The sequence below is a fragment of the Coptis chinensis genome, chromosome 2 (genome assembly GCF_015680905.1).
Source record: "Coptis chinensis isolate HL-2020 chromosome 2, ASM1568090v1, whole genome shotgun sequence".
Lineage (NCBI taxonomy): Eukaryota > Viridiplantae > Streptophyta > Magnoliopsida > Ranunculales > Ranunculaceae > Coptis > Coptis chinensis.
In genome coordinates, this window is record NC_141457.1 from 96047525 (window position 1) to 96119613 (window position 72089).

A 72089-nucleotide genomic window follows, 5' to 3' on the forward strand; every position below is an offset into this window, starting at 1 on the left:
ATTTATTTTTATGTCAAGTTTGCAAGGATGACACTGAGATGGATCAAGATAGAAGTTTGTATTACACACCACATTGGATAATTATAAGAAAATCGAAAACTGGATTCAAATACATAAAAAAAGCTCAATGAGTAATTAATGGGAAATCGGAAACTTTATGCAAATTGCATTAAACTAATGACAGAGAATAACTAACGGAAAATTATAAATTGGATGCAAATCTTTGAAAAATATTTAACGGAAAAATCGAAACGGTATGCAAATACATCAAACAAACCTCAAATAATAATTAATGGGAAACTGAAAAAAATGCAAATGCATTGAACTTAACTCAAAAAATAATTAACATAAAATCAAAACCGAATGCAACCAGCATTGAACTAACCTCATAGAATAATTGGTGAGAAATCGGGAACTAAATGCAAAATGCATTGAAATAACTTTAAAAGAATAGTTAGCGGAAATCAGGAACCGGATATAATTGTATCGAACTAACCTCAAAGCATAAATAATTAGAAACTAGATGCCTTGTATTGGACTAACCTTAAAGAGTTATTAATGCAAAAATCCCAAAACTAGATCTAAATGCAATGAACTAATCTCAAAGACTAATTAATGAAACATTGAAAAATGGATGAAACTAGGTGCATTGAACTAACCTAAATGAATAATTAACGATAAATTATAAATTTGATGTAACATATTGAACTAACCTCAAAAAAAAATAATTAAATACCTAAAATAAAAAAACTTGATACAAATGCATTAAACTAACCTTAAAGAACAATTAACATAAAATCGAAATTGATGCAACTGCATTGAATTAACCTCAAAAAATAATTAATGGAAAACCAAAACCAGGATGCATTGCATTAAACTAAAATCAGAAATTAACTAACGGAAATCAGAAATTTGATGCAAATGAATTGAAATAATCTAAAAAATAGTTAACTAGAAATCCTTAAGTCGGATGTAAGCAGAATCAATCACAGTCGACCTCAAAACATAAATGTCCACTTTTTAGCCTTTTTGCACGTTAGTAATTACGATAATTATTAGAACTCGTTGCGAAAAGTAAGTTTATAAAAAACACAGATTCTTACATGTATGCAAACAAATTATAAACAATCGAACTAACCTAGAAAAGTAATTAACGGAAAAAAGTGTTGGATGTAGATTGAACTAACCTCAAAGAGTAATTAACAAGATTGGAACCTAGATGCAAATGCAATGAACTAATCTCAAAGACTAATTAACTAAATATCGCAAACTTGATGCAACTGATGTCAATTAACCTTAATAGATAACTAACCTTGGAAATCATAAATAAGTAGATGTAATTGCACTAAACTAACCTCAAATAATAATTAACGGATTGTTGGAAACTTGATGCAATTGCATTGAACTAACCTCAAAGAATAATTAATGAGAAATTGGGTTTTACCTTAACGTGACTACATTAAACTAATCTCAAAGAATAATTAATGGAAAATAAAAACTTTATGCAAATGCATTGAACTAATAATCCTAAAACATATTTGTATCATATGTAGGGAAATAAATGTCTCAACAAGTATAGTTTTGCATTTTAAATAGTGTTTATTATAATTATTTTATTGTAATTGAGAATGTCTTGCTATTCAAGTAAGTTCAATATTATCTTCGCATATTGGGCATTCTCAAAAAGCAATCAAACCTCTATTATTAAACCTAACAATAAAAAGAATTGATGAGTTTTATCAAGGCTTAGCTTCCTTTTTATAGAGTGTGGTTAAGAAATTTAAATGAGTAATTAGTATAATTTTCATATCTCATAGCTATGCATAGTTGCTAATATTTTTAGAGAATAATTTAATATAATGACACCCGCTCAAGGACACGCTCATGTGATGAAAAATCTTTTCAAGTTGGAGTAAACTTGGAAAGGCCTCTTTGAGGATATGGAAACAATCAATCTGTTTTAGTGATTTGTACACATTGTCACCTGGGGCAATGGTGATGATTTACCGCTAAATCACCATAAATCTAATAAAACTATTATACAAGTAGATTGAGTTTAAGATAATTTTATTTCAAAATTTACGGATTAGTATTCTAAACCACAATGTGAAGAGGCTATCTCAATTTGATCCCTTAGTTTCCAAATACTTATGCACTATAATCGATACCAAAATTTGTTATTTCGGTTTATTTTCAATAAAAATATATTTTTATTCAAAAATTTTTTGGCTTTTTGGCATCACCATAAATCTAAAAAACTATTATCAATATCAGATAGAGTTTAAGATAATTATATTTGAAAATTACGGATTAATATTCTAAACCACAAATTGAAGAGGAATCTCAATTTGATCCTTTAGCTTCCAAACACCTTTATGCACCATAATCACCGGTCATTAACGTATTTCTATTTATTTTAATAAAAATATATTCTAATTCAAAAATTTGATATTAGACATTTTGTAAAATAAAATTTCAAAGTCAAAATATTTAATGGATCCCGTATGCCGGGTCCAAAATCTAGTTAGGAGCTAAGGCAAAGACAAATTTTGTCACCATTTGCCAATGACAAATTTATCATGTTAATTAAAGTGACAAATGCAAATAGTTTATAACAAATCTAGATTTGTTGCTATTTGATTACATAATAACAAATAATTTGTAGCAAATTTGTGTATAATTTGGTGTGGCAAAATTTACATAGCTATCTAAAGTAAATTTTGCCATTAAAATCATGGCAAACCTCAAAAACATTTGCCCAGGTCAGAAATCATATCAAACAGTACAACTGTACAGCCATAATACGCCTCTCGTTTCTTTTCCTCGTTTTACCGCCTCTGTCAAACTTGACAACAACAGCGAAACAAAAAATTTAAGGTTAAAAAAATGAGTAAGCCAGTTGAGTCTCCGACCCAAAGTAACTTATCTGACCTTCTTCCTTACTTGTCTGAGGGATTCTGTTCTGGATGCAAAGAACTTTTGGAAGCCCGCCTCCAAAATCTCAATTACCAAGGTAACTTATAATTCCCCTCCTTTTGATTTAGTCATGATTACATTAAGTGAGGCTTCTCTAGGATTAATATTCAACGAATAAAGTTTCCATGGTTTCATTTGATTAAGTTGCTCTTTTAATGGTGTGTGTTTTGATTAACAATATGAATGGGCAAATTTTCAGTTGAAGTTTCATTACCTAATGGACATAATTCCGAGACATCAACTGGTTTCTGTTCTGCTAATTCGTCGAGTTTCTGGACACCAGAAAAGAGTACTGCTTCATCAAATTTATCAACCTCTAGTAGTCAAATTTCTGTTTCCAATAATTCATCACCTGCATCTGTGACCAGTAACTGGAAATTAATAGGATCGTCAGTTGCTAACGAGATAAAATTGAACGGAGAAATTGCTAAGGCGTCTGGGAATGGTACCAATGGGAAAGTATCATCAGCTGATGAGAAGAATTCGAGTATGAGTTTAGCTGAGGAGCAGAAAAGAATATTACAAATTGGAAGGAAGAAAGATTTTGAGTGTGTTGAGATGATTAAGGGGAGACCAGTTAACGTGCTTCAAGGACTTGAGTTACATACTCGAGTTTTCAATGATGAAGAGCAGAAAAAGATTGTTGACTATGTTTACGACCTTCAGCGAATGGGACAATCAAGAAAGCTTAGAGGTACACATTACATAAATTTTGAGTCTCGTCGTTGAAATTGAAATTTGTTTGATCAATGTTATTTCATTACACTTTAGGTGTTACCAATGTAGAAGAAACCATGGTGAAACATTAGATAGTAGTTACTTTAAAATTTGAGTATGTTTATACTTGATAATACCCATGATGAAATTTGGGAGGGCTGTTGTTATTTTGGTTGTCATTAAAGATGTTGTCCTTGACCTAAAAATTGATGCTACCCACCTCTGTGTAGGTGACTGACTAGCATCAGTCATGGTACATTTTTCGTGTATATGCTTAAAATTAGATTGATTAATCATTTAACTTATAAAATGTTAGCGATGAACATGCTGGCCATGAACACCATTAGTGAAGGTTCACCCTAGAAACTATTAAATGACAAGTTATGTAATAGAGAGTTAATAAAAGTATGATCCAAGGGGAACACCTGCAAGCTAAGTTAGCTTGTCTTCTTTTTATTGGCTGCCTCAATAATCCTTGTCGCTTATACGTCAGTTGAACTACTTATTCCCTCACTTGAAGTTTATTATATCATTCAAATCAGTCCATAGGATCTCATCTAATTTGCCTTTTTTTTTTTTTACTATTGTAGAACGTACATATCTAGAACCACAGAAGTGGATGCGAGGCAAGGGGCGTGTTACAATTCAATTTGGTTGCTGCTACAATTATGCAGTGGTAAGATTGTGATTACAAGGAGCTAATAGATCTCTTTCTATTTTCTAATTTTTTTACTATTTTAAATCCTATGTTATACTAACTTAAGTTTCTTTTGGTAGGACAAAAACGGGAACCCCCCAGGCATTACCAGGGATGAGGAAGTTGATCCAATTCCACCTTTGTTCAAGTCAATGATCAAAAGAATGGTTAAATGGCGTATCCTTCCTACTTCCTGCATTCCAAACAGCTGTATCGTTAATATATACAACGAAGGAGATTGCATCCCTCCACACATTGACCACCATGATTTTGTTCGACCATTCTGTACTGTGTCATTCTTGACTGAGTCTGATATACTATTCGGTACTAGTTTAAAACCTGTGGGAGAGGGAGATTTTTCTGGTGCTGCAAAGATACCTTTACCTGTGGGGTATGTAAACTAAGTTCTACATTTAATTATGTTTTCTTATTCCAGTTATTGTTATGAGAAACATTGTTCCCAAAGCAAAATGTTATCTGCTTGTCCATTAGATAGATACGGAAACCCAGTTTTTTACCCATTTTGTGCTCATGGTTGTACTTGTGCAGATCAGTGCTTATCTTGAAAGGCAACGGAGCAGATATAGCCAAGCATTGTGTTCCTGCTGTCCTTCGGAAAAGGTAATGCACTAATGTGCACAGTTTTGTGCTACTTTTAAAGAACTAAATATCCCTAACTTGTTTTGTTGCGACATCTGTTCTAAATATGAAATGTTCTTTCTCTACAGGATATCCATAACTTTTAGGAAAATGGATGACAGCAAGCTACCATTCAAGTTCTTACCTGACCCAGAGTTGCAAGGCATTCAGCCTCTTGGAAGCTCCCAATTGAATAAGTTATCAGCTCAACAGGTTCCTAGCCTGCCAAACTTGCACAACCGCAATCGTATCTCAGCTGCTGAACCTAATACTGCTAGCAGTCCTATTCAGTTTGGGAATGATGATTTCCCTCCACTTGGTGCACCAACTAATAAGAAGAGATAGTGAAAGCCGTTCGCAGATCAAATTCCGTGGCAAAGATGAATTTGAGAAATTTTGACATTAGTTTTTTTTGTTTCCCATCTTGAAGTGTTGTAAAATGAGATTGAGAATAATGTAATAATATATCATTGATGTTTGTTACTTGAGCCTATAACTCATCAAAGTGTTATCTCATGTCCCAAATTCTTCTAGTTTCGTTAAGCTCCAAACAATGTTTTTATATGTCTCCATGGTGATCAAAGCGTTACTAAACCATATCGATGGGTATTCAGTATGCCGAGATTTAGTCAGCATTATTTCTCGAAATCTCGCGGCAGTTTGTGCTTATCGTAACAAGTAGAAGATATGAAGCACCCCAAAAGGCCAACGTCTAGTTTCGAAATCTGCCAAAACCCAAAACCCAATCTCCAGATGAGCTTACATACCATAGTCAATGGCATCAATCTCGACATTACAGGTAAATAACAACACTCCATATCTTCTCCCTATATTTTTGTTCATTTGTTAAAATTCTTATGGCATTTTATGGTCTTTGTTTTGTTCTAGCCTGTAACTTATTATAACTCCAAGCGTCAGATATTTGCAAGTGGACTGGAATATAGAGCTGTGGTACAATTTAGTAAATTTAATTATACGACGTGGAATTATCGAAAGAGTTATTTGTTAAGAGTGTGTTGTAGTTCAGAAAATGCAGATGAAAATAAGAGTGTTAGAAATGAGGTGGAGAAAGATAGAGATGTTGTTTTGGATTCTGAAAAGCCGGGTGGAAGATTGCGCGAGACGATCACTTCTCTTACGCCTGTTCTTGTTATGGTATGGACTCTTTTCCCCCTGTTTTACAATAGTTTTAATATGTTTCTATTGGTGTGCTGATTTTACTGAGCATTGGCTTCTTTTGTAGATGAAAAAAAAGATTGGCACAAATTATGCTGTTGGATTGTTCATTGCGTTTGCAATTGTAGTGATATCTATTAGAGAATACTTGAAGAGGAAGTCAAGATCGAACTACCATGGTTCTGTTGCTGAACTTGTTAAACGGGGGCAGTTGAGATCTGATAGAAGAGGCATGTATGTATTCTAATTCCAGATAGATAAACCCGTAAGAAAGATATGCCTCTAATTACTTATTAGTACACACTGTAGTCAGATGTTCAATACTACCATAAAAAGACTTGATGTAAATGCTGTTTCAGCCTTAAATAAGAATGGATTGGATTCATTCAGCCAAACCCTAATTATTGGTTTTGCTGGCTTAACATATAATTAGTAATGCTAAAATATTTAAAATGTTTCAGTCATCTTTGTCTTTATATGAGACATAGTTATCACCTTTGCTGAATGACTTTCGTCTGCAGCTCAAGGCCTCTCAAGTATGATGACCCTTTCAATAACCCCTTGGTGAAGGTCAGTAAGAGCAATTCTTCAGTTGAGATGTGTGGGAAGGTCTACCGCCTGGCTCCCGTGACTCTAACAGAAGTCGAACAATCAAATCATCAGAAAAGGAGGTCACGGGCATACCAATGGAAGAGACCAACTATGTTTCTCAAGGAGGGGGATTCAATACCACCAGATGTTGATCCTGATACTGTCAGGTGGATTCCCGCTAACCATCCTTTTGCAACTACTGTCAATGAAATTGATGAGGACTTGGCTCAAAGTAATGTTTATCAAAAGCATGGGGTTCCATTCCGCATTAAAGCTGAACATGAAGCGTTACAGAGAAAACTAGAGACTCTACAGAGTGTAAGTACTACCTACTGACCTACTGCATACCTCTTCATTTTGCATCTTTCTTTGCCTTTTGGAATATCTGGAACGCTGACGGGTTCATCTTTACTAACTTTGTCATTGTGCAATGCGTGAATAAACCAAATATGCAATCAAAGTTTTGAAACTAATGAGTCCTACTAAATCAACAATTTGTGCATTCATGTGGGTGCAAACTCCTTGTATGTTATATTCATAAGACGACAAACAAAGGCAGTGATTGAGAAGAACAAACCTCTTAGTCTGATGTGTTACATTTCCTAATCGAATGATTTTGACCAATAGGCTGTGTTAAGCTGGATCAAGGGAATTTCTAGTCTTGATCGTTGTAGTTTTCCCATTTATATCACAGATTGCACAAGTTCGTGGTAAATAGACCATTGTACATGGGAAGAAGTTAGAACTAATATATGAATTCTCATGAATTGTTGTCCTTTCACTCTCTGCTTGTTTATGTGTCTTACCTGTGTCCAACTATTCTGTCTGCTTGTGTTTGTGTCATACCTGTGTTCAACTATTCTGTCTCACTTGCAGCTCCTTGTATGATTATCACTCACGTACACCTTGTGATTTCATCATGCATTTGTCTGTATTTATTCTGTACTTCTTATTTATTGCATCTATATGTTTTACCTGTGTGATTGTGTATGAATTTGAGATCATCACTTACTCATGCACGAGAGTAATCACTTAGTGATCACGTGACCGCCTGAGTTTTGTGTTTCATATTTATTTGATTTTCAGGAGCAAAAATTGAACAAATTGGTTATTGACGCGGGAAATGTAAGGAATTTTGAGAGACCATTCAAGTCATCAACCAAGTCAAATGAGAATGCGGAACAGAGGCCTTCTCATCACCAAGGTGGGGATTCTGGCTCTCCAAAACCAGATACGGGGTCCAATTCCTCTGATACCAAAAAACCATCTGATGAACCATAGAATCCATGAATCTCATATGTGTCATCTTTTGTCAGATTTACATGAGTACATAAATCATAATGGAAGCCCTCACAAACTTTTACTTGTAAAATTCTTGACAACGGTGTTTTTGGCTGGTGCTGTTATAACCAAGTGTCCTTCAATGTAGTTCTGTGTAAATTATGCAAATGTTAAAGAAGCAATTATGTACGTGGATATCACCACTTTTGGTTTCGAAAGTGCATTTGGTTGGTTTCGAAATGTACTTACGGGACTAGTTAAATGTGGTAGTTCTCCAAAATTCACTACTACCTCTGCCCATGGGAACTTATTTTGTTATCTGAGGTTCATCTATCAATCTATGTCCTTTGGATAATCCATAAATTAAAGCTGTCTAACCCCTCTGGTCTTCAACTTACCCGGCATAAACCTCTTGGTAGTCAGTGATTTAGTGATAGTTTCTGTGATTCTCCGTGTCTTCAGTATTGAACTATCTTTGTAGATTCATAAACAGGTTTGCTATAATTTGCAAGAACTCCAGAAATGGTTTCCGATTTATGTAGACTAAAAGTTTGTTATATGGCTAAGTATTTTATTGTGTGTTTAAAGAGAGAAACCTAAACAACTGAACCATTTCATAGACAACGTCAGCATCTTGATTACAATGCACCCTTAATTTGCCGAGAGAAGGAAACACAATATATGAACTTTACATGTTACAGTGACCACTAAAACGGACTGCTAAGCATTTGGTTTGCTCATCATGAATCAAGCTTTCTCAATCAAAATCCCTCCTCATCAGCGCTGCTATCCCCAAACATGGAAGCCATTTTCATGGCTAATTGAGCAGCTGCTTCCCTCCTCTGGAAGTCAGGCATCAACCTCAAGCTGCCACGCACGTTACCAATTTCATTCATGAGCTGTTCCAAATTTTCAAAACCAATGTGTGTATCTTCATCCAGTTGAGTTATATTGTCCAGTTCATGATCTTTGGCATCAAGCTCAACATCAGATTTTTCCAGTACTTGAGCATTTGCGTTTGATGGCTGGACATTACTTGGATTCCCTTCCTTTTCAGGTTCATCATTGCTTGTAACATTCTCGGTAACTGGCTCTTTTGTACTCATCGATGTTGTAGGGCCATTTGCAGACACCCAAACTTCTGTATCATCAAATGGTTCGGCTGATCCCGCAGATAAGATTTCATACTCCACTTCATAATCAGATTCTTCTTCTGACAACTCTGGATCAGAAATAGATTGAAGATATATTGGCGAGAGATACGAGTCGTGAAAAAAAGACTGATAACATTAAAGTACAATGGAATACCTTCTTCCTTCATTCGGTATGGTTCAACTATTGTATTTCCAGATTTAAGGACCATCCCAGGCCACATATGAGCAGATAGGGCTCCATAAAGACGCTCCACTCCTTGTGAATCTCCGTCAACTGATAAACCTGTAATATCCATGTGAGAAGAACATTATCATAAGTAGAATCTCAACAAACAATCGCGCGGAATAAACTGCATATTTCCACGTAGCAAATTCCTCCCAAGGAAAGGGAAGGGAAGGGGGGACAACGACAATGTCAATGAGCCAATCAAATTCTAACGTTCTACACTGTATGAACGCTGTCATTCTACATCTTGGACAAAGTTCAAGGGAAGAAGCAGCAAAAGATGCATAAATATATGTGAATGATGTATTCTGTTAAAAACAAAGCTTTCACAAATCAGAATTTCCTCAACTTTACCAGATCAAGGGTGCATCTCTGTGAACTTTAATCAATTAAAATTAGAAAGAAAAATATTATCATCTCATCAAACATCTAAGCCCTGGGGTCATATTTAAAGCAAGCTTTTGATAACTCAAGTTTGTTCAACTTCAAACAGGTAATTTGTTGTTTTTCCTTGTCCTCTTCAGAACCCCTAAACTACACCACACTCTTTCTGACTAAATTGTTTATGATGGCGTTAAAGGCCAAATATTATTTCCAATGAATTATGACGATGAGTATTATTTAGTAAAATTGTTCCAACTTTAAAATGCGTCAATTTAAGTATATCTAGGAAGCATGTATGAACTGAGATTTTTCTAAGCTGGTACCAAGTCAAGATCTATTAAAGCACACAGATGATTCAAGTAGGCTTAGAAACAAATATCTAAGAAATTGATGTTTTTTTTTTTTTTATCATTTACAAAAGATAAAAAGACGCTTCCAAAGTAATTGGAAAGTGTAAGTTTGCAATTAAATGCTCAAACAGAAGAAAACCCTTACATTTGTCAAAGTCTGCATTGGAGGCACAAGCTTCAATATATTCAATGTTGTGCTGAATGGACCATTCCAAACACGATCTCCTGAGGTCCCATGATGGCTCTTCATCCCCCAACAAACTACATCCTTCAGATTCTGAAATCCCATAGTCAAAGAACTCGGGATGGGGATCGCTTGATGACTCACCACGCCTTTGCAAGAGTCTTCTATATTCAGCATGAGCAGGGTGACCAGGCAAAAGGTCTACTTTATTTCCAATGCACAATAATATCTCAAACTTCTGAATATCAGTTTCAGAAACAAAATCCTGCAGAGGGGCGAAAGACGATGGCTGCCAATAAAGCAATCAACCATCAGTTTCTTTACAACTTGCTGAATATCAAAATTTAACTGGAATTTTAAGCATAAGTCAATAACCTCATTCATGTCAAAAACCAACACCAAAGCTGACAAGTTGTCCGACTTGGGCAGCGCCCCTGTAGAAAATCCATCCTCAAGATGAGCCATCCACACAGAAACATCAGCTGTGTAATACTTAGTACTAAGAGTCCACCTATTAAATGAGAAAGAGAGACTGTTATAATACAAGGTTGGAACTAAAAGTAAAAAAAATAAAACAAACCTTGATTACATACCCGTAGCACAGTATTTCAGATGACGATGGTGAATCAGAGGCCTCTTCTTCAAAATTCACAGAAAGCAAACCTATAGCATCTCTCAAGGTGAGAATTCATGAAAACAAATATTAATCCAACCAACTAAGGATTAATTGGGCTACAAAAATGCACCATAAAGAGAGGCTTACCAATTATTATTATTATTACTAACCCAATCACAAAAGTAAAGAAACTTACGAGAGAGGAGAGTTCGTTTTCCAACATTAGTAGATCCAACCATTAATACTCCAGGTCTCTTTTCTAGAGACATCTTATCAACGACCAACAGAAAATTTACTAAAGAATAAATGGAGAGTGTAGAAAGATGAACTGAATTGTTAGAATGCTAAAGAACCGCCCAGGCCAGATTGATTTATTTCGGGTGGAATTCATGTTTTTCAAGTTTTCGGAATTTCGGTGACATGGGCCAAATCAGCATGTCCTATTTTGTGCCATCAAAATCTCAGTTCTATATAGTGTGGCTATTAGGGGTGTCAAAATGGCCCTCAAACCCTTAGCCCGCCCGCCCCGACCCGGCCCATGGGCCTAAAAAGCCCTCAAAATAAGGCCCCTCACACATTAGGTAAAGGCTGGACCGGCCCCTCAAGCCTTTGAGGGGGAGGGTAAGGGCCTGGATTCAAACTTAAGCCCTCCCTTAAGCCCGGCCCTCATTAGGCCCTCAACATTTATTACATATATTTTAATAAAAATTTTTACAATATATTTAATTTTAACATTAATATGCTAAAAATCACTTAAAAAAACGTTTATCTATTAAGTTTGCCAACTTTTATAATTTCATTATAATATTTTATGAAATGAATTTAATTGATCTTAATTGACTAATATAACTTTAAAAGTTTGAAAGTTTAATTGTGAAGTGCATTCGATTTTATCATTTTTAACAAATTTATTTTGTTCAAATATATAACATAGGATCCGTGTGGCTATTTAAACATTAGCCCGATCCGATTCTCTCGAAGTAAATGAGGGTAGGGTTGGCCCCGCCCTCAAAGCATGAGGGCTTCATTGTTTGAGGGCCGGGCCAGCCCGGCCCAGCCCATTTGACACCACTAGTGGCTATACAGGGGAAACCATTTCCCTATGGCATGATCCATGGCTGGAAGGAAGATTACTCAATGATTCTCAAGAGACTAGAAACAACTTACAACTTCCAGAAAATGAGAAAGTGAGTTCTTTGATCACTAATGGTAATTGGAATGCACTGGTGCAAAATCTGCCACAAGGTGAGCTAAAGACTTCGATTCTTAGAACTGAGATTAACAACTATGTAGCAGAAGATAGAATCATATGGACATCTTCAGCTAATGGAGAGTTCACCACTAAGTCTGCATATGATGCATTGCGAACACCAAGAGCTAAAGTTAAATAGTATAATATGGTCTGGGGAAAACTGGTGATTCCTAGGGCATTCTTTTACTTCATGGCAGCTCTTCTCAGGTACCATCCCTACTCAAGATAGACTCATTCAAAAGAAAATTATTCAACACTCTTCCTGCTATCTATGTGATACTAACTCAAGGGAGAACTCAAAACATTTGTTTTTCAGTTGCTCTTATAGCCTGCCTATATGGAGAAGTGTTAAACAATTATTGGGTCTGAGTTATAATTTGTTGGTAACAATTCAACAAGAACAAACTGTGAATAAGAAGGCTGGCTGAGGCACTGATCAAACGCTTTCTTTAAGGTTGTTTTGGCGTTTCTCGTTCCTCTTTTATCTCTGGACAAAGCGCGGCGTCAACCTCCGGATACAACAGCCGGTAGAGACTCTCCTTTGTTTCTGCGCAGATAAACCAAAGAAGAAAAGAAGAACTACGATTCTGATCTTATGAAAGCCATCAACTTAGTATAGAAAATAGTTTTTTTTCACTCATTATTAGCTGCTGCTCTAGGAGTATTTATAGAGGAAAATGTGGAGCACTTAGTAGATCCGGATAGGGCACTGATCCAGTTTCCCGATAAGAATTGGATTCTACAAGTCTATCACATCTGTTTCCCAATCCATATCCAATTCTGTTTCCAAACTTATCCGGAAACAGTTTAAAGAAAATGGTCTACCAAAAAGAATATAAGGGATCAAAGAGAGCCCAAGCCCAAGCCCAAGTTCACCTCTTGTTTTATTCAAAATAACACAACAATCCCCCACTTATTTTTGATAAAAACAAAATAGAAAATATACTTAAGGGCAATCAATATCAGTATCAACATGTTGTGCATAGATAAAGGTGTCCAAGACTTAAACCTTTACGTAGTGAAAATTACTCAAAGTATAAGAACCATAAGTGACTAAGTCTTAAACTTAGGGCTTGAGTATACAATAAGTTATAATCACGCGACAACATATCCAAGTGTTCTCCTTTCATGTTCTCGCACATTAAAGGCCCTGTGGTTCTCTCGGATTAAGTGAATGATCTAGAGAATCAACCCTCATTCTCATAGAAAGCGGCCTCTACTTTCACATTTACTAGGTGAGTCTATCAAGAGTGCTCCTGTAGCTATGCACTCATACATAAGGACTATAGAACTTCATTAAGAGTTTTTCCCGAAAAAACCTCAACCTCTATTTATCACGCGAGGATTTCATACATTTTACTATCCAACTACTGAGACGGATAAGTAACAATGTATGTCTCACAACCAACATTCTATGACTTGTTCTTCCCTTTGAACCTAGTTCTTGGGATCTTCGATCCCCTAGGTTAGGTTACCATCATAGATGTTCACCTTTCAATTGGCTTCCCCCTATGCTAGTAGAAGCAGTCCCACATTGTATCTCGGCCGAGCTTTGGTTTGTGAATCGCAAGATTATCTTTAGATCTCACAAAATCAAAATAATATGGACTCTCCCAAAGAATAGCTCAGAATGCTATCAACAAAGTATCATTGTAATTAATACCGCCTATCTCTTAGACTAGTATATGAGTAAGAAGGCCTTGTACTCAACCAACTTCTTCACTCGTACTAGCCAAAGCAATAATCTCATACTCCATAGCAAACTCGTGCTATCATGGTGCATTTCTTGGACTTCCAAGATACAACACCTCCACCAATGCTAAACACATAGCCATAGCCACCGTAACCTCGGAGTTTTCTGAAAGGGTGTTCCAATTCGAATCTATTGCTTGCTAGTATACCTGCAAATAACACCTACTACATAGGCAATGTCAGGTCTTAAACAATCTGTAGCATATCTCAAACTACCAATGATACTTGCATATTCCTTCTGATTCACAGGTTCACCATTATTCGCAAATAATTTAACACAGGAATTAAAAAGAGTACTCACAGTCACACAATCAAAGTAGTTATACTTCTTCAACATTTTCTCAATGTAGTTTGACTGATCCAGCCATATGCCATCAGACATTCTTGTAATTTTGATTCCCAACATTACATCAACCTCACCTAAGTCCTTCATATCAAAGTTAGAAGACAATAGGTTCTTGGTTTCTTTTACAACATGTAAATTGGAACCAAAGATTAGTAGATCATCAACATATAAGCATATAATAACACATATCCCATCAGAGTACTTATAATAAATGCACTTGTCACTTTCATTTATCTTGAACCCACTGGTAATGATAAAGTTATCAAATTTCTCATGCCACTGTTTAGGTGCCTGTTTCAACCCATAAAGTGACTTAAGTAATTTGCATACCTTTTTACCCTTACTTGGTTCCACGTAACCTGTTGGCTGATCCATGTAAATCTCCTCTTCTAAATCCCCGTTTAGAAAGGCTGTCTTAACATCCATTTGATGAATAACAAGATTATGAACAACAGCAACAGAACGTAATACTCTAATGGATGTTACCCGTGTAACAGGTGAGTATGTGTCAAAGAAATCAAAGTTCTCTCTCTGTCGAAAACCTTTGATAACCAACCTTGCTTTAAACTTGTCCGCTGAACCATCGGTTTTAAACTTCCTCCTTAAAACCCATTTGATTCCTATAGTTTTACAACCAATAGGCAAATCAACAAGTTTCCAAGTTTTGTTTTCCATAAGAGAATCAATATCACTCGAATGACTTCTCTCCAAAACTCGAAAACAAAAGATATGAGAGCTTATTCAATGGAGGAGGAATCTCCTTCCAAAGTACAGTGACAAAGTCGGGTCCCAAAACCTTAGTGACCCTAAGCTTTTTTATATCTTCTAGGTTCATCTTCTGTGTCCATGATTCTATCATGCAATCTAGATATGTCAGTGTCAGAAACATCATTATTAGGGGCCTTGGAGGATACTACTCCCACTAGCACCCCCACTATTTCTAGATAAATATGGAAATCTATCTTCAAGAAACTCAATATAAGATGATCAACAAAAACATTACTCTTCATATCTAGAAAAACATAGGCATTGCTCTCCATAGCATTGCCTAAAACGACACACTCATAAGCTTTGCTCTCAAGCTTTGAGATCTTGGGATTATGCTTCCTTACAAAAGCCAAACATCCCCATATTCTGAAGTAACTCAAATTAGGTTTCCTATTCTTCAATAGCTCATAAAGTGTAATCTTTGTATTATAATTAGCAATTTTATCCAACACATATATAGCTAATAATCAAAACAGCTTCCTCCACAAATTTGAGGGTGCTCCAGAACTAAGCAACATAGCAACAATTAATCCCTTTAAGTGTTATGTTCTTACGTTTATCTACTCCATTCATTCCATATGAACAAGGAGCAGCTCTAGTTAGAACACCTTCAAGCTCACAAATATCAGTGTATACCAAGTCTAGCATATTTGTATTTCTTTCAACTGACTTGTGACGCTCCTTTGTGATTTTGGCCTTAGTGCAAGATCCACCGTGTACAAAATCATCACTATCCAAATTAGGAATTAAATCAAGTATGCTCATGTTCTTAACATATTTTCTATTAATATGACATAATCTACCATGCCAACATTAACAGAACAAGAAATCATGTAAGTAGAAGTAAAATATTATTAAGATCAGCAACATCCAATTCGGTCCATACACCTAACAATCTCCACCTTGGACCGAAACTGGTCTAACCGAACCATCGGTTTGTCTCACCGGTCGGGCATGACCGGGGGCCAAGTCTAGGGACCATCCATGGTACCCTCACGATGTCTCACCCAAGACGATCATCGTCCCCAACCTTAGCCATCACTTGGCCCAAACCTCAGTTGGACCTCATTTAAGGTGTGAAGTTCTATATCAATAGAAGTGTAGCTCCATTCCTGCTAGATGTAGGATCAACAAACTTCAATATCTCCTTACATGCATATCCCTTACCAATAAAGACACCAACCTTGGTGATCATATATCTACAAAAGAGAAATTAATCTCAAACAATTATATCTAGTCAATGAAAAAACTTTCAAAGCATGTTAACCGACACCCAGTGCCACAACATATTGACTAGATAAATAACCAGAATATATAGACTTAGGTTTTAAATTTCCTTAAATTAAAAACCCTAGCATGTAATTCTATGTTTTAATCCATCTCACAATATAAAACAAAGAATTTCATAGATTTGGTAAGGAATACGATACCTATCCCGATTGAAAATTCGGATTTTCACGTTTCACTATTCGACGAGAAATTGGCCCATAAAGAAATGTAAAGCTGAATCAGTTCTGGACGAATTAGGCTTCAAGCCATACACCGTTGGAAACATCTCTGATAGGGGTGCAAGTGGATATCCAAATATTCGAATCCGATTCGAATTCGTATTCGAAAAATTGGATATTATCCGAAAATTTCGGATTCGGATTCAGATTCGGATATTTTTTTTATGTCCGAACTGGTTTCGGATACGGATTCGGATACTGCCATATCCGCATCCGATAATATCCGATCCGATTTAAAAAATTAATAGTTATTATATATAATTAATTTATTCATTTTTTATTGTATAAAATATTATATAAAATCATAAACTAATAATATAAAACTATAATAACAAAATAATAATAATAAATAACAAATATATATATTTATACTAGTTTTTATAGTGGTAAAATGAATTATTTAAAGCAAATAAAATTTTAATTAATTTTAATTTTCGGATCGGATATTATCCGATATCCGTTTCGGATATCCGAAATCATATTCGGATAAATTTTTTAATATCCATCGGATTCGGATTCGGATATCGGTATAAATTTTCGGATTCGGATTCGGATACAGGCATATCCGCATCCGAACCTATCCGTTTGCACCCCTAATCTCTGAGTTAGCTTTCTAACACAAAAAGCGGATTGTGAATCCGATCATCGAACAATAAATTATAGCCATTTTCGCTTAACTGTCCCCACCATTCAATTTCAACTATTTCTTCTTTTTCGACAATCTCCGAATTCCAAATTCCAAATTCCAAATTCCAAACTCAGATATTGTTCATGGACCAAAACCAAATAAGTGAGTTTCACGATATATGGTAATCAATACCATTAATAAAATAGAATAGAACATGTCTTGCGCATGTGATTCTAAATAGATAACGTCTTACGTACAGTCAATATCTCATGAACAAAAACACATCCTAAACGTGTTTCCCTTTCTCAGTCTTTTTAGTGGCATAAGCAAAAACTGCACATGCGTTAAAGTCATGCCCAATTACATCCAAAGAAGTTCACAAAGATGATAAACAATTCAAGCAAAGCAGATGTAAACCTTTTACGTTCTTTCACTTAAACAATTTATCTTTTAATGAAATTAATCAAAACCGAGAGCATAACCCAATATAACTCATCAATTGTCAAACACAAATTTTCTAGCCCGTGGCCTACTTTATACCCCATATAGTGAACAACAATAAAACCTTTTAAACCAAGAATCAAGACGTGTTAATTCTAGAGTCAAGGCGATTATTGTTTCCACTAAAAAAAAACATGATTAGCATTAAACCAATATACTTTTGTTGTCACCTTCGGCTCCACATACTAACTGTTAGTAGAGCAATCTTGACAAAAATATACTAGATAATACTATAATCATAACGCAATAACGTACCTTTTAATCGCTTAATCCATAAACGAAAACCGATAAACAAACCTTAACCTTTCTTCGGATTCATCGATAACAACCTTAAAATTGTTGGTAACAATTGCTTTGCCAACAAGAACAAACTGTGAATAAGAAGGTCGGGCCGAGGCACGGATCAAACGCTTTCTTTAAGGTTGTTTCGCGTCTGTTCCTCTTTATGCAGACAAAGCGCGTCAACCTCCAGGATACAACAGCCAGGTAGACTCTCCTTTGTTTACTGCAGATAAACCAAAGAAGAAAAGAAGAACTACGATTCTGATCTTATGAAAGCCCTCAACTTAGTATAGAAAATAGTTTTTTTTCACTCATTATTAGCTGCTGCTCTAGGAGTATTTATAGAGGAAAATGTGGAGCACTTAGTAGATCCGGATAGGGCACTGATCCAGTTTCCCGATAAGAATTGGATTCTACAAGTCTATCACATCTGTTTCCCAATCCATATCCAATTCTGTTTCCAAACTTATCCGGAAACAGTTTAAAGAAAATGTTCTACCAAAAAGAAGATAAGGGATCAAAGAGAGCCCAAGCCCAAGCCCAAGTTCACCTCTTGTTTTATTCAAAATAACACAACATAATTGTACCATTGTAAACAGTGAGTGGCACCACCTGATGAAGCTTTGTAGTAAAAATGATACGGAAGTAGAGATTATCAAAGTATATATCTGTGCTACTATAAACCATGTATGGACATAGAGAAATTTTAGAAGGTTCCGTAATGCTCAGCAGCCTTGGAATAAAGTCAGAGACAGATTGTTCGAAGAAATGAAAAGGTACCTTCAAGAAAAACTGGTAACAGTTAAGGACACAGGAAGTGCAAGAATGCTTATGAATAGATTAGGAGTGATGGTGGAATTTCAAGCTATTGAACTCAAGAGATGTACATGGATAAAACCTGTTGGAGATATCTACAAACTCAACTGTGATGGCTCCCTCTCTGTTGATGGACCACGGTATGGGGGTATTATTAGAAATGCAGGAGAAACCTTGATGTGTTACAATGGGGAGAGTAGTGTTATGTCAATTCTATTCCAAGAACTGAATGCTATCTACAAGGGGCTGCAAGAATGTGTGCTATGGGAGCAAAAGAAGATAATGGTGGCGTCAGACTCGTTGAAAGCAGTCCAGATTATGAACAGGAAGGATAAACCTCCATGGTTGTGCCTTAATGTTACAAATGCTATTTTAGCTATTACTAAAACACTTGTTTTTGTAAGCTTTAATCATGTCTATAGAGAGTGTAACAATGCTCCTGATTACTTCGCAAGCCTGGAGAGAGATAAAAGAGTGTTTGTATTTTGTACCTCTTCTGGATGAACATAAGCAAAGTCTATATCAGATTCTAATATAGGTTGGGGTCTCCTTAACCCTACGCTTCGTTCAAAAAAAAAAAAAAAAACTTGAAAACAAAAAGGTCATACGTCTGTCAAAAGTTTTCTCATATGTTACCGTAGCTAATCTCGCTTGCTAGATCATTTCAAAGTTTTCCTCCTCATTAAATACAAAATGGCAATCCAACTTTTGGCTAAACTAACTAAAACTTGGATGGCATTGCGGTCTCACAACACAATTCCATAATTAAATTACAGATAACGTGTAATAGCTAACCTATTATGTTTACTATAATAATATCATATACATAACCCCTTCTCAAAACTTCAAATGCCCCAAGAGAACAGATATGTGCTTGAATCAGGTGGTGGCTCCAGCTGTAGCTATGTAATCCAGACACCCATGGACAATCAGCCACTTTTTGCAGCTTCTTTTGCACCAAAAGCAAAGAACTCAGTAATCACTTCGAGGGGCATGCCTTTCGTTTCTGGAACCTTCAAGAAGATGAACACCCACGATATGAGGCACACGAAGGCATAGATACCAAAGACACCAGCGAGGCCAATCGAGGTCAGCATCACAGGTAGTGTGTAGGTCACAGTGATATCCCCAATCCAAAATACAAGAGAACAAATGGCAATGCAAAGACCACGAACTCGAGTAGGGAATATCTCGGAACAGAGGATGTTAGGAATTGGCCCAAAACCAGCTACGAAGCAGCAAAAGTAAGCCACGACAAAGGCAGTCGATAGGGCAGCATGAACAACAGAATTCATGTGCACTAAATTGCTAATAACTAGAATGATAAGAGACACAATCAAGACAGGAATTGTGGTGAGTAAAAGCCGCCTGCAATTTGGCAGTAGTAAATGAGTAAAGTATTGAAAGCTAAAGCATGAAAAATATATCTTTGAAAGAGAACATTGCGATATAAACTGTCATGTTCAATTTTAAAGCAACAGGTACATCTGAATTGTAGGACATTCTAAAAAGGTAAAGTTAGCTGACTTGCAACGAAGTTAGCATATGTACTGACACTTTTTGCAAGCAAGCAGTAAACCCCCACCAGATTGTATTTACGATCAAAATTACGTTCTTATATACACCTTCCATTTGGTACCTGATTTGTCTCTGTAATTTATGGACGCAGAAAAATAAACCCAGTAAATTCCATGCCCATCGTCGTTAAGAAACGGAAAAATATAGGCCTAAATTTACACGTTATTTCTCAAACAAAAAATAATTTTGAAACAAAATCTAAAGCAAGAAGCGTCGTTGGAGCCTAATCCAGCTTTTTTTACTTCTAAGTTCATTGTTAAGAAAGGTGGGGAGGGTGGGAGCTGTAGCTGAGACTTAAAGCAAGAAGCAGCGTCTGTAGCTAATCAAGGAGTTTAATTATTTCAGACCCGATATTAGTGGTAGAAGGGAAATGATTAGGAAAATTACACTACCTTCTGCCCGTGATATCCATAAGCTTCATAGCAATACCTATGCAAGGAAGCATCAACAAGGTTGTCAGGGCACTAATAAGGAGAGACGCAGAATCAGAACCAATACCCGCATTTGAAAGAAGCACTTCAACGCCAGCCTGCTCAAGTATCTGAGGGGTGTAGTAAAGAACACCATTTATACCAGAAAACTGTATATAAAAGGAAGACATGCATGAGAAGCACAACAAAAATGAATTAGAGACTAAAGGCAACAACTAGGAATTAAAATGAAAGAACTTGCTTTCACGCTTAAAATTCATTGTCAAGTTGCGAGTCCAGAATAATTGCTTCTTACATATTTGTCTTAATTTGACTAAGAAGTATGTATACCAAAAAATTAGACCCCCATCATACAATTAGGCAGGAAGATAAAAAAAAAAAAGAAAAAAGGAGAAAAGTTTTTTAAATTGTTGAAGTCCTTCGACTCCTGAAGGGAAGATGAAGATCCAAGATTTGAGACATAAGTCTGACAGCACGGTTTCTAAAAACAATGTCTTACCTGCTGAAGAATTTGAATCCCTATTCCGACAAGCAATGCATGTTTGACACCTGGTTCAAGAAGATCAGCCCACCTAGGACCTTTTGCCGCTACTTCAGTTGGGTGAACCATGGCTGGTCCAACTGTTTTCTTCGCCATAAGGTCCTTCGAGTACAGAGCAGGTTGGCTCACTAGAGCAGCAGCTTGCACGAACTCACTTTCACCTGGGATATCACCACCAGCAAGTGAAACAAGAGACCCCCTGCGAGATCCAGGAACACCCTCTTCATGCAAGTACATCCTCTTAAATCCTCCCTCCTTCTGTCCATCTTCCCCTTCTCTCTCTGACCACTTCCAAGCCAACTGCCAACCACCACCAATACCCATACTATTAACTGGCTCCCCAGCATTCCCTTGCATGAGACTGCTGTTCCTTCTCATGCTTAAAGTGCTACCCTGGGAAACAGGTGGAAGCATATCCTTTCCCATGCTCGTAGTCCGATGTGAGAGCAATGGATTCTGTAAATTGTCATCAGAATCTTCCCCAGAAGCATCAGAATAGTCCTCAACATCTCTCTGGAGGCTCTCCTCATCCCAGTGTTCATTTTTATCATGAGGCTCTGCCATACTGAACATGCTACCAAAGTTTGGAAACAGCATGCTACGCATGCTTCCTTGTTCGGGAAGGTTTTCATGGACGCTACCAAAGAGGGTGACCATAGGATCCACAAGTGACCTACTTTGGCTCATCATGCTTCCATGCTGAGATGCAAGACCTAGCATACTCTGTCCAGCAACAGGTCTCGCAACCCAGGAGAGGCCTTGTTCTGGTCCATAAAGCCTTATTTGGTCCTTATCAAAAACTGTTCCTGCACTTTCAATGTTATCATCTGCTGGACCTATAATGTACTCTTCTATTGATGTTTCACCACCAATACCAAGTCCTTCAACAAGCAAAGCCATTTCACCTGTAACCACAGAATTGAAGATCAGGAGTCCATTATATTTAACAGAGCAGAAAAACAGAATATGAGGAAAAGCAAAAGAAAAACTCTTTTGAGAACGATCGTCAGAACAGTGGTAACAAGGTCCAGCCAAGATGGCCTATTAAGATTATGGTGGGACAACTTGATAGATCAACAATAATTTGTCAATCACTTTCTCTGTTTTTGGATCCAAGGAAATGGTTCCACTACTCCACCAAATGGTTGGTTCCAGAAAACAATGAAAGACTTATTCTAGGTTATAGGTTGGCATATTTACCAACAAAACCCAATTATGATGCAGAATCTTCCAATCTATCCTTCAATTGTATATACCCAGAACACTTGAAATTATAATTCATGCCTAGGCTTGGTTTTCTACTTTTTGTACATATTATACAAATGCTAGCTGAGGCAAACTTGAAAAAGTTCTGGAGACTTTCCTTAAGCTAATCATACTTCTAAGTGCACATTGGTCCAAGGTGCAGAGTACAAATTACCAAATTCAGTCTGTTACCGCCTTACCGTCATAAGTACATAAGGAGGCTAATACAGATACTGTCTCATGCAATCAGAAAAAATCATTCCACGTTTAAATGCAAGTGTTTAAGAAATATCATGCAAAGAAGTTACTTTAGCAAATTAGCACCAACTGAGGAAAAATGACTGAATTTACCAATCAACGATATACAAAGTTATAATGAAAAAGAGAGGTACAGCAGACAGAGAGCAAACCTGAGACGTCTACTTTGCCACGCAATTTCTGCAAAACTTGTTTAGCCTCAAGCATTTTCCCTTTACTCACAAGCCACCGTGGAGATTCGGGCAAGAAGAATACAGTCAAAACAAAATATATAAAAGACGGAACGGAGAGAACCCCAAGCATTAACCTCCAGCTCGGAGAGTCCAACAATGACATCCCAAAAACCATGCCATATGATAAAAACATTGCAAAGGAACCAAGGAACTGTGGTAGAGTATTCAGTGAGCCCCTAATTTCTGACGGAGCAGTCTCGGATATATAAATAGGAACAAGAGTTACAGCAAGGCCAACTCCAAATCCATCAATTAGCCTCGCCAAGAGAAGAACATAAACATTTGGCGACCATAGCATTACCAGTCCACTTATAAAATAGAGTAGTGATGACGTTATAAGCATAGGGCGTCGACCAAACCAATCTGATGCTGGTCCAGAGAATGTAGTAATAATTGTGGCTCCAATAAGCGACATTGCTACAATCAATCCTTCTATTGCTGGTTTAGTTTCTAAATCAAAATCCTTCTTTATGTAAAGAACAGCCCCTGCACAACGACATATCAAGAACTTATCTTTCTGTAACGAATAAAAATAATCTACAATCTACGACTAATAACTCAGTTACCTGCGATAGTAGCATTATCCCATCCTTGCAAAAAGTTACCGATTGCAGCCGCAATAGCGGCTAATGCGGCCCCTCTCATTTAATCTCTTTGGAAATACTTCCTAATCAACAATAATAAATACTACTACTTGTCAATAATTAACCAATTCTAATAATTAATCAAATCCATTACTATATACCTGGGAGAATACCAGATTCGTAGCACAAGTAGTCAACACTATATTTTTGGTTACAGTGATTTCTTTTTTGTTCAGGGAATATTCTTGCAAACACATGTAGTACAAAATATCTGAAATGTTACTGCAACAGGAGCTACACAGTACAGACTTGCAAACGTGTCACGTGTAGAGAGGACAATTGAAATCAGTCGTTAGTCATGTGGTAGGTCAATAATTGGGTAAATGTAAGTATGTAACACCCAGGTAGGCACAAACCGCCAAAAAGAAGTTGCTATTGATTTTGATTGCTACTAAACCCCAAAAAATATCATGATACTTTTTCATGGTTTTGAATGATTGCGTTGTGTCCACTTGTCAAAAGGGCAAAAAAATAGATATGACGTAACGAAGTCAGGGCCCAACCGGGTTCGAACCGGTGACCTCTTGATCTGCAGTCAAATGCTCTACCACTGAGCTATGGACCCATATCGATACTCGTAGCAGACACCTGTTTTATAAAGACATTCTAACGAGGAATACCAAGTTGAATTATCATGATCCGGGCTTGAGATGTGTCGAGTCACAAGTGGGTGAAGAACTTGTGGGTCTATACACTTCATATTGATATTGAGTTCTATTATCGTGCCAGCATTTTAAAGGTTAGGTTAAAGGAGAAATATATGATATAAATGACCTCTAAATGAGTTGTTCTACAGCGCGACCTCTAAAATCAGCAATGTTCAGGACTGGGATAAGCTGGGGAACGGTAGGTTGCAAGTTTGAGTCTCAGAAAGAACAAATTTCTATATTTATGTTTTCAGCGTTTTACATCATAAATAGTTAAGAAAATTGCAAAATATTGGAATGGGGCTTTGAACCAAAGGATATTGCCCACTTTAAGAAAGCCCTTTAGCCAACTATGCTACCGTTTTTAGAAGGATTGGTTTTAGTATTTAGAATGGGCTGGTAACGCAATTTGTTGCAGTTGACCTCTAAATACTTTATATGTTTTATTTTGGATATTAAATAAAATATATTTTAGAAAAAAAAAAAAAAAAAAAGAACTGTTGTGTCATGAGGCACCATGAAACTATCTTTATTTTTATTTTTCCTGATCTTACACAAAATGTTTTTCATAATCTTATGCAAAATCTTTTCATTTTGAATATGTATCTTTAAGAGGAGCAACTCTTTCATATTCCACCTCCATAGTTCATATACTCCATAAAGCCCTCACAGTATACCACTTTCATACATGATAACTCTTTTGTTAAATATTTTCAATTAAAATAACATTGTCGCTGTTTATCACTTACACCCAAGCTCCATATAACAAAAACTTGTCAACTAGCAGATTCCTTTTGTTCACATCCAAGCCAAGTCTAAAACTAAAGATTTCCTTCCACACCATTAAAGAAAATCTGAGCGGACATTTGTAACATAAAAACCAAAAACAACCTTTGTTAGAAAAATGACATTTGTAATCTCAAACCTTTCCCATGATCCAAAAGCCAATATTTTTCATTTCCATATACAAAGCTTTCACTTTTAAATTAGAATAAAAGGTAATATTATATTTGTTTGAATCTATTATAGAAATAATTTATGATATTACAAATAGTTTAACAACTTCCATGACCAATTACCAAAACTATTATGTTTCTTCTTTATATCTATTACTTCTTCCTTTAAAATGATAATATAATTATTTGTCTATGTATTTCAATTTAAAATGTAATTTTAGTGAGGTTTGAGTACAAGGAAGAAACAAATTCGAACTCCGATGTACTTGATTTCATTTAGATTGTGGATGTGCATTTTAAATTTTTGGACTTATACGAGATTATTACTAGATTGGTTGGACTTTGAGTTTGTAGATTATTGTACATTTTGTAATATAAATGAGTTTTAAACCGATGTAGTAAAAAAAAAATATATAGGCCCTACCTAAAGCCCTACCTTAAAGCCTTTAAAGAGGGCTTAGGGTGGGATAAGGGCTTGAGGTTTAGACTTGGACCCGCCCTATGTCGACTTTAGGGCAGGCGATTCCGGCCGCCCTAATATTTGAAGGGCTTTAAATGTTTAGGGCAGGGGCTAGCCTGTACCATTGCCCACCCCTAGCTCCACCCTTAGCAGATTCCCTTTTGTGACCACGAGCCCATCCTTTATCTTTCCCTTAGCCCATCTAAAATACTCTAGAGGGGGTATTTATTTCCCAGGCTATCTATAATCACAAAAAAAATTCACTATATATTCACAATTTTATTATAAATTAAAAGCGAAAATCTAGTATCATGACTCAAATCGAACGAAAAAAACAACAAGAACGTAACCAAATAAACATCAAAACTATAAAATAAAATAAAATAATAGATTCATATTGTAAATGTGTGGTTTGGCTTTCCCTTACAAAATAAAATTAATGAGACCGAGGTTTTATTCATATTCAAAAAAACCTTGCTTTCACCACGTAAAGGGTGTCCCAAACAGGGGTGGAGATCGTGATAGCATGTGGGAACTATCCTCATAGGTCTCATGAAATCAAGACATTAGATGATGAATTGATGATTAACTTCTAAGCTCATGGATTTTCCACCATGTTAGGCGATCTTTGGATAGAGAATATCATTCAAAATATTAAAAAATAATAATAATTGACAAATTTGTTAAATTTTAACTCATAAAGGAAAAGAAATAAAATGGGTGGTCCACTATGGAATGGAATGGAAAGGTAATAATTTTAAAATGGTAGGTGTTTGGTAAACCTGGGAAAGGAAAGTAAAAACTAGGGAAATGAATAATCATGTTTGTTTGCAAAAGCTATGGAAATGAATAATTATATTGTTGGGTCATGGGTGTATTAGAAGTCCCTATCTATCTAATTTTCGGGGGTTAGCAATTTTGTTTCCATATAAAAGCCCATTTTAATTAAAAAAACAAAAAGGTGGACCACTTTAATTTCCTTTCCTTTCCATAGAGAGATCAAACAAACACAATCGGCGAATTGATGATATTCAAAAGTAAAATTGACAAATAGTTAAACTAGAATGTAGAGATTCTTTCACTAAACGTGGGATTTCCCATTTGTTTTTATTCTTCCAATGAAACAATTTGATTAAATGAGCACACTCCTACAAAAACTGAAATTACTACGCGCTTGTAGCCATTGGATTCATATTAATACATCGAGATGCCATTTGTACGGTAGACTATTAGATTGTATACACTTCACATTAATTCACTCTGAAATTTAGTGCGTGGATAGAAAACCCATTTGTAAACAAATTGACTATCATATATTTTTTTGGTGTTTTTTTAGATAATAATAAACAAATATGTGGATAAATTAAGAAATATGAGGCCTTCCAAATTTGAGGCCTTAGGGGGCGCCTAACTCGCCTAAGGGTTGAGCTAAGGGCTGCCCCCCACTTAAATGCCGCGAGCTCTGCTTTCCTACTTAAGGCATCCGCGACCAGGTTGGTCCACTCCTTAGCATATTCATCCAATCCACAAGAAGAAAGAACTACATTTGGAAATAGCTTTCATACAATTAAATGACAACTTTAAATAAAACTCTTAAATCTGAACCACATCTAAAGAAGAATCTTAACATGACTAAATTAGGACTATAATTTCCAAAGAACGAAATATTTAGCTAAGATTTCAAGAATTGATTTCCATAATTAGTCATTTTTCTATTTTCTACTTTAGGCTTGTATGAACAACTCGGTGGCTAGCTATATAGAACTCTTCATTAGATTGAAAGAAAGAAGCATTTTTCTTATTAGACACATTTTCCGTCCTTTTGGTCTTTGAGTTATAACTGTTCTTTTTTGAAATCATAATTTCTGTCTTTTTAAAGCAATGGAGTTCCGTAACCAGTGTATTCAACCTATTCGAGATAATTTTCAAACTGGTTCGTACATTTCTTCCAGCTCTTACACCAATGTTCAACATCCTGTGTGGACTGAAATGGACACCGAGGTTTTCAACAAAGCTATCTCTGAATTGGATTCAGACTCACCAACTCTTTTCGAAGACATTATGCATAGGCTACCAGGAAAAACTGTAACACAAATTGTTAGGCGTTACATTGGTGATGTGGCACATGTGTCTAACAAATCAAAAAATGGACGCATTCGAGGTAAACATGAAATGGAAGAGCGCAGGCGAGCTTATAAGAAATCTCCTAACTGGACTGAAGAAGAACACAAGTATGTTATTGGGGTTTTATATTGTTTCTTTTGACGCATATTTGGCAATGGTCTAAAAAACACTAGGTGGTAGTCACGCGGGCGGTTGGGAGGCTAGCCTATCTAGGCGGCGCTCACGGTTTTATTTTTCTTATATATATAGTTGTACCACTCATACACACCCATAATACAAAAAATGAATAAATCAAACATTTGCCATAATTCAAAAAGTAAACCCAAACAAAAATATCAATTACAAAAAAAAAATGTAACAGTTGAACAAGATGGCAAGTGAAAATAACGACTTTATATAAAAACAAGTTCTTTTTCTTAGAATGGTACATAATTTATATTGTTTGGGCTTTAGTCTTATAAACTCATTCAAATCTCAAGCCTTAACGGGCTTTTAATTTTATATTTTCGACATTTAATCATTTTTTGGGAAAAAAAAATTGTGCCCGCCTAAAGGCCAATTAGTCCGACTAGCCTGACTAATCTACCCACCTAGACCTGCCTAATCAATCCACCGCATTTTGAACTGATTTAGGTCTAGGCAAGTCGGTTGGGCGCTACCTAGTGCCTAGAGACTGCCTAGGCTGCTTTTTAGAACACTCATATTTGGTAATGCTATTATTATTGTGACACTGGTTTTTCAGTTAAATTTATGTTCTGAAAAAGGGACATTTTGATGATTTTAATTACAAGAAAATGGTAAAAAAAGACTTTGTACCAATACCAGATCAAATCAGTTTTCAAGTTGTAGTTAATTCTGGTTTCACTTTCAGTTTACTGATCTGAATTCGATCAAATTTATTAAATCGGAACTTACTCTTAATGCTTGTTTGTTTTAATTAATGGTTCCATGTGTTGCTATTATAAAGATAAAAGCCCAATCGAAATTATACACATTTAAGCCAACTAATAAAGATCCACTTAGTTCTATTGTTATGCCCATGTTATTGCTACGAATATATAATTAATTTAATTTTAACATAAAAACAATAAGATAAAATTTACAATAAATATAATTACTATGTGCTGTGCTGCCTATTATAAACGAAATGCGCGTGAAGTTGTGTACAAAATGCAATTAAGTCCTTTATACATATTGAGCCAATACTAATTTAAAATATTAAACTTAAGTTTTTCTATTTTATTAAGAATTTTTCTTTCAATATTTCATTTCACTATCATTTGTAAAGTTATACGTTTCAATAAAAGAAATAGAATGCAATTTTCCATGCCACACACTTTTTCCCACTTCCAAGCAATATTATGATTTATGACCAAAATACTTTTTTTTAGACAATAGAAATATTAAGGTATATAAATGATGTGTGGAAAAGATAAGAGTATTTTGGTCATAAAACATGGCATTGGTTGGAAGTGTGAAAAAATAGCGTGGAAAATTGTAATCCCAAAAGAAATTGATACAGTGCACACAAAATTTATTTATTTAGTTTTGAAATATTTAGATGGTTAAGGCAGACCCACACTGGTCACGTTGAAGGAGCCTAGCCCAAATATATACTAGAGTCCACATAACAATTTAATGCCACCTTGCAATAATATACACTTATTAATGAGAACAATATAATTATAGGCTTAATTGAAGTTTATATATGGCTAATGAAATTATTAAATCCACTTGTTATTTCATAGATTACCAAGTCAAAAGATGCATAACATCTTATTTAATTGTTACATAAAACAAAAATACATTCAACTAAAAAGAGAAAAAAAAAAACAAATAATATCGCGAGGCAAAAAATGAGTCGATTTTTGTTTTTGACATGTGAATGGACACATATAGGGCCACATTTTACGAGTTGGCTTTGGGCCACCAAAACTCAAAGCCGGCACTGGTGCTTGACTTAAATTTATCATTGTTATAAAAATCGGTTTAGGCGGTCACCTAGGCGGTCTCTAGGCACTAGGCAGTGCCCAACCGACTCGCCTAGGCCCAAGTCAATAAAAAAAATCGGTGGATTGATTAGGCAGACCAATCCAAGGGTTTTTTTTTTTTAATGATTAAATATTGAAAATTAAAGACCCGTATAGGTTTAAGATTTAAATGAGTTTAAAAGACTAAAGTTCAATATAAATTATATGCCACTATAAGAAAAAAAATATGTTTTTATATGAAATCAATTTTTTAAAACTATTACGCATTTTTATAATAAGAATTTTTATTTGTGTTTATTTTTTGAGTTATGGTAAATAATTTTATTTATTTCTTATAGTATAGGTGTGTATTACTATATATATTATAAGATATATTTGAAAAAAAAAACCGCCTAGTACCTAGCTTGTCTAGGTGCTGCCTATAAGGCCTAGGCACCAGGCGCTCTCCCACCACCCGACTACTGCCTAGCGTTTTTTAGAACATTGAAATTAATAATGAGTTTTATAGATCCCCCCTCCCCCCAATTTCAAAGAAATTAGACTTGCCCCCCCAAACTCACACACCGTCTCAGTCAACGCATTTTGACTGTTATCTCGTGGTGAAATGTCTTGTGTGTACATATTATAGCAAATGAATATGTGACACGTGACAACATCTTCTTATCGCTCGAATATGGTCTTAGTATGGATAAGAAGTACCAGAACACACTTTAAATATCCTCCAGTGTAGGATACTCACATCCAGGATATTTATATAAGGATACTCTTATTGTGAAGAAGCACAAATGACAAAATACCCGAGCGTTAAGTTTAAAGTGTAGGATACTCACAGCCATGATACGTATGTTACTTTTCATTGTTATTTGACCATCAACAAAATATTTGTGTTTCTAGATTAGAAAAATCATCACACATGTCCCAACTATCATTTTTAATCTCATGACTTCATAATGAGATTAAAAACATTTGAGATATTTTTGTTTTCAAATAGGTGTGCCTATAAAATAAATACATAAAATACATAAAAATAACGGGTAGATGATTGAGACGCGGATAATGGTCAAAATTTTGATGTGGAGGGAGGGGGCAAATCTAATTTTGTTTTCAAATTTGGAGAGGGAGAGGACAAGATCTATAAAATCCAAATACATAAAATACATAAAATACATAAAAATAACTAAAGGGTAGATGAGATATTTCACCACGAGATAATGGTCAAAATGCGTTGACTGAGACGGTGTGTGAGTTTGGAGTGGCAAATCTAATTTCACTAAATTTGGATGGGGAGAGGACAAGTCTGATTTTGTTTCAAAATAGGAGTGCAGATCTATAAAACCCATTTATAATTTACTGTGTCTATTGTATTTTTGGTATGTGAATTAGCAAAAAAAAAACTGTTGAGGGGAGATTTCCTGTGACTCCAAAAGTTTTCTTTGAAGTTGTAGACCTATTTTTAACTTTCGCTTACGCTTAGGGCCCAGAATGGCTTGAGCCGCCCCTGCCTAGGAGCAGATAAGTGTGCAAGGAAGGGATCAAAGGTTAAAAAAAATATTATAGCTGAAATCTACATATATAACAATTTTATGAACTTAATTTTTCTACATTTAGGTTGTTCCTGGAGGGTCTCAAACGGTACGGGAAAGGCTTTTGGCAAAGCATTGCAGACGTTTATGTCAAGACTAGGACTACTGCACAGATATCAACCCATGCACAGAGATATTTCGAACACCTGAAGAAAAACAAGGGGAAGAAAACTGGGCGGAGTGTGTTCGACATCAAATTGGAGGAGACAGTCACTGAAACTCCGAATCTAATTCTGATAGAAGAAACACCCAAAGTGATTGTGAGAGATGAGGAAATACAGCATGAACCAGTCTCAACTATTTCTAATTTGCTGCCTCCTATCCTGGCTAGTTCACCTAGCATCAATCAAATTGAAGTAGAGACGATCACTGAAACTCTGAAAGTTAATCAGATAGATGAAACACCGGAGTTTAATTTGATAGAGGAGAGGATACATCCTGAACAAGTCACGGCCGCTACTCACTTGCTGCCTCCTTCCATGGTTTATTCATCTCGAATGAATCATACTTCCAGAATTTGGCAGAAGTTGAGTGTGATATGGAGACAGTCACCGGAACAACGAAAGTTAATCAAATATATGAAACACCAAAAATGAGTTTGATAGAGGAAAGTATACATCATGAATCAGTCACGGTCGCTACTCATTTGTTGCCCCCTTCCGTTGTTTATTCACCTCACATGAATCCTACATCCCAGAAGTTGGTAAAATTGCAGCGTGAAGTTACCGAAACTCTTGATGTAAATCCAGAAGGTGAACCAATCGAAGCAGTGGTTTTGATAGAGGAAAAAATACACCGTGAGCCAGTCATAGCCGCTACTCCTCTGTTACCCCGTACCATGACATATTCTCCTTGCATGAATCCTACTTCCCAGAAGTCAGTAAAAGTGAAGCGCGAAATCAATATAAACAGGGAAACTCCTAATATGAATCAAATTGAGGCAAAAATACATCCTGAACAAGTTAAAGTCAGTACTCCTTCGCTGCCAACTACCATGACTTGCTCATCTCGTATGGATCCCTGTGCAAAGAAGTTGGTATATGAGAAGCGCGAAATAGACACAGATATGACATCATATGTGCATTCCATTTCTCATTTGCCTTCCCCGGTATTTCACTCATCCCCTTATTTTCAGTCCTCTAAGCATCCTAGCTTTCGGGTTACACAATCTTTCTTGTTCAAAAACTCATCGTCATCATCTAAAGGGAAGAGTCCCATTTTCCAATCCTCCACTACATCTCACTTGTCTAAGGATCCCAACCCCCTGGTTACAGAATCTCTGCTATCGAGTAACTCATCATCATCCAAAGGAAAGAGTCCCATTGTTCGGTCCACCACTAATTCTCAGTTCAAAGATAAGAACAATAAAAATCAGGGCACACATTCGAGTAATGTTATGCTCTCTTCATTTCATCCGCCATCTCCATCCTTTTCTAGCTTTGTGACACAAAGACCTCCAACAACATCGACTGAAAATGATATGTCACCCTCGTCCCGGCTATTTTCATTTGATTCTATGAGGCAGGGGCTGGAAATGCATTCCCCATATATCATCTCATCTCGATCACAACCTAATAACGTTATTCCGCCCTCCTTGACGCCATCGTCACCAAACTTTGTGTGTAAAAATTCTACAACGTCGGTTTCAAAATACTTTATGCCGTCTTTATTCAATTCAAACTTCTCATCTAGTTTTGCGCATACTAATGATGATGCAAGTTCCAAGCATGTCATTCCATTCTCCGTGCAGTCTTCTTCTAATCTTATGCCGCCAATGTTTGGAACATATTCTCAAGATCTTATGCCGTCTTCTTTGCAACCTTCGTCTGACTTTGTTTTCCATGCTCCACATTCTTTAATGTCAGACTCAAAGAAGAATACACCTTCTCAGGTGTGCGCGGGGCAACTACTTGCACCCAATGTGTACGTGCACTCCATACAATCGCAAGTGTCCCAACCTGAAAATACGGGTGACATGCAAATGAGTGATATCTCACAGGCTACTTTACTTAACGACTTCTGCAAGCACAAATTCCATCAATAGTGACCTTGCTCCTTTACCATTTTCAGTATCCCTTTTCTCATGGGAGAGAGATCGAATTCTATTACAAGGTTCCAGTAGTAGTGACGAAAATTGGTTCAACCAGTCAACTATATCAACAACTACTGGTGGGTGTACCGTGTACAACAGTGCCTCAACCACTTGATGTTACAAGCAATGATGGAGGACTCATCGATTACCAGTCATATCGCTTTGTCATTAATGCTGGGAACCAGTTCAACACACTGATAAGCGACCTCCTTCTAGATTTCTGAGATAAATTATCCTAATCTCTTTCATAATAACCATCAATATTAAAGTTTCTTGGGGACTTGTGTGTGTGCAGTGTGTGTAGTCGCTTCTTTGTTTTCTAATTTTTTTCTTAACTTGTTCCAAGTTGACCGTGTTGGAGTTATCCCTCACACGAGGAGAAAAGAAGTTCAGTTTGGGTGGAGAAGCTTGAGCGCGCACGCGCCCATGCCTTGGACGAACTCCAGTATTTTGAGGGCACGTGCTCTCGACTTTGGCCTTGCTCAAGGCGCGCCCGCGCCCATGCCTATTTTCCTCAGGATTTCTATTTTTGCGAAACCGCGAGTTTGCAATATAAAGGTTTGGGTTTTGGCAAAACCTAACACATCTTGAGAACCTAAAAATACACGAAAGACCACAGAGAGGAAACCCAATCTTGAAAGCAATCAAGATTGAGAGATAACCTTTACAGAGAGACAAGCCTGTAAAGAGAGAGGAGTGATCTAGTAAGGTGAGAAACTGAAAGGAGTGATTATAATCTTCATTCCCACTTTATAAAAGGATTAGCTCTTGTGGAAGTAGGCACCATTGGCTGAACCACGACATATCTTTGTGTTGTGGTATGCTTTTATTGCTTTACATTATTATCTGTTGTTAATAGTTGTTTAGCGAGTTGGGCATGTTAGTTTGGTTGTAGGGAATATTTAGATTGTTGTCTGGAGTTGTTATTGTTCAAATACAAGTTATCTGTGTAGTGGGGATCGATTGGTATCGGTGTTAAACCCCAACAAGTGGTATCAGAGCCTTGGTTAGATTAGCCTAGGGTGTTATCCAAATCTTGGTCTGAAGGTGTTTGACAAAACTCCTGAGAGAAAATTTGAGTTTAAATAACTTGTAGAGATAGATAATTCCGTGAACATTCGCATGACGAGTATGAATAGGAAGAACTACACCATTTGGAAAGCCAAGATGGAAGACTTGCTTTATTGCAAGGACTTGACACAACCCATTGAGAATGGAGGAGAAAGATCGGAATCGGTTGCTGCGGCTGAGTGGAGTAAGCTTGACAGAAAAGCAATTGGGTACATTTGACAGTGGATTGACGACAATGTCTTTCACCATGTATCCCAAGAGACTATAGCTTTTGGCTTGTGGAAGAAACTCGAAGACCTTTATGAGAAGAAGTCGGGCGGAAACAAAGTGCTGCTCGTTAAGAAGTTTGCCAACATGAAGTACCAAGAAAGTTCTTCAATGTCTGAGCATCTTAACGAAGTATAGAATACCATCAATCAGATGCATTTGATGAAGATTGATTTGAGAGACGAAATTGAGGCTTTGTTCTATTAGGCTCTCTACCCGAAAGTTGGGAGACGTTAGCAGTCTCTCTATATGGACCAGCCAAGGATGGAATCGTTTCCATGGAGATGGCTACCGTGTGTTTGTTGAATGAGGAGACTAGAAGGAGTTCAAAAAGCAGCTCCTCTCGCACAGAGATCCTTGTCACAAAGAAACGGGGAAGAGGTAGAAGCAGAAAACCATCTCATTCTAGAGGTGATGACAGAAGCAAATCTAGGGGTGAAGCTAAAACTCCTAAGGCATAGAGACAGTGCTACTATTGTGTCACCAAAGGCCACTTCAGATATGAGTGCAGAACACTGAAGAGGGATGAGAAGAATAACTGTATACATGAAGACATGGTAAAGAGGAACGGAAACTCAGGCAGAGATATTACCGCACTAGTCGATAATGGTCTAGTGGGAATTGTGTCAGATTGTGGTGAATGTTGTCTTAGTACCTCATGCCAGGATACAGAGTAGGTGATAGATACAGGAGCATCCTATCACGTCAAACCGCACAGGGGATTCTTCACTACCTACAGCTATGGAGAATATGGTGAAGTGAAGATGGGCAACAGTGGAGTCTCAAAGATTGTAGGGATTGGGGATGTTTATATAGAAACCAATGTCGGATACACCTTGACACTCAAGGATGTAAGACATGTCCCTGACATTCGACTAAGCCTAATTTCCGTTGGGAAGTTAGATGATGATGGCTTTGTAAACTTGTTTGATAACGGGGTATGGAAACTGAGCAGAGGTTCCATTGTAGCAGCCAGAGGGAAGAAAACTTGCTCTCTTTACAAAACACAGGCTAGTTTGTGTAAAGCAGAAGTGAATGCGGCAGAAGAAGAAACTTCTTCTGAACTGTGGCATAAAAGACTGTGTCATATGGGCGAAAAAGGCATGGAAGTTCTTGCCAAGCAAAAGGCCATGCCAGACATCAAAGGTACACATTTAAATAGATGTACTCACTGTTTGGTAGGAAAACAACACAGGGTTTCTTTCCAAAGATTCTCGTCTCACAGAAAGGATAATGTCCTTGAACTAGTGCACACAGACTTATGTGGTCCTATAAAAGTGAAGTCCCACGGGGGAGCTTTATATTTCGTGACCTTCATTGATGATGCGTCAAGAAAGGTATGGGCATATAGTGAAGACCAAGGATGAAGTACTTGGCGTGTTTGAGAAATTCCATAGCATGGTGGAAAAAGAGACAAGGAAGTTGTTGAAGTGTATTCGCTCAGATAATGGGGGTGAGTACATTGGGCCGTTTGAAGAGTATTGCTAGAGTCATGGGGTTTGTCATGAGCAGATCGTTCCCAAGACACCGCAACAGAATGGAATAGCCGAGAGAATAAACCGGACTATTGTAGAGAGGATGAGATGCATGCTATCTCACTCTAAGCTACCTAGAAGCAATGCGTACAGTCGTACATGTGATTAACCTATTGTCGTCGAAGCCTCTGAATAGTGATTATCCAGAGAGTATGGTCAGGCAGAGATGTTGATTATGGATACTTGAGGGTATTTGGGCATTTGCGCATATTCCGGAGGATGAGAGATCCAAGCTTGATGACAAAGTCAAGCAGTGCATTTTTCTGGGTTATGGAGATAAAAAGTTTAGTTACAAACTCTATGATCCGATTAATAAGAAGGTAATCCGAAGTCGAGATGTTGTGTTCTTGGAAGACCAAACCATAACAGACTTTGAGGAGGGTAAAAGCTACAAGCTTTCACTAATGATCTTGTTGATTCAGAACCAGAAGTTCCTACTGTGGAATGTGCAGATGGCATTGAGAATGCAGAGAACTATGGGCCTGAAGCTCATGATGGGATATAACCTATTGATATAGATCGAAGATGCAGATGAAGTGCATGAACCACCACCAGAGCAAGCAGAAGTGCATCATCCTGAGGCACCAGTAGATGGGGCAAGGAGGTTAGACAGAGAGAGACAAGCTTCAACCAGGTATCCACCATATATGTATGTTCTACTATCGGATGGTGGAGAATCTATGTACTATCAAGAGGCACTTAAATTTACAGACAAAGAGAAGTGGTTGAAGGCCATGCATGAGATGGATTCTTTGCATAATAATCACACTTATGAGTTAGTTGAGAAACCGGAAGGAAGAAAAATTCTCAAGAATAAGTGGATCTACAAAGTCAAACACGAGGAGAATAATCCACACCCAAGGCACAAAGCTCGCCTTGTTGTGAATGGATTCGGTCAAAGGAAAGGGATTGACTTTGATGAGATTTTCTCTCCTGTAGTGAAGATGACTTCTATCCGGGTGGTATTGGGTATGACCGCAAGTATGAACCTGGAGGTTGAGCAGCTAGATGTCAAGATAACTTTTCTTCATGGAGACCTTGAAGAAGATGTCTACATAGACCAGCCAGAGGGGTTTGAGGTCAAAGGCAAGGAACACCTAGTATGCAAAGTGATAAAGAGCTTGTATGGGTTGAAGCAAGCACCGATACAGTGGTACATAAAGTTTGATTCCTTTATGGCGAGGCAATGATACAAGAAGTCTGCTTTCGATCATTGTGTGTTTGTTCAGAAATTTTCAGACAGGGATTTCATAGTGCTCTTGTTGTATGTGGATGATATGTTGATAGTTGGCCCAAACATCTTCAAGATATCCAAGCTGAAGAAAGACTTGAGTAATTAAGTCTTTTGAGATGAAGGATTTGGGTCAAGCAAAGCAGATACTTGGGATGCGGATCACTCATGATAGAAAGAGTGGGAAGTTGTGGCTTTCTCAAGAAAGCTACATTGAAAAGGTGTTGAAGAGATTCAACATGGTTCAAGCGAAGCCGGTTAGTTGTCCGCTTGATGGCCAGTTCCGCATGACCAAATAGATGTGTCCAAAGGGTGAGCATGAGCGGAGTCAGATGGAAAATATTCCTTATGCATCCACAGTGGGCAGCTTGATGTATGTAATGGTGTGTACAACACTAGATATTGCTTTTGCTGTTGGTGTTGTAAGCCAATTTCTGTCAAATATGGGGAAGGAGCATTGGGAAGGTGTTAAGTGGATATTGAGATATCTCAAGGGCATTTCCAAATCGTGTTTGTGTTTTGGTGGAAGTAAGCCCTTACTTGAAGGCTACACTGATGTAGACATGGCAGGTGATGTTGACTCGATGAAGTCCACCTCCGGTTATCTGGTTACTTTTGCAAGGAGAGCAGTTTCTTGACAATCTAAGTTGCAAAAGTGTGTTGCCCTCTCCACTACAAAAGCCGAGTATATTGCAGCCACTAAGTGTTGCAAAGAGATGCTATGGATGAAGAGGTTCTTCGATGAACTAGGACTAAAGCAGAAACAATTTGTAGTTCTATGTGACAGTCAGAGCGCCATCCATTTGAGCAAGAATCCGAGTTTTCATTCTAGATCTAAGCACATACATGTGTGTTATCACTGGATTAGAGAAGTACTCGAAGACAAGCATTTATACATTAAGAAGATCCATTCCGACAAGAACGGGTCGGATATGATGACCAAAGTCTTACCGAAAGGTAAGTTTGATGTTTCCTGTGCTACCGCTGGAATGGTAGTAGACTCCTCCTGTTGATTTAGAAATTGCATGGAGGTATCCCCTCTCACTGTTCGGGAGGGGGAGATTGTTGGCCGAGTTATCCCTCACATGAGGAGAAAAGAAGTTCAGATTACGTGGAGAAGCTTGAGCGTGCACGCGCTCCTATAAGTCTTGCTCAAGGTGCGCACACGCCCATGCCTTGGACGACCTCTAGTGTTTTTGAGAGCCTTGGCTTTTCGACTTTTGCCTTTGCCGAAGCGCTGGCCCTACCATGCCTATTTTCGCCAGGATTTCTATTTTTGCGAAACCGCGAGTTTGCAATATAAGGTTTGGGTTTTTGGCAAAACCTAACACATGCTGAGACACGCAAATACACAACACACAGAGAGGAAACCCAATCTTGAAAGCAATCAAGATTGAGAGATAACCTTTACAGAGAGACAAGCCTGTAAAGAGAAATGAGTGATCTAGTAAGGTGAGAGACTGAAAGGAGTGATTGTAATCTTCCTTCCCACTTTATAAAAGGATTAGTTCTTGTGGAAGTAGGCACCATTGGCCAAACCATGGTATATCTTTTTGTTGTGGTATGCTTTTATTGCTTTACATTATTATCTGTTGTTAATAGTTGTTTAGCGAGTTGGGCATGTTAATTTGGTTGTAGGAAATATTTAGATTGTTGTCTGGAGTTGTTATTGTTCAAATACAAATTATCTGTGTAGTGGGGATCGATTGGTATCGGTGTTAAACCCCAACAGTCCGTCATGTTCCTGTTTCAAAGACTATAAGATATTGCATCTTGAAAGTCACCTTATAGGCTTATATGAATAAACAAGAAAATTTTACTTTGTAGTAGCCAGCTTTCATATATGTTGTAAATATCCATATTGTAAATATTGTGTAAATTTGCGGTTGGAAAACGAACCAGTTAATCCGTACCAATAAACATTTACATCGATCTATGATGTTATTCGCGAAGATATCATCACATCAAAAATGTTTGAGGCTTTGAGCAAACTACTTTTTGTTTTAATAATTAATTAACTAGTAGTCTAGTATTATTAAATTTCTAGCTTCACATTCTGCTTCAGAGCTTTTAAGTCATGCATAACGACACAAGTAGAGTTACAAGTCTAAAACCACGGTTTTCATAACCAATTTTTTTAAGGGTAATTGCCTGAATCGGCCATAATAAATCCACATTGTTCTCCAACCGGCCATGCCTTTCAATTTTGACAAATTCAATAAGTTTTTGAACCCTTTTGCCCTTCTGTACAATATTCTCTCTCCTCCTGCCACACACTCTCTCCTCTGTAACACACTCTCTCTCCTCTTGTACTTCTGATGTTGACATCCATAGTGATAATTATCCGTTAGATTCTAGCGATTAATGACCGTTGGATTTCAACCCAGCAAAAATAAAAACGGACTTTAGCTATTGTGGGAATCAGGAACCAGCAACTTATGAACCTACTATCAGCAATTTCTGGCTTGTTTTTGTTGTACGGACATGAAACAATGTTCACCTCAATTTTTGTGCCAAACTATAAAAGTGTTTACAAACCTCCAAAGCTTCCAGTTTTTTTTACTTCATCTTCTTGGTTATCCTCTCTTTCGTGATTTTGGTAAGGTTTTTCATGGAGGACAAGACACAAATCTTGATAATGGATTTTTCTAAGGTTCATCTTCTTGATTATCCTCTCCCTCTACGGTTCTCATTATTTATTGATATGTTTTGAACTTTGGTTTGTTGTCTTCAGTGTTGGTTTCTTTCTAGGTCATCTTGGGTTTGTTTTTACGTAGGAGTGTATAGAGTTTTTTAAGGTTTCCATAGTTGTGTTTACTATTTCCATGTTGATTTTGTTCTTGTTGCATGGAGTGAAGAAGTATGTAACAGGTGAGGTGAAATTGAGAGTGTTTGGTGTGTATATTTTCTTAGAAGGATTCATGTGTCTTGTGGAAGGTTTGTCCAAGCGCATGAAATTGAGTTTTTTTATGATGTACTTGATGAACAAGTCCCTTTCTAGATCGATAAAAAATTAGCTACTTGAATATGATTCAAAAGCAGAAGAAGACAACTGAGCAGTCATTGTGGTGAGATTGGATTGCTTTTTCAGTCGCGGTTCTGCCAGGTTTTAGCAATGTAGACTCTGTGGATGTCACCATAAGCGACACTTATATGTACCGTCAGCAACTTGGGTTTGTTTTTACGTAGTAGTGTATAGAGTTTTTTAAGGTTTCCATAGTTGTGTTTACTATTTCCATGTTGATTTTGTTCTTGTTGCATGGAGTGAAGAAGTATGTAACAGGTGAGGTGAAATTGAGAGTGTTTGATGTGTATATTTTCTTAGAAGGATTTATGTGTCTTGTGGAAGGTTTGTCCAAGCGCATAAAATTGAGTTTTTGTATGATATACTTGATGAACAAGTCCTCTCTAGATCGATGAAAAAATTGACTACTTGAATATGATTCAAAAGCAGAAGAAGACAACTGAGCAGTTATTGTGGTGAGCTTGGATTGCCTTTTCAGTCGTGGTTCCACCAGGTTTTAGTAATGAAGACTCTGTGGATGTCACCATAAGCGACACTTACATGTACCATCAGCAACTTGGGTTTCTTTTGAAATCTCACTTCCACTTCACAGATCACCTTATGGAGTTTTGGAAGTATGTTTCACTATATATGTTTGGGCTTGAATCGATGTAATGGTATTTTGTGGTTTGTGAAACGGCCGGTTCATTATGTTTGAGTGTTAGCACAGTAACTGTTAATGTTCATATGTTTTGTTTGTGATTATATCAGGGGTACCCTTATATCATTGTTGTTGTTTATAAGGACATAATGAGATCCTAATGAGAAAGAAATCTGTATGGAAACTCAATAAGAAGAAAAAAGAAAAAATGTATTTAGCATTCACAAAACTGGGCTGGACGTGTTATTCGAAACGGAGGTAATTGGCAGCGTTTTATGTATGATACATCAGCAACTGAAGCCATAAACAAGAACACAATTAAGACTATCAAGTTGACTTTAATATACACCTATAACTTATGTACAAAATAGTATTATCCAATAACAAGTTAAACAAAAGTTAACTTTGATAAGTTTATTCAACCCTTTATTCAATATCAAGTAAAGCAAAAGTGTAGCATTTAATAACACATACTGAAGTTGAGAAGTAGTAACTAGCATCTCAGTGCCATATTTCACCATTTTTTTGACCCAACTCAGTTACAAGCTTGTCCGTAGTTCAATATTTAAAAAGTTTTCTTATACGAATAGCCAAAATGTTTGGAAGTCCCACCCTTTGTAAATGACCAGACTCAGAAGTTGCTGATGGTTAGTACATCCGAATATGTCTGTAGTAAGATAAACTGGTGAGATGAAAAATCTAGTTTGGGCGGGAAAAATCTTTGCCACGTGTTAGGAACGATACGATAGCATTAATTATTCGCCGAACTGTTGAAGAAATGATGGTTTTTTAACCTTTAACTGGTACGTGTCCGTAGTAATATGTTTGAGCTATAAGAACTGTTCAGTGTTCATTTTCAGACCAAAAAAACTGCCCAAATTGAATACCTTGAATCCTTAATTTTCCGACCAGGCCATTTCCAATCTTTCAAAAATGAGAAAGCTTAATTTGACTATTCGTATGTCACTCGATAAAATGCATAAATTATTCAAGACATTCACTACTAAAGAGAGGGAAGATTTTAAGAAGTCTTGCTTTGGGAAGTTTTTAAGCATTAATGAGAGAATGCACACCACTACTACGCTAGTGTATGCTGTTTTGGGACACCAAGTAGGTAAACTTTGCTACCGAATCGGTAAGAAGGATTTGGTATTTAAAAAAAAGTGATGTTGCTATTATAATGAGTCTTAGTGTGAAGCTGGTTTCTAATTCATTCTACACGGCAGATATCAAGATTCCATCCCAATTTCGTGCAAGGTTTTTTAAAGAAACCACGGTTTCTGAAACAGAAATATTGGAAGCTAGAAACTTGGCAAAATCAAGTGTTGGTGAAGAAAGTCAGAATGAAGTGTTTAGGCTGGATAGGTTGTATATATTGTTGCAGGTTGTGCTTCCAGGATCTGCTAGGACAGTTGATGGGAGGTATATTGATCTGGACGAGAATTTAAATGCATTTGACAGCTTTCCTTGCGACACACCTCTGTTTGAAATGTTGGAAGAGTCTTTGGAAGACATGTCTAACCTGGTGAATGTTGGAAATGATTCTTTCGCAATTTATGGTTGTTTAATTTGTTTTGTTATTTGGGTATATCTTCACATCCCATCTCTTGGGGCTCGGAGACAAGTTGATGGTAGGTTCCCTAGAATACTAGATTGGGTAGACTTGCCTTCCAGAAACATACATCTACGTACTTATAAGAAAAAGCTTCAGCCTCTTAAGGGGAAAGCAGTGGTGTTGGAAAGTCTAGATCTTTCTGAAGGAGAACTGAATGAAGAAGTGCTAAAGGATGCTTTGGGGCAACAACCCACGCAAAGTGGTGCAGCAGTTTCAGGGACATACAATAATGAGGAACTTTTTCAAAGACAGGCAAAATTAATTAAAAGGCTTTGTAAGTAACTTGTTTTCTTTACTGTGTTCAACAATGTTGCTTGTTGTATCCCAGAATGATAATAGGGTACCCATGATAACATATGGGTAACCAGTTTTTGACATTTGAAGTATTCATATAATCTTATAATGTTATAGAAGTTGTAATATGATAATGGAATTGCAAATGTTGTTAGGACCCATGTTGTTATATGAAGCACTGATAATGTGTTGTTATGGAACTGCATGTTGCAGCATTGTTTCATATATGAGGCAGTAATATGTTATGGTACAATGAGTGAGCTATTGTTAAACAAGATATGTCAGCAACTACAATGTATAAATAGTTAAGTGGGATCTTGCATGTTGATCCCAGAATGATAATAGGGTACCCATGATAATATATGGGTAACCAGTTTTTGACATTTGAAGTACTCATATAATCTTATAATGTTATAGAAAGTTGTAATATGATATGGGTACCCTATTATATAGTCTTGAATTGGAATTACAAATGTTGTTAGGATCCATGTTGTTATATGAAGCACTGAGAATGTGTTGTTATGGAACTGCATGCTGCAGCATTGTTTCATATATGAGGCAGTAATATGTTAATGTACCATGAGTGAGCTATTGTGAAACATGATATGTCAGCCACAACAATGTATCTGTAGTGGTTTACAAATAGTGAAGTGGGATCTTACATATTAATCCCAGAATGATAATAGGGTACCTATGATAATATATGGATAACCAGTTTTTGACATTTGAAGTACTCATATAATCTTATAGTGTTATAGAAGTTGTAATATAATATGGGTACCCTATTATATAGTCTTGAAATGGAATTGCAAATGTTGTCAGGACCCATGTTGTTATATGAAGCATTGATAATGTGTTGTTATTGAACTGCATGTTGCAGCATTGTTTCATATATGAGTCAGTAATATGTTATGGTACCATGAGTGAGCTATTGTTAAACAAGATATGTCAGCAACTACAATGAATCTGTTGTGGTTTACAAATAGTGAAGTGGGATCAGGTCAGTAAGGAGGTTAGGGTTGTTGGGGATATACTCCAGAGTGAAATAAGGACTGGCATGGAAACAATAATTCAAGAGATTGCTCATGGTGGGTTGAAAGGTGGTATGGAAAGTTCAGAGGTTGAGGTTGTGAAAGGGCCTGGAACAAGGGGTAGAACAAGGAGTAGGAGTAGAACAAGGAGCAGAAGTTTAGAGGTTGAGGTTATGAAATGAGCTACAACTAGAAGCCCAAGCCCAAAGAAGCCAAGCAATGTAGGTGCTGATGCTAAACTGAAAACACCAACAAGGTCTTCCCAGAAGAAGTCTACCCTGTAGAAGTCTTCCCAGAAAAAGGTTCACTCAGAACCTAAGAAAGGGAGTTCATCTACTTCTAAGAAAGTTACCTTTGAGGTTTCTCCTACTTCCTCATATAAAAGAAAAAGAACATTGGACAAGGATCAAAGCCTTGAAGTTGTGGGAGATACTTCAATACCTGCTCAACATGAAAGAAAGAAAAGGAAAGTGGTCAAAGTTTGTGGTACTCGAGTTCAGCCATCTAGGGCAAGCAAAAATGAGGCTATAAAGGCTAGTGAGAGGCAAAACTTGAAGAAAAAATATCAAATCAGTGAGAGAACAAGGGAAAGGGAGCTGAAGCTTAAGGAAGCTGAGACACCCAAACAGAGAAGGAAGTTGATCCAAGCTGAGTCAGATGAAAATGAAGATGTTGCACAACAACAAAGAGGGCAAAATGATTTGGAGTCAGTTGCTGCAAGTGCTTTGCAAGAGATTAGTGAGGTCATACCCAAGGGGACATACCAAGAACATAATGTGGAGCTGGAGGAGGACCTGGTGGGGGTACAAATTGCTATAGCACCTTATGCTGAATCTTCAATGCTTGATCATGTTCCCTAGCTTTTACTCTCTTTTGTCTCCTGGGGATCTTGATGGGGAAGTATATCCTTTGGCTTCTATTTTAGTCCTTCCTCCTGGTGATCTTGATAGGGAAGCAGTCCTGAATAGAGAAATGAAAAAATTCAGTTTTGTTTCTCTATTGGCTGGAAGTGAAGAGCTCCCTGACATAACTGTATTGCCAGCCCTATCACCATCAGAAGGAGCAAGCACTGAGCATGTTGTGGCAGCTGTAGATGATGACCAGAACACTGTGGGTCAGCATGATGCTGGTGATGTGGAGGAACCTGATGTGGTACTCATTCACACTCAGATAGAGAAGGAAATGGATAAGAAAACTGAAGAGAGTGGTCGTAGAAGGAGGAGGGAGAAAAAACTGGGAAAAGAAAGTACTAGTTTATGGGAAGAGAAGATGGGAAAGGACTGTGACTCATTAATCAAGGTTGCTTTGTCATCAACCTTTTACAAGAAAACAACTACCACAGGTGAGGTAAATGTTGTCAATTATTACTGGAAAAAGTTCAATAGGAAAAAGGATCAACAGAGCTCTCCAGATATGAGAGTTTTTGGGTATGATCAAGTTATTTCAGTGCATAATTTTCATTCGTTACATGGAAGACAATGGGTGGATGGTGAGGTAATGAATCTACCATTAGTAATTTGCTTTAAAACTATCAGCAACTTGGTATTAATGTGTAAAGTAAACTACTACAAAAAGTTAATTGTTACTAATTCCTATTTGATTATTTTCTAGGTTCTCAGCTTATATGTCAAGCTATTGATAAGGTGGTATAAGCAGCACTGTAAGGAACATGCCATTCCGGAAGATGAAGTGTCTACTGTTGTGGAGGATGTTTACTTTGCTGTGAGTTCTCTATACTTTAATACTAAGTTTCTATTGAAGCTTACTCACTATTCTTACTTATGTTTGATAAGCTAAATCATCACTTTGTGGATGTAGAAATTCATGATAAGAGAGTATGGGATATTCAAGAATAAGCTACAAGACCCAAGTTTTCGAGCTGCAAGCTCAGAGGAGAGAGTGGTTAATGGTTTGTACCATACAGATGAAATTGTGAAAGAGTATTTGGACCCCTTTGAAGGAAGGATTAGAAATCAACCGCACCCAGTACAGGGTAAGGGAGTAATTGTACCTCTTCAAGTTCATGGTAGTCACTGGATTGTTGATGTCTTTAACTTTAAAGAGATGAAAGTGTGCACCTATGATTCTCTTGGTGGAAACCAAATTTCTGATGAACAACTAGCAAGGAACTGACATACAGTTCAAGTTCCCATACTCAGTATCACTGGTTCTAAAGCAAATTGGCATACAATATTCTTGAATAGATAGTGAGAAGATAATTCCCTCAAGGCTTAGTCCATTGTGGATAACAAATAAAGAACGTGTAAGGAATAAATTCAATTGCAAGGTGAAGAAATTTATTGATGACTGAAGAGAATAAACAATGCATAACAAAGCATGAAATAACAATTTACTGATAGTACTTGCGAAGGTGCTGTGCGTTCCATGGTTTAACAAGAACGTCACCTTCAATAGTGCGTAGGTAGTAAAAACCAGTTCAACCAACCTTGTCAATGATGTATGGTCCTTCCCTGTTGGGCCCAAGCTTGCCATTTGGCTTTGGCATCTCATGCAGAACCAAATCACCAGAGTTGAAAGCTCGAGTTCGGACTCTCTTGTCATAGGATCTTTTCAGGATCTGCTGGTTGGTCGCCAAGCGTAGTGCGGCACCTTCCCGCTTCTCATCCAGGAGATCCATCTCTCTACACAATAGTTCCTCATTGTCTAGGGTGTGTACAACATCCAATTTCTAAGTGGGGGCTACCAGTTCGGGAGGTATGACAACTTTAGTTCCGTAGGTTAGTGAAAACGGAGACTCACCAGTCGATCATCTGTGTGTGGCGAACTCACTGACTCTAGATCCTTTGGAGTGAACTCTATCCTGTCATTTCCTTTGCTACCCCCTGGAACTGGCCGCGGACTACTCACCACTTCATTTATCTACCGCAGACTGGCTGTCCTCCTCACCTTATCCCTGTGGGCGTTCCTTCCCAGCGTTTCTCCGCTGAATATGACATTTATAGTGCCTAGGATTCTGGCCGCAACCGGAACTCTTTCGATCGGCTAAACTTCCTTGACATGTTCCTTCAGCAATCCTCTCCTAATCATTCTCTTCACTAGCCATTGTAAAGAGAAGCATTCATTGGTAGCATGATTCTTGACCTGATGGTACGCACAAAACGGCTTTCCCTTTATCTCTTTAGGTGAGCTCCGCGGTTCTTCGTAATGCCGCTGTCCCTTGATCAGGGGCAGGATTTCCTCCAACGGCTTGTTCAATGGAGTCAAGTCCATCTCGCGATAAGGTTTTCTCTCCCTGTACTCCCTTCGGGCTTGGTCCCTGCCCCTTTCGGCTCTCTGTGTCTCCCCTCTGTAGGCTCCTCCGTCCCGGGTCGCGGCCCTATCTCGGTCCCTCCTATCCTCCATGGCCACGCTGTGCACTGACTTGTCGGGTTTCCTAGGCTCCTTACTATTCCTCCGCAAAATGTCCTCATAGCGTATGTATCTGTCTACCTTCAAATACAAAGCATGCAAGGTGGTGACTTCAATCTTCGATACTGACTCATGCACCCTAGTTCCCTGCTTCAGTCCATGTTGGAATGCTATGACCATGGTGCGCTCATCCAAACTCTCCACCCTCAGCGTCTCCTCCTTGAATCTGCATAAGAAATCTCTAAGTGTCTCTGCGGACTTCTGCGTAACATTAAAGAGATCCGCTACATCTACTACCCTCTTTTTCTGATGGATGAAGTGACCCACAAAAGCTTGCTCCAACTCATAGAACTTGTGAATGCTCCGCGACGCCAACCGGTAATACCAGTCAGAGGCCCCCCCTTTTAGACTGGCAGGAAACATCATGCAGCGGAGGCCATCATACTTTGCCTCTTGCCACAGTGGCATCTGTTGCCGAAAGTGATGCAAATGGTCCGCCGGATCTCTTTTTCCATCATACCTTTCAAACCGCGGCTGTGTAAACCTCTTGGGTACCTCTGAATTCCAGACTGAGTCAGCAAGGGGATTCTGATTCAGGCTATCCACCACCTTCTTGGCTGCCCCGTGTTTCTCCTTTTCCATAGCGCAGTTAGCCTCTCTGTCTCTTTTGATCATCGCCTGCGCCATTTCCATAGTAATGCCTCCTGCCTAGTTCCCTCCGGTTTCCTGATGAAGATCCTCACTCTACACTTCCACTTCACTACCCATAGGTACGACGGTTTCCGCTTCTTCCTGAGTGCCTTCCCTTTCTCTCCTCAACTCTTCATTTTCTTCTCTAAGTCTACCTACCTCCTCCTGAAGCAACCTAGTTGCCTCAGCCACTGAATCTTCGACTTCCTCTTCCCCCACCTCTATGTTTTCCACACTAGCTGTCTCGTTCTGTACGGCCTCCTCCCTCGTCAGCCTTCCTCTACCTCGTCCTCTACCTCTTCCTCTCTTAGCTGGAGCCATGCTTTGCAACTTCCCAAATCGTTGACCTACCTCGTCCCCACAGACGGCGCCAAATGTATGAACACAAGTTACAACCTCTAATATTCAATGTCCTAATACTATCCCCTCTCACTCTTTCTCTCTCCTCCCTTTTTCTTCTTTTTCTTTCTCCTCTTTTTCTTTCCATACTGTTCCAATTTATATCCTTCTCCTTTCTTTCTTATCCGTTGATCGCCCTCCTATCTCTTGGTCCACACTGGGGCACCTGTCCTCTTAGGGTTCCACGGCCTTGCTGCCGTACCCCCATTCCTTCCCTACTAAGTTGCCTCCTCTTTGACTCTGACTGTAATTTTTCTCATCTGCTCCTGTATGGCCTGTCCCCCTTTAGGGTGCCGCGGAATTGATCTGGTGCATCGTGCCTCCGCTCTCTTATCTTACTTCCGGCCCGCGAGCATGCCACCTCGGTCGTCACAAAATAGGCTAACACAATATCACTACTTGTGTTTTAAGCAAACTTTTCATTATTTTATTTCTATGTATATATTTACTCATGCTTGATGAAATTGTGTACTTGTTGTATTGACTAATGGTTTGAGATTGGTTTTGTCACGTAGTGGAAAGGGACTAGTACTATCACAAGTTATTCTAAGTACTCCTAGTAATTAAGTATGTAGAGATAAAATACTAACTTTGCTACTTTAAGAGTGGATGTATGTATGTTGCGTATAAATTTATATTATGTTCGTATGTATATTTTTGTACACTTATTTGTATACAAGAATTAAAAGTGTTAGTTTCTTGGGATTTGTATTGTGAAGTTTAAGTGCTCGTTGTTGTCTCTTGGATATATTCTGGTTACATGTATGTTAGGCGTTGCTTCTAGTAAATTTGTAATAACGTATGGGTACGTTAATTATAAGAAAAAATGGATTAAAGAGAAATGGTTTGCCGTATTATGCGGTTTAGTGTTTATCTTGTTTTGTTTACTGGTGTCATGTTATCATATGCTATATTAACACATTTGTAAGTATAACTGATATATAATTCTTTAGTTAGAATTGCAGTGCAGTTTGTAGTGTACTTGCTAGGCGCGTTGATTTACACCCCTATTTATCATTTTTACAGGTGAGCACGATATAGTACGTGGAGCGCGTTCTTAGAGTCTTGGCATGATCTGGCGTCCAGAAAATTCTTAGTTTAGGTGTTTTTGTTTTAAACAATATTTATTTTCTCTTGCAGAGACAAGTACAGTGTTAAGTTATTTATTTCAGACAAGTTGTATTAAGCTATTTATTTAGCAAGAGTTTAGTGTTTTATTTCGATAGTTAATAAAAGTATTTTGGATCTATTTTGTGTTTTAATAGTCTTTAACTTTAAAGTTTAGACCTGGAATGTCCCAGGCTTTGTATACTTTTTCACGAGGTCTCTAGATATATTCCTAGAAGTTAGACCGGCTAGCTAATAGTTGGAAATATATTTTGGGGTGTCACACATACTGCATAGTGATAATGAAATATAAGCCAACAATGAAATTTCTACTTCGAAAAAGGTCACGCAAAATTTTCTTTGTTGCATCATATAGAGACTCAAATTTGTGCATTGTTCAAGTTGTTGGTGCTTGCCTAATTGTATACTCCAAATAAAACATTTCTTATTGCTGGAATTGAACTAACACAAACTAAATCATTCAATAACCAACAAAACCTTTGACACTTTCCTTTCTATTATTCTTCTTGCCATGCCCAAGCTGAATAGAGTAAGCATCCACACTAACTTGTTTAGGCTATGCTAAATCAGATAATTGTAGTTAAAATTATCTATATCGGTGGTAATATTTAGAACGAAGTAGCATAACTCATAGCGCGGCGAATCTAATATAAAAATTCCAATACCAAAACTATTAAGCTATTAAAGAATGGTAACAAAGTTGGCATGACAGTAGAAGTTCAAAGGAAGAAGAGTTATGACTCTGTCATTCCATGTTGTTAAAAATTCGGAATCCAACATCTTAAGATAGAGTATATAAGCAAAGTCAATTCATACAATTTAGTTTTCTGATCCTTGTCGTTTTTTATTTACACTACATGGTCTACTAACATTATCTAGAGATCCAGCTTGGTATGTTTCCCAAGTGTTTTCAATAAATGATAAAGCTAAGTAAGATGAAATATTCTAAGTAAGAGATCTGGCAAGATCCTAAGGATCACAATTTGACTTCAGACTTCAACATTAAAAGTAATTGAATATATTTTTTTTGTTGTTGGGTAAGCTATAATTTTTACTAACATCAAAAGGACATACATATTTATTAAGGAGTGTAGAAACAACATTCCAACTCATTTCCCATAATTCATTTTATATTTTCCATGCCAAATGATCTAACTGCCATTACATATTCATACATTTAATAGACTTTCATCACCACGGTGTTGGTCACAACACACTGAAGTACGTTACAATGAGGTTTTGCCATCTCAAAATCCAATTAGGTCTTTCTCTCGAATCTCTACAGGGTGAGGAAGACTTGTAAATTTTTCTAGAGGCAAACATTATGGTAGCATTTGTTGATACCTTGGCTTATCTGCTTATTGAAGCCACCATTAACTTCTCCATTGTTCTTGCTGCCTTAAGCCCTCTTGATAACTGATATTAGACATGGTAGAAAACCAATAGATTGCATACATATTGGACAATCCTTAGTTGTCTTTTGAACATATAGCAAGTTATGCCTCGTAAATTTATGTATTCTTGGAAAAGGTTGTCAAATGGGAATTCATGGGATTAAGACTCAACGACAGTAGATAGACGCCCTCACGCACTGTGAAGATGAAACCATAGTACTATTTATTCTAAAAGGGAGCCACAATTGACAATGATATGCTGGAAACTATCCATGTCTGTCACTGTGTTGCCTATATTTCCAGTACTAAGCCAGTTGCACGAACTAAATGCATAATATATCACTTGAGTAGTCATTGCTTTGAACATAACAGTATTGACTCTACCATATGATTATTAGAACATAATCCTCCCTGTTGCAGACGACATGCACACTGCTATCGATACTGTACAAATGTTTTAGTTAATTTCATTTAATAAAAATATTAACATAATTATGTGTTAATAAGAAGAAGAAACTTGCAAAGACTTCTTAGAAAAAAAAAATCCCCATCCAATTCCTAGTAAGGGTGGAATTTGAGCTAATCAAGCCGAGCTTCACCATTCTCAAGCTTGGCTCGTTTATTAAGCGCGCTTTGAAAAAAGCTCAAGCTTGGCTCATATAATATATGAATGAGCCCGAGCCGAGCTGAGCCTGAGTAGTTTGCTTATCGAGCTGAGCTTCATCAAGCTCGTTTGTTACACGAGCTATAATATAGCCTCAAGCTTGGCTCATTTATTAAATGAATGAGTTCGAGCTGAACCCGAGCTGCTCGGCTCAAATTCCACCCTTAATTCCTAGTAAAAAATATGTAAAAGAATAAAACACTGAAAAAACATAAACTACCGACAATGACTCACCCCACTCAGAATTCTTACTAATTCGCAAACATACAATGCAAATAGTGACTAACCATTAAGGTTCAACGAGAATGTAAATAGATAATCTACAGCTGATTGCTAAACAACAAAAGAGTTTGGGATTCAATACCTCTTTTCAAGGGAAGTTTTAGAGATATGATTATCAAGTTTACCTTCTTCCCATCTGGCAAGAACACAAACAACAGCAATAATGCCTAGTAAGAGATCAAAGATTACTTTTAAAACAAACAAACATATTTTCAGAGCTACAAAGAGGATATTCAAATGATATTTGATCTTACTGAGTCATTGTGCACTCTATTAGATGCTTACCAGCAAGGATTTTAGACTGAAAATTCAAAGAGAACACTTAATACATTCTGCCAGGAAGTCATGGTTGGGGTTTCTATAGTACTATACCAGGAAGTCACGGTGTGTATCTGAAAGGAGATCTTCTATAGTTCCTTTTGATAAGTGCTTTTGCACAATAAAAAAACAAAGAAATTGAGAAAATAGAAACATGAAAGAGAAAGAAATTGCAGTTTAATTCAACAATACCAATCAACTATTTATTTAAAAGTAAGTAGAATGCACTGAAAAGAAGGAAGAGGTAGCTTCTGGGCTGCCAATTACAACAACTGTTTGGTAACATTGGGATGCTATATGGAGGAGGCCTTTGACACTTTTCACCATCGAAATTGATTGTCTGGGGTAAAGCCCACCTGCTGCTGAATGTAAACAATTATGCATTCTTGCCCATTAGAATCTCAGTTGACACTGAGCCCTCTTGCACATCACTGGCTTGTAGAAGCATCTTGTGTTAACGTTACTTATTCCTCAGAAAAGGGCCACTTCATCTGCCAAAACATTGCATGCGTCAGTCATCGAATTGAAGGGATACTATTAATAACTAAAGGTTAATAATAAACTACATATTCTGAAGTAAAAAATATAAGTACCTGCAAATCCATATGTTTGCAGTAGTGTACTGTTAAAGCTGTAAACTGATGGAGACAAACTCAGTCCAGGATGTTGAACTACAAAATTACATGATGAGTAATTTCTCCCATAGCTGTAGTTAGAGATAGTTATTTTTATCATCCAATTATCTTTGTAGTTGGTTTTTCACATGCAAGTGGACTCGAATTGGGCACATGTGATCCATGCACATCATAGGGCTCTCGAGGTATGTTGGATCCGCTTGCAGCAATGAAAAATCCCGACTTCAGTCACATTTGGAAAAGGAAGACAAATTAACTTCAACCACTACACTCACAAAGCAAACAGATATTCAGAGAAGACCCGAAACTCTGAAGTTTTTCTGTCAAAAAGATAAAATAGATACGTATACTTCATCGTGAAAATCAATTTGCATAATTACAAAAATCGCAAAGGATACCCAGATCTCGCAATAGCATTAAAAAAGGTCTTAAATTGTTATAACTCTACAAAATGTAGTAAAGGAAATCAAAGTTAGGTTCCAAAATACAACCTTATAAACAATCAAAGAGAAAGTTCAAGGTTTTCCGCCTTTTGGTATGTCTTAATAAAATTAATAGAGTTGGCATTACGTACTCCCAAATGGTTTTGATCGCTTGAGAAAATGGGTTTTCACCCAGGAATCTAGAGTTGATTAAATGGACTTTGAAGTTGCAATTAGACAAAAAGAAAATGGAAAATCAAAGCAGTAACAAATAAACCGAAACAATTAAATAACCATGATTAGAAATAACCTGCTTGCGATTTGATCATAGTAGTGCTAGAGTCGGTCGTACGATTCATAGAGAAAGCGTTTGTTGAACAGATTTCTCAAAGAGAAAAGAAGAAGACAGATGGGATAAACCTGGATTAATCATAAATGGGAATTACATGTTTCCACCGCTGGGGAGAAGTAACTGTCATAATGGTGAAAGTGAGAACCAAGGGTTTGCACACGAAGGGTTTTCACAATTAAGACCTTAGCAACTCATGCGCTATGCTTAGCTTTCTACATTTTGTATGTTGCTCCTATTTTATGCGTGCTCAATTTTTGAACTAAGCTCAAATTTTGTTTTGAACAAAGTATAGACTTAACATGGGGGCCTCTCACTTATAGTGCATGGCTTCCCAAATATATGAAGCAATTACTCCATTATCAATCACCTATTTCCATGCAAAGCCAAATTATAACAGAAAAAAGGCAGAGAGTACAAAAAATTCGACATATATTTAACAACAAATAAAAGAATAAATTAAATTATAAAAGAAGCTCCTGTTTTGAGAGGGGGTCTATATACCATTCGTTGGTTACTCCAGTGGTTGAACTTTGTATGAAAAGCAACATACTCTCATAACTCCGGCTGGGCCACTACCCAAAGTCATTACATTATCCCTGAGTTTTGAGGGCGATCAAATTCTTTTAGCTATCGTAGAGTTTTGAGGCCATGCCATTATTTTTAATAGTGTGTACGTTTTTAAGGTTCTTAGTTGCGCTTTGAGTGGGAGAGGAGGCACAACTATTGGAAGAAAATGGATGAATAGTACTCAAGATCCACTCCATTTAATGAGGATTGATTTTAGAAAAGAAGTATTGATTGCTTTTGATGAATGAATGAAGAGTTCGTGGAGGCATAATTTTTATTGCAAGATATGATAGATGCACAAAGTGCTAAGAAAACTCTTTGCCCTTGCCTGTCTAATATAACAACTTAAAAAAACCAAAGAACACTATTAGAACATTTTAGCTAAAAATATAAGATATTACACCTAATTATCTCGAGAACAGCTAAGGTGAAGGGAAACAACCTAAGCAAGACTTGTTCGTTGGTAACGGTCGGATGGCGGAAAGTGGTGACTACTTGTTGCATCCGACGAAGGTGATTGTACGGTTTTTCATGGTCTAAACCATGGTAAACAGGTAACAAACCGAAAATGTTTGGCGGAATTCGAAAATCACCTACAATAGCATCGAGTTTAATGTAGGAAGCAGGTCCTTCTTGTAAGGCAGTATAGAAATCCGAAAGGGGTTTCTCAACTGTGGGATTTTCCTGGGCCATAATTAAAGGAGATGATGGCAATAGAGATGTTTGACGAGGTTGGTTTACGGAGGAGGAACTAAGTCTAGGAGATATCATAAGCAGTTGTTTATTGTATTTCCGACGACGATATGTAAGTTCTAATTCCTTATTAGTACCAGAGCGTAGTCTCATACAAATACAAGTTTTAATTCTAAGCTCATACTGAACATATTATGACAGGAGGATTTAGAATTAAGGAAGAAGGGAGGTGAAGCACGTCTTCCTGAGCTGTTGCTAACTCGAGCAGGTAAGCTAGGATAACGTGTGAATATTCCAACAGCCAGGTCACTTGAGAGAATTGAGGGAGGTTGTTCGTGCTAGCACGTTCCTTAATTAGGCAACCTCAATCTTTCAAGTTTTCTAGACACTGAGGGAATAGGATGATGATTTATGAAGGTGTATTATGCGGGGTACTATTAAGATGATTATGATGAAATTTTAATTATTAGGATTTATTTTTTATTATTTATTTATTTATTTATTATTATTAGTTTTTTTTTGTATTTTGTGTTTACGTAATTAATGTATTATGGGGACGTGATTACGAAACATGCAATTAAAAACGATAGATGCCAAAATAGAAACTAAACATGCTACTTTTACACAGGAAGTCTACACATGCAATTATATATTACTTATACGTGAATCGAAATATGTCCTACGCATGCAATAATCTAGGTTACCGATACGTCCAACTATATGTGAGCTAGGGGAATGTCGAGAACGAACTCATGCAAATGAATACCGCGTACGTGAATCGATGTAACATACACATACAAAAATATTCTAAGCAGGTGGTTTGAAACTACGTATATATCCAAATATATTTGAATAATATTAATTGTGTTAACGTGAAGATGTAATGACGAACCACATTTACATGCAAAGAGTTCTCATGCCAACACACAAACATACGAGGTAAAACAGGTTATAGCAAATAATATTCTCGACAAAGTTTGAGGAGTTTAAGAATTTGAAACCTGGCGTCCCGCAATTCCTCATAGAACGATCGAACTAACTCCCGAGCTCGTGAACTTAATGGAAAAACAGGACCAGAGAGTTCAAAAGAGTACTGAAAAGGAAAGTGGCATGTACCTGAAAATCGGAGTGTTGATACTCCAGGTTAGTCTCGCGCGCTACTAATTTAGTCTTGTCCGAGACTCTTTTGTTAGCTCAATGCTTCAAGTTTGTACGAAATACTTAGACTGTGCTAATGAAAATAAACAAGACTTGGTTCACAGATATCTGTTAGTAGAAAAAATTAGGGCAAACAGTTACGTAACACGTTAGTATCGTAAAAAAAATGGAGATTAAAAGATGAGGAGGTAGGGGAGGGGTTTTTTATGTGATGTATTCCAGTTATTACGTTAAGTCCAGAGTCCTTCCCCGGCAGCGGCACCATTTGATAAAAACGCTAATTTCACATATATTGGTTTTATACTTAAGTCCGAAGTCTGAAGTCCACAGTCCGAAATCCGAGGACCAAAGTCTAAAGTCCGTATAGTCGTCCGTTTTAGTCAAGTTACCTTACTCACGTGGATTTGGTAGGATAGGTCGAGTAAGGGATCGTCCAAATCTTAGGGCTCGGCAAGGGTTACAACTGGAATTACAACTTTTGGTGAGTAGGATTTTAGGTTTTTTTTGTTGGTTTAATTAAATTAACGGTAATGCAAATAATGTAAATTACTACGGTGATTTTGATGTAGATAAACAAAGATAGAGAAACAGGGAGAGAGTTAATCATACTCATGCAAGAATCATTTTTCAACAGTTTATATTACCATATCACTACAGCTCTAATCCGTCTCGTGTTCATAGACAAACTTGAGACGACGTCGAGTATTGATCCCTAGCGAAATGCCCACATCTCTGAGTCGCATCGCACTAGCATAAGGAGTTTAACTAATATTTTATCTCTGGAATATCATTTCAGCTCCTCGCTCGATTCCACATCAGCTGGACAAATTGGAGAGCTATTTGACACCATAGAGTCGCGCGCGAGACATTTTGGGTTGCGCACGAGACTGTTCTGGAGCATCAACACTCCAAATTTGTACAGTCTCTATCATTTTGGGACCGGATGTCTAATCTACACCTAATTCCTAAGCAGTGATCCTAGAATATTTAAGAGTCAATCTGGATTCTCACACGAGCAGCATAACCCTCCCCCTGAGGAGGGGGGGGGGATTAGCTCATGGGCATTGAAGGAATAATTAAACTTGCTGTATACATTAAATAAATAAATGCAGGACAAGAATTAAACTTGAAAAGAAATGACTATTATTAAGAAGAAATGACTTACAGTATTTAAGCTGCTAAAATGAAAAAGGACAGAATTTAAGTGCTGAAATGAAAACTAACTAACTGCTAAGCGGAGGCTAAAGCATGAAAATGCTAAAGGAGAATATCTAAAGACCATCCCACCCCTTTATATATATAGGTTGGATGGCTGGAGAAGGATTTAATTGGTTTTGTCTTTTAGTAAATTTAGAAGTTCAAAACCTTGAAATACAAAGTTTTGGCTTTACCTGGTTTAATTTTAGCTTTTGTCTTCTTGCTCCATATCAAACCAAATTTTATGTTTTGGTTTTGTCTTTTAGCCCAATTCAATTCAAACATTGAATTGGTACGTGTCTTTCATATTGCGAGGTGGCACAAAATTGTGACCATCATTTGCCACCTGCCTATGCTGACTCGTCATGCCTTCTGGGCCCACAGAGTGGGTCCACTTAGTGTGTCCAGTGGCGGCCCTGATTTTGGCATTTTTACAATTTTCTATCTTTGCGTAGAGTTCGTCGCCCTGGTCGCTCTGGCAATTCACTAGTCAACGTCGGCATATAGATTTATCAGATGTGAGCTTTGGAAGTTTGCTGCTTCTTTATATGTGGACCCGTTCTGTACTGGTTTTGTTCTTTTGGAAACTTCGGCTCTAGTCAGGCTTTGTTGGGCTGAGTGGGAAGACTTCAAATATTCCAGTATTCCCATACTTCGATGCATGCTTTATCATTATATTCATGTTAACTGCGGAAACCTGCAAAAGTACGAAAATATAATTATTACATGATTATTAAACACATAATTGACCAAAATGCAATGTCTCTCGGGGTTTAATATTACAGTTTTGGGTGCTTATCAACGTACCTCATGCAATATATTGAGGTATGAACAATGATTGTTCATAACTCATGTTGAGGTATAAACAATGATTGCTCATACTTCAATATGTATTCTTACTGATCATACATTATGTTGAGGTATAAACATTGATTGTTCATACCCCAAATATGTATGAACAATCATTGTTCATAGCTCAAATAAGTATTCTTACTGATCATACATTATGTTGATGTATGAACAATGAGTGTTCATAGCTCATGTTGAGGCATGAACAATGATTGTTCATACCCCAAATAAGTACGAACAATGATTGTCCATACTCCAATAGGTGTTCTTATTGATCATACATTACGTTGAGGTGTGAACATTGATTGTTCATACCCCAAATAGGTATGAACAATGATTGTTCATACTCCAATAAGTGTTATTACTGACCATACATTATGTTGATGTATGAACAATGAGTGTTCATAGCTCATGTTGAGGCATGAGCAATGATTGTTCATACCCCAAATAGGTATAAACAATGATTGTTCATACTACAATAGATGTTCTTACTGATCATACATTATATTGAAGTATGAAAATTAATTGTTCATAACCCAAATAGGTATGACAATGATTGTTCATATGAACAATGAGTGTTCATAGCTCATGTTGAGGTATGAACAATGATTGTTCAAGAAAAAAAGTGTTTATATCACTGTTAAAAACATCACAAAATGTCTTTTGTCAACTTTTTTTTCAAAACCGTGACGAGTGAGAGTGTTCATTTATTTTTTTGAAAATGAACACAAATAATACTCCTCTAGATAAACCTATATCCACCACATAAAATTGTAACAACACTTAAAAACAGTCACAAAAAGCATATCGAACAATGATTGTTCTAACAAAACAGTAATGTAATCATCTTGTAACATACACAAAAAGACAACTATTCATGAACATTGATAAAACCGTAATAAATATATATTTTGTTTAAAAAAATATCAAATACACGTATTGAGGTATGACCTCACATGGAATTGGACCGAAAATAAGCATGAATAATATCCATTTCATATTTCAAGTAGCATTCTTCTTGTGCTAATTCCATTGAATTATCAACCATGAACAATAGATAACCAATATATATTTGTATATTCCAAAACATAATGAAATAAATAACACATTCCTAATGATTGTACATATAAATTAAATCAGCCAAATATAATTCAAAAATATACACTAATCTTGCCCAAGTCGATTATTTCCATTAGGGTATACTTGACATTTTATCTATCCAGATCCGGTTTTCATCTTGATAATAGTTTCATAATACATTCTTGGATGAACTAAACAAAGTCTATTTTTCTATTCTTGTGGTGTTACTTTCTCCCACTCCGGAGATTTTCTCCCCTTGTTTTAATTTGGAAACCTTTACATGTTAAAACTTTATCTTAAATTTAATCCCAATGGTATAAAATAATTGGGGAAAGTTAGCAACCTATGGATAAGAAGATAATAGCATCCCTTTTGTCAAATGAATAAGAGCAAATAGACCGGAATAGCCATTCATTTTTGGAAACTTTTGCCACCATATATAACTAAATATATCAATTTAAAATATTCTTTAACTTGATGTTAAATTTCCATACCAGCCAGAGTGTACCACCCCTCCATATTTTGACCTGCTATAAAATAAGAAACACCCAAGATGACCAATAATATAGAATGCCTAAAGCAATTTAGGTTATTTAGAGAGTGTTCTATGAAATTAAATAAGTTAAATCTAGAAAAGAACCAATCAGATTTATATAGTGGAATCATACATACCCAATGCAATGTATTACATCATTTAAAGAATCGCCATCACAATTTAACCAGATAATGATAATGACCCAATAGACGGATTCCTCGGATGTATTAGCACCATCTTTATGAAAATTGATTTTATCTTCATTCTATCAAATGCATAAGTTGTATGGAGTTGGATTTCACAGTTTTTTTCCTTCCCACATGACACTTTGGCATTTATCTATGTTTTCATTTCATGTCTTAAGATGATCAACCTCTGTACAATCTTACATTGGCATTTCTCACCTTTCATGAAAACTTTTACCATCCTTTTATCATTTCCTCCATTGGAATCTTTGTTCTTGAAGACATTTCTTGCGATTAGCAAGAGCTCAATGTACCTTATACCGGGTGAAAAATAGGGCTTGGTAATGGCACCACATGTATATAAGATGTGGCATCATAATGGAAAAATAAGAAATTTCAATTTTATTTCTTTTTTCCATGTCCTCTTTTGCTAGAAAATTACATCTCAAGGAAGCTCAAGTTCTTTTTCGCTCGGATCCTTCCTCCCTTCCGAACACAATAGCAATTCATAATGTCCAATTAATATTACAAGCAATACTAAGAAATTAACCGGTTATAATAACCCTTTATAGGGTATTCGATCATTTTCAAGGGTGCCTCTAACCTGTCAAAATGCCATTGACTCAAAATCTAACAAAAACGAGTCATCAAATAGGAAGAAATCTTGTACCTATACATGACATCCATCAAAATATTCACTTAAGCAAGGATCTTAAGCCTCGTGCACCGGGAATTTCTTATCCATTGATTTTCTAGCAATTAGTCTCAAAGTGTCTTGGACAAATTTTTAATTTACTATGGAATAATAAGATGCTAAATGGAACTTGGGCCCTAGTTCCTTAGATTGATCAAACCACCATTTATCTTGGGAAACCAATTCAACGATATAATAATCGGGTTGGTCTGAAAAGAAAAGGGAAAAAAGAATATACAATGGGTTTATCAAATGTGACAAAATAATAAAAACCTGAGAAGTGTGCATTATGAACTTACATCATTCATCTTAAACATCTTCCTATATTGTTTTCCAAGGGCATCATTTGGCTCTATAAGGACCTTCAAAAATCAATGATTACAATTGTCGAAATTAATAAGGAGAAGTTTGATTAGTTTCCTTTTCATATGAATATAGACGTTAATAACTATTTAATATAGAAGACAACGATAAAAATTAATTTAGAAAGTAAAGGTGGCATGTGCCACTTTCCACGGATTGTGTGTGTAACCGAGTATGCTAGTTTGAGCAAAAGTGATAGAAAATAGGCTGACTAAAAGTTAAACTAACCCAAAAGTTTGGGTTCTTACTTTACGTTTCCAAGAAAGACTTAAAACTGATGGCAAGCTTTGTCAAACCACCAGTCCTCATGTTTGCACACATATGTACGGTGCTCCAAACCCAATTGAGGCGAATCTTGGTGCCTCGACATAAGTTAATACTTCATGTTAAGGAAAAACCTTATTTTATCTATTTTAATTTTTTAAGGTCAACATGACTAATATTTGAAGAAAACACAAAACTGAAGAATTAAAAAATTTATTATCGACTATGTAGTCCCTTTCACGGAATATAATTGGATCAACTCGAGACCATACATTTGTTACCCTAATCGAAAGCTAGAGCCCTAGAACTAAACCACATCCCTTAGATTTTTTGGTACCCCTTGATTAATCACCAAATGACGGGGATCTCAAATCAAAATAAATATCAAAATGTGCTATTTGAAAAGACTAGCTTAAGAATAACAAAAAGTTTTCTTTTTCATTTTTTCGGTGAAACATTGAATGAATAAGACTTTTGAACAAACCCCAATTTTAAACTTTCCAGAAAGAAGGGAGAATTGGAGGTAAGAAATATGGTGCATTTATGTAGCTTATGGCTTCTAAAAAAAATATTAAACCCTAGCAAAAATTTATTTCTCCAAATTTTCGTTTTTTAACTGAAACAAAGAGCGATATCTTGCTAAATTAGAGTACAATGGCCCTAATTTAAGATTTCCAATACAACAGATCGAGCGAGAGCTTTACCTTGTCTCCAAGCCTTTGAGCTATATAAAAGAATCACCTTTTACTTGAAAAACAACCCTAAATCAATGAACATTCATTTTAAAGAATCCTTTTAATGTTAAATCTAAGAACAATATGGAAGGGAGAGGGTATGTATTCATTGGTCTTCAAAAAGATGAGTATTTTTCTTTTTGAGAGATAGATCATGAAGGAAAACATTGTTAAGATGAGAGAAGGAGAAAGAGAAAAAAGAAAAAGAAATAAAAAATGGCTAATAGGCGGAGGCGGGGGCGGTGGTGGACGAAGCTAAGTGGGTGAAGAAGAAAGTTGAACTGTCCATTATTTTTTTTTCTAAGTGTTGGGATTAATTTAGACATGATTTTTTTTTTAACTTTCTTTAATCTCGTAGCCACGTAAAAATGGAAGTGTTTGTATGTGGCATCATATGGAAAAGCATAAGGCTCACTATGTTGTGTTTGTGTATCTAAGTAGTTATTTTTTAGTGGAGTTATGGTACGGACCCAAAAACTAAATGAAATCATTTAAGATGGTGACATAAAGTGCGGACTATGTAACTGTTTTGGGAGAATAGTCACAACTAATCTTCAATACAAGAATTTTTTCCAAGAAAAAACGATTTGTGACAGTTCTAGATTTGATAGTCACAAAAAACATTTCAAAACAGTCACAAATGCCCTTTTATGCCATTTGTGACCGTTTCGAACAGAACAGTCACAAATAACATTTTAAAACAGTCACAAAAGCCCTTTTTTCTACTAGTGAACAATGATTGTTCATACTCCAATAAGTGTTCATACAGTTCATACATCACATAATGTATGATCAGTAAGAACAATGATTGTTCATATGAACAATGAGTGTTCATAGCTCATGTTGAGATATGAACAATGATTGTTCATACTCTAATAGGTGTTCTTACTGATCATACATTATATTGAGGTATGAACATTGATTGTTCATACCGCAAATAGATATGAACAATGATTGTTCATACTCTAATAGGTGTTCTTACTGATCATACATTATATTGAGGTATGAACATTGATTGTTCATACCGCAAATAGATATGAACAATGAGTGTTCATAGCTCATATTGAGGTATGAACAGTGATTGTTCATACCCGAAATAAGCATGAACAATAATTGCATGTTCATACTCCAATCAGTGTTCTTATTGATCATACATTATGTTGAGGTATGATCAATATGAACAATGATTATTCATACTCCAATAGGTGTTCTTACTGATCATACATTATATTGTGGTATGAATATTGATTGTTCATACCCCAAATAGGTATAAACAATGATTGTTCATACTATATACACTAAGTAGCTTCGGTTGGGCATGGCCGCTTATTATTTCGCATTAGGGGTATACTTGACATTTTATCTATCCGAGCCATTTCAAGGGTATACTTGACCTTTCATATACCCAGTCCTTGTGAGTGATTAAAAAAAACAACTATTCTTACAAGTTACTTTCTCCCCCGATCTGTCCTGGAGATTTTCTCCCTGAAGTTTTAATTTGGAAACCTTTACATGTTAAAACCTTACAAAACAAAGTTTGATCCAAATTTTTAGTAGGAAATGAGTGGGGATTTGAGCAATCGAGATGATTAGCAAGATAAGCGGGAGTGATTTTGTGAGAAAATAGGAAGTATCGATCGAAATAGACCAGAAGAAGTCTTTCATTTTTTGGAAACTTTTGCCACCATTTTAGGAGAGGAAAGATTTTAAAATATTTTGATTTTGATTTTAAACTTTCCATACCAGCCCGCCGCTAAACGAAGTACCAAGCACCTCCAAATCGGAAAGTTATAAAATAAATATTTGCCCAATCTAAGCTATAATATGTATTCATATAGCAATTTAGGTTTAATAGAGTGTTCCGATAAAGATTAAATCACTCGATGGACTGCGAGTGGATCCTTCTCTAATTCTCATTTTACTGTCTAATTTAAGATTTTGGATAGACAATAGACATTAATTGCCATGAAGCAGAAAAAAGTTTATGTTCGTATATGAAGCATGGTCATTGATTATCTTTATGAGATCATTGATTTTATCTTCATTCTATCAAATGCATAAGTTGTATGGAGTTGGTGTACATTCACAATTTTTTTTTTGTCCATTCCATTGAAATGTTAATTTTTATCTATGTTTTTCATTTCATGTCTTAGTATTGTATCAGTAAATTGTAAACATTAGTACATGCAGAACAGATGAATCCTAAGGATTGTTGTGCTATAATCATTTCCTAGCATCACACCAAATTATGAATCTTCGAAGACATTTCTTGCCGAAGGCACTAGCCATACCTAGTGGAAAAATAGGACGTAATGTTCATAAATAAGATGTGGCATCATATGGAAAAATAGACCTTTCAATTCTTATTTCTTTCCTTTTTCCTCTTTCCTCTTATCTCAATATTGATTTTTCTTTAACTTTCTTTAATCTCACTTCAAGTTTGTAAAAAAAAAAAACAAGTTTGAATAGTCACAATGACATCTAATAACCCTTTATATAGGGTACCCCTTTATATACTCCAAGATTTCAAAGTCAAGTAATATATCTAACCTCGATCTAATGTCAAGACTCAATCATCTAACAAAACAGAGTCTAGCTATCAGTTATGTCATCTTTACTTATACTAACCTAGCCGGCAAGCTTTCTCTTAAACGGATTATTCTGTTAACGGAATATGTTAGTGGGACAGCTTATACAGTGTCTTGAAACAGTTTATATAGTGTCTTGGACAACTTTTTAATTTACTATCACAACAATATATATGCTAGGGGTGGAACTTGGGTCAGGTTAGCCCAAGCCCGTAAAACCCGACTTTTGTTGGTCTTGGGATACCATTTCAGATCCGTGGTCAGGGCTTGGTCTTGTAAAATCAAAGCCAGACTCAGTTTCAGATTGGGCTTGGATTAGAATATCAAATAAACAAAAAACCCGAGCCCGTGTGCATATATGTACATATATATTTCATTCCTTCTATTATATTATATTGTTTCCTTATAAAGATTTATTCTTGTAAAAAATAAGGTTGAGAATATCAATTTAAGAGGGAATAATTGAATCAATCAGGTTAGTTTCCTTTTCAAATAATCAAATCCTTTTGATTTAGTTAGAATATTACAATTTCGGCATTATTTACATCTTAATTTATTTATTTAAGAGTTAAAAGGTGTTGAGTTTTTCACTGTTTAACATTGAAACCCGAGAAACTTGAGCAACCCGAGTTGGGCTTAATTAGGCTGAAAATTTAAGGACCGACTAGGGTTTGGTCCCGGGCTCGAGTTGAAACACTTAAAACTCAGGTTGGGCTTGGGTTAGGCCTCAACCCGACCCAACCTACCTGAGTTCCACCCCTAATATAAGCTGTGTAAGACACTATATAAATAAGCGACTTATTATTTCACATTAGGGGTATACTTGATATTTTATCTACCCGACCCGTTTTTAATTTCGCGTCAAGGGTATACTTGACCTTTCATCTACCCAGTCCTTGTGAGTGATTAAAAAAAACAACTATTCTTACAAGTTACTTTCTCCCCCGATCTGTCCTGGAGAGTTTCTCCCTGAAGTTTTAATTTGGAAACCTTTACATGTTAAAACCTTACAAAACAAAGTTTGATCCAAATTTTTAGTAGGAAATGAGTGGGGATTTGAGCAATCGAGATGATTGGCAAGATAAGCAGGAGTGATTTTGGGAGAAAATAGGAAGTATAGAAATAGACCAGAAGAAGTCTTTCATTTTTTGGAAACTTTTGCCTCCATTTTAGGATAGGAAAGTTTTTAAAATTTTTTGATTTTGATTTTAAACTTTCCATACCGGCCCATCGCTAAATGAAGTACCAAGCGCCTGCAAGTCGGAAAGTTCTAAAATAAATATTTGCCCAATCTGAGCTATAATGTATTCATATAGCAATTTAGGTTTAATAGAGTGTTCCGATAAATATTAAATCACTCGATGAACTGCGAGTGGATCCTTATCTAATTCTCATTTTACTGTCTAATTTAAGATTTTGGATAGACAATAGACATTAATTGCCATGAAGGAGAAAAAGGTTTATGTTCGTATATGAAGCATGGTCATTGATTATCTTCATTAGATCATTGATTTTATCTTCATTCTGTCAAATGCATAAGTTGTATGGAGTTGGTGTACATTCACATTTTTTTTTTGTCCATTCCATTGAAATGTTAATTTTTATCTCTGTTTTTCATTTCATGTCAAAGTATTGTATCAGTAAATTGTAAACATCGGTACATGTAGAACAGATGAATCCTAAGGATTGTTGTGCTATAATCATTTTCTAGCATTACGCCAAATTATGTATCTTCAAAGACATTTCTTGCCGAAGGCACAAGCCATACCTAGTGGAAAAATAGGACGTAATGTTCAGATGTGGCATCATATGGAAAAATAGACCTTTCAATTCTTATTTCTTTCCTCTTTCCTCTTTCCTCTTATCTCAATATTGAATTTTCTTTAACTTTCTTTAATCTCACTTCAAGTTTGTAAAACAAAACAAGTTTGAATAGTCACAATGACATCTAATAACCCTTTATATAGGGTACCCCTTTATATACCAAGATTTCAAAGTCAAGTAATATATCTAACCTCGATCTAATGTCAAGACTCAGTCATCTAACAAAACAAAGTCTAGCTATTAGTTATGTCATCTTTACTTATACTAACCTAGCCGGCAAGCTTTCTCTTAAACGGATTAGTCTGTTAGCGGAATATGTTAGTGGGACAGCTTATACAGTGTCTTGAAACAGTTTATATAGTGTCTTGGACAACTTTTTAATTTACTATCACAACAATATATAAGCTAGGGGTGGAACTTGGGTTAGGTTAGCCCAAGCCCGTAAAACCCGACTTTTGTTGGTCTTGGGCAACCATTTTAGATCCGTGGTTAGGGCTTGGTCGTGTAAAATCAAAGAGTTTCGGATTGGGCTTGGGTTAGAATATCAAATAACCGAAAAACCCGAGCTCGTGTGCATATATGTACGTATATATTTCATTCCTTCTATTATATTATATTGTTTCCTTATAAAGATTTATTCTTGTGAAAAATAAGGTTGAGGATATCAATTTAAGAGCGAATAATTGAATCAATCAGGTTAGTTTCCTTTTCAAATAATCAAATCCTTTTGATTTAGTTAGAATATTACAATTTCGGCATTATTTACTTCTTAATTTATTTATTTAAGAGTTAAAGGGTGTTGAGTTTTTCATTGTTTAACATTGAAACCCGAGAAACTTGACCAACCCGAGTTGGGATTAATTAGGCTGAAAATTTAAGGACCGACTAGGGGTTTGGTCCCGGGCTCAGGTTGAAGCATTTGAAACTCAGGTTGGGCTTGGGTTAGGCCTCAACCCGACCCAACCCGCTCGAGTTCCACCCCTAATATAAGCTGTGTCAGACACTATATAAATAAGCGACTTATTATTTTGCATTAGGGGTATACTTGACATTTCATCTACCCGAGCCGTTTTTAATTTCACGTCAATAGTATACTTGACCTTTCATCTACCCAGTCCTTGTGAGTGATTAAAAAAAACAAATATTCTTACAAGTTACTTTATCCCCCGATCTGTTCTGGAGAGTTTCTCCCTGAAGTTTTAATTTGGAAACCTTTACATGTTAAAACCTTACAAAACAAAGTTTGATCCAAAATTTTGGTAGGAAATGAGTGGGGATTTGAGCAATAGAGATGATTGGCAAGATAAGCGGGAGTGATTTTGTGAGAAAATTGGAAGTATCGATCGAAATAGACCAGAAGAAGTCTTTCATTTTTTGGAAACTTTTGCCACCATTTTTGGAGAGGAAAGTTTTTTAAATTTTTTTGATTTTGATTTTAAACTTTCCATACCGGCCACTGCTAAATGAAGTACCAAGCACCTGCAAATCGGAAAGTTCTAATATAAATATTTGCCCAAGCTGAGTTGTAATGTATTCATATAGCAATTTAGGTTTAATAGAGTGTTCCGATAAAGATTAAATCACTCGATGGACTGCGAGTGGATCCTTCTCTAATTCTCTTTTTGCCGTCTAATTTAAGATTTTGGATAGACAATAATAGACATTAATTGCCAGGATGGAGAAAAAAGTTTATGTTCGTATATGAAGCATGGTCATTGATTATCTTCATTAGATCATTGATTTTATCTTCATTCTGTCAAATGCATAAGTTGTATGGAGTTGGTGTACATTCAAAAATTTTTTTTTTTCTCCATGCCATTCCATTGAAAAGTTAATTTTTATCTCTGTTTTTCATTTCATGTCTTAGTATTGTATCAGTAAATTGTAAACATCAGTACATGCAGAACAGATGAATCCTAAGGATTGTTGTGCTATAATCGTTTCCTAGCATCACGCCAAATTATGAATCTTCGAAGACATTTCTTGCCGAAGGCACAAGCCATACCTAGTGGAAAAATAAGTCGTAATGTTCATAAATAAGATGTGGCATCATATGGAAAAATAGACCTGTCAATTCTTATTTCTTTCCTCTTTCGTCTTTCCTCTTTCCTCTTATCTCAATATTGATTTTTCTTTAACTTTCTTTCATCTCACTTCAAGTTTGTAAAAAAAAAACAAGTTTGAATAGTCACAATGACATCTAATAACCCTTTATATAGGGTACCCCTTTATATACTCCAAGATTTCAAAGTCAAGTAATATATCTAACCTCGATCTAATGTCAAGACTCAGTCATCTAACAAAACAAAGTCTAGCTATCAGTTATGTCATCTTTACTTATACTAACCTAGCCAGCATGCTTTCTCTTAAACGGATTAGTCTATTAAAGGAATATGTTAGTGGGGCAGCTTATATGGTATCTTGAAACTGTTTATATAGTGTCCTGGACAACTTTTTAATTTACTATCACAATCATTATATAAGCTAGGGGTGGAACTTGGGTCAGGTTAGCCAAGCCCGTAAAACCCGACTTTTGTTGGTCTTGGGCTAACATTTCAGATCCGTGGTTAGGGCTTGGTCTTGTAAAATCAATGCCCGACTTAGTTTCGAATTGGGCTTGGGTTAGAATATCAAATAATCGAAAAACCCGAGCCCATGTGCATATATGTATGTATATATTTCGTTGCTTCTATATTATATTGTTTCCTTATAAGGATTTATTCTTGTAAAAAATAAGGTTGAGAATATCAATTTAGGAGCGAATAATTGAATCAATCAGGTTAGTTTTCTTTTCAAATAATCAAATCATTTTGATTTAGTTAAAATATTGCAATTTCGGCATTATTTACATCTTAATTTATTTATTTAACAATTAAAAGGCGTTGAGTTTTTCATTATTTAACATTGAAACCCGAGAAACTTGAGCAACCCGAGTTGGGCTTAATTAGGCTGAAAATTTAAGGACCAACTAGGGTTTTGTCCCGGGCTCGGGTTGAAGCATTTGAAACTCGGGTTGGACTTGGGTTAGGCCTCAACCCGACCCAACCCGTCCACCCCTAATATAAACTGTGTAAGAGACTATATAAGTTGCTTAATGCTTATTGAAAGATTGTCTAACCTTGTGGTGTTACTTATAAGTAGACATAGTATTCAATGCAGAAAAGCTAGCTAAAGCCTACTTCCCTCCATATATACAATGAGATGGCCATGGATTATTTGTATGTTTGTTTTCTTTGCAGTATCTCATTACAATGGATGCTTGGGTTGTTTGGAAGAGGAAAGAATTGCTCTATTGAAATTAAAAACTTCAATCAAATGGTGTCATACAGATTTTTTTCGTACAAATAATATGGATCCTATCCCTCCTCTTTCCACTTGGGTTGATGACAAAAGAAGTGATTGTTGTACTTGGGAAAGAGTTAAGTGTAGCAATAGCACTGGTAGGGTGATCCGACTCTCTCTTTACGCTACATACTCTTCCCATCAATATCTAGACGAATCCTTATATACTCCCTTTGAAGAGCTACAACATCTAGACTTATCAGAAAATGGTGTTCATTGGAAAATTGAAGGTAAATATAATGCATACCGATGAGTCCTTATTTTTGCACTAACACTTGTAGCACTTGGACTTCCAACCATTTCCAAATAATTTTTATTTCCTTATACTCTACTTGCAGATCTTGAGAGATTGTCCAGATTGAAAAGGCTGGAGGTCTTGAATTTAAGATCTAACATATTCTTTAACAAGAGGAATACTGCACCTTCCAACAAAAGTGACAAGAGCATTGTACCGTTTCTGGGGGAATGGAAATCTCTTAAGACTCTTATTCTCGGCGGGAATAATTTAACAGGGTCATTATTGGACTTTGGCAAAGGTATGTGAACGTACATTTTATTATTAAATATTAATTCATATTGATTTGCTGCCACATGAATAAGCTTTCTTAATTTGTGAATGCATCTTTAGGTGTTTAAACTTTGATAAATATTCTATAATTGATTATTGGTCGACGTGTTTCATTATTTTGGTGCAGTGCTAACAAATTTGAGCAACTTGGAAGTCCTAGATTTAGGTGCCAATATGCTAGATGGCTTCTTTCCCTTCTATGGTAAATAGTTAAAAAATCTCCATAACTAAAATTTTAATTAGAGCATGTTTATTATATTTGACAACTCTTTTCTTCATTGCATTCCAACTTTGAATCACTTTTTTAGATTTGAGAAATATGAGCAAGTTGAAGATCTTAGATGTGAGTGGGAACAACTTCTCAGGGAGGATTCCTCCGTCAATATTGTCTCTGAATTCTCTGGAGGCTTTATCCTTCAGTCATACGAATATCAAAGACTCCGTATCAAGTAAATCTCCATCAAGTCAATGACACTTTCATGATTTTATTATCCAATCTTTCTGGATAACACTAACAATCTCTCATATATTCTCTTTAGGATTCTGTGAATTGACGATGCTCCAGGAGCTAGATCTTAGTGTGAACGAATTTGAAGGGATCCTTCCTCCATGTCTCAATAATTTGACATCTCTTAGAATGGTAGACTTCTCGGATAATCAACTGAGTGGAATCATTCCTTCATCTCTTATATCTAACCTGACATCTTTAGAGTACATTTCACTTAGTCAAAACCAGTTTGATCAGAGTACCTTATCGATCATGTCATTGGCTAGTCATAAAAATCAATTAAAGGTTCTTTGTCTATCAAACTGCAACCTTAACACATCGACAAATGACCTTCTAAACTTTCTCCATAACCAGTATGACTTGAGAAAAGTAGACCTCTCACATAACAATTTACATGGAAAGTTTCCCACCTGGTTATTTGAAAATAATTCAGTGTTAGAAATTTTAAATTTAGGAAACAACTCAATTAATGGTTATATTCGTTTGCCATCTAGTCCTAAGGTAAACTTAACCTTCATTGAAATCTCCAACAATCAAATTCAAGGAAAACTTCCGACAAATATTGGTGACATATTTCCAGGACTAATCCATCTAAATTTGTCTAAAAATGGCTTAGAAGGTAGAATTCCTAGCTCACTAGGTAACATTAAAAACTTAAGATGTTTAGATTTGTCAAGTAATAACTTCTCAGGAGAAATACCAGAGAGTTTTGCCTTGAGTAGCAAATCGTTAAGAGCTTTGATACTATCAAATAATAGACTAGATGGTCAAATATCTACTAATCTTTTTAACAAATCCTTGATTTTTCTACGTCTCAATGGTAATCTATTCACTGGAAATATCCCAAACGCTACTACGTCTAAACTCTCTTCTCTAAAGACATTGGACCTTAGCCGAAACCTTATATGGGGTGAAATTCCTACTTGGATAGGTAACTTGACAGAATTAAAG

At 36.5% G+C, this 72089-nt stretch overlaps 6 protein-coding genes and 1 non-coding gene across 9 annotated transcripts in view; 3 read left to right on the forward strand and 4 right to left on the reverse strand.

Annotated features, from left to right (window-relative positions):
- The first annotated feature begins 2751 nt into the window (after positions 1–2751).
- On the forward strand, positions 2752–5525 carry LOC147519312 (RNA demethylase ALKBH9B-like). 2 transcript variants are annotated; one of them, XM_086590941.1, is made up of 7 exons: positions 2752–3013; positions 3176–3265; positions 3362–3670; positions 4284–4369; positions 4471–4781; positions 4940–5011; positions 5119–5525. In XM_086590941.1, the coding sequence occupies exons 1-7, from the start codon at positions 2887–2889 to the stop codon at positions 5372–5374; spliced, it is 1251 nt and encodes a 416-aa protein (XP_086447067.1). In that variant the 5' UTR covers positions 2752–2886; the 3' UTR covers positions 5375–5525. The 2 variants fall into 2 exon arrangements, with proteins under 2 accessions (XP_086447067.1, XP_086447066.1); XM_086590940.1 differs by having other exon boundaries at positions 3176–3670.
- Positions 5526–5676: 151 nt separating this feature from the next.
- MCD1 (multiple chloroplast division site 1) lies at positions 5677–8357 on the forward strand. Its single transcript, XM_086590944.1, has 5 exons — positions 5677–5828; positions 5918–6184; positions 6273–6439; positions 6727–7114; positions 7883–8357. The coding sequence occupies exons 1-5, from the start codon at positions 5805–5807 to the stop codon at positions 8075–8077; spliced, it is 1041 nt and encodes a 346-aa protein (XP_086447070.1). The 5' UTR covers positions 5677–5804; the 3' UTR covers positions 8078–8357.
- A 317-nt stretch (positions 8358–8674) lies between these two features.
- Positions 8675–11433, reverse strand: LOC147519314 (GTP binding protein). Its single transcript, XM_086590943.1, has 6 exons — positions 11188–11433; positions 10969–11038; positions 10751–10886; positions 10337–10664; positions 9386–9514; positions 8675–9299 (listed from the first exon to the last, which is right to left on the reverse strand). Exons 1-6 carry the CDS (start codon positions 11258–11260, stop codon positions 8839–8841), a joined length of 1197 nt encoding a protein of 398 aa, XP_086447069.1. The 5' UTR covers positions 11261–11433; the 3' UTR covers positions 8675–8838.
- An 8022-nt stretch (positions 11434–19455) lies between these two features.
- LOC147519315 (monosaccharide-sensing protein 2-like) lies at positions 19456–24073 on the reverse strand. Of its 2 annotated transcripts, none has more exons than XM_086590945.1 (6): positions 23876–24073; positions 23697–23797; positions 23050–23616; positions 21353–22299; positions 20815–21002; positions 19456–20212 (listed from the first exon to the last, which is right to left on the reverse strand). In XM_086590945.1, the coding sequence occupies exons 2-6, from the start codon at positions 23773–23775 to the stop codon at positions 19774–19776; spliced, it is 2220 nt and encodes a 739-aa protein (XP_086447071.1). In that variant the 5' UTR covers positions 23776–23797; positions 23876–24073; the 3' UTR covers positions 19456–19773. The 2 variants fall into 2 exon arrangements, with proteins under 2 accessions (XP_086447071.1, XP_086447072.1); XM_086590946.1 differs by having other exon boundaries at positions 23888–23906.
- A 194-nt stretch (positions 24074–24267) lies between these two features.
- On the reverse strand, positions 24268–24339 carry TRNAC-GCA (transfer RNA cysteine (anticodon GCA)). Its single transcript has one exon. It is a non-coding gene; the product is annotated as a tRNA-Cys (tRNA).
- Positions 24340–47339: 23000 nt separating this feature from the next.
- LOC147519317 (uncharacterized) lies at positions 47340–48392 on the reverse strand. Its single transcript, XM_086594109.1, has one exon. It carries the CDS (start codon positions 48390–48392, stop codon positions 47340–47342), a length of 1053 nt encoding a protein of 350 aa, XP_086450235.1.
- A 21415-nt stretch (positions 48393–69807) lies between these two features.
- The window catches only part of LOC147519318 (uncharacterized), a 3610-nt gene continuing 1328 nt past the window's right edge, over positions 69808–72089 (forward strand). The window contains exons 1-5 of the mRNA XM_086590947.1: positions 69808–70292; positions 70401–70598; positions 70758–70832; positions 70939–71079; positions 71170–72089. The exon at positions 71170–72089 is cut by the window's right edge and continues 1328 nt beyond it. Of these exons, the coding sequence (XP_086447073.1) occupies positions 69917–70292; positions 70401–70598; positions 70758–70832; positions 70939–71079; positions 71170–72089 (1710 nt within the window). The 5' untranslated portion in view covers positions 69808–69916. The remainder of the gene's footprint in view (positions 70293–70400; positions 70599–70757; positions 70833–70938; positions 71080–71169) is intronic.

Coding starts and splice junctions, on each gene's coding strand:
- MCD1 (XM_086590944.1), top strand. CDS start 5,805: ATGGCATCAATCTCGACATTACAG. Junction 6,185..6,272: donor TTACGCCTGTTCTTGTTATG/GTATGGACTCTT, acceptor CTTCTTTTGTAG/ATGAAAAAAAAGATTGGCAC. Junction 7,115..7,882: donor AACTAGAGACTCTACAGAGT/GTAAGTACTACC, acceptor TTTGATTTTCAG/GAGCAAAAATTGAACAAATT.
- LOC147519317 (XM_086594109.1), bottom strand. CDS start 48,392: ATGGCGCAGGCGATGATCAAAAGAGACAGAGAGGCTAACTGCGCTATG.
- LOC147519314 (XM_086590943.1), bottom strand. CDS start 11,260: ATGTCTCTAGAAAAGAGACCTGGAGTATTAATGGTTGGATCTACTAAT. Junction 11,039..11,187: donor AAAACGAACTCTCCTCTCTC/GTAAGTTTCTTT, acceptor GAGATGCTATAG/GTTTGCTTTCTGTGAATTTT. Junction 10,887..10,968: donor TCTGAAATACTGTGCTACGG/GTATGTAATCAA, acceptor CTCATTTAATAG/GTGGACTCTTAGTACTAAGT.
- LOC147519315 (XM_086590945.1), bottom strand. CDS start 23,775: ATGAGAGGGGCCGCATTAGCCGCTATTGCGGCTGCAATCGGTAACTTT. Junction 23,617..23,696: donor GGATAATGCTACTATCGCAG/GTAACTGAGTTA, acceptor GTCGTTGTGCAG/GGGCTGTTCTTTACATAAAG. Junction 20,213..20,814: donor ATGGATATCACGGGCAGAAG/GTAGTGTAATTT, acceptor GCCAAATTGCAG/GCGGCTTTTACTCACCACAA.
- LOC147519312 (XM_086590940.1), top strand. CDS start 2,887: ATGAGTAAGCCAGTTGAGTCTCCGACCCAAAGTAACTTATCTGACCTT. Junction 3,014..3,175: donor CCAAAATCTCAATTACCAAG/GTAACTTATAAT, acceptor GCAAATTTTCAG/TTGAAGTTTCATTACCTAAT. Junction 3,671..4,283: donor ACAATCAAGAAAGCTTAGAG/GTACACATTACA, acceptor TTACTATTGTAG/AACGTACATATCTAGAACCA.